Consider the following 72,089-nt stretch of genomic DNA (forward strand, 5'->3'; position numbering starts at 1 on the left):
ATTTTTCATGATCTAGCTGAGGCGGGCATTCCCATGCTCAGCTTTATAAATACATTTTGGTACATAGAACAGACGATCATCTGATGCTAGACTGATAATTCTCTGCCGAATTTATCATCCTTTGAAAAGGATGATCATCTGTTGCAATGATGTACATATCAAATGTCTTTATGTCCTGAATATATATCGCAGCCCGGATGGATGAAACTAGATCCGGGGTCTTCAAAATCTTCCGATCTTCACTCGATGTACAAGTCGATCCATGTGAGAATTTCTTGAAGTCGAACATGGAAAGACATCGCTTGATTACCGGTCAATGATGTAAACCGTTAACAAGCGCGAGAGGAATCACCGATAAGGATGATGACCCTCAAGGTACGGCAGTACAATCTACATGGTGGGAATAAAGGACTTGGCGTCGACCACCATGCAAAATCTTCTGGTCGAAGGTCATTGATGTATACCTGTCGCCGGAAGTGAGAAACTTGCCATTGAGGCATGCAAGCTTCAAAGTACTGAAGGGGGTGTTCCTAGATCAACTCCTTGGATAATGAGCTGATGTCGACAAGGAGCGATCCGTCAAAGGAGGGCCTTAATGAATCCCACATCAGTGACACGGAACGGAGCTAGTGATTATGATGAGGTGAAAAACAAACTGTGATGTATGATTCAGGGTGGCGGTCATGAATTGGATGAAGGATAATGTATGGCAGTGGGTGGAACACGGTTGACTCTTTACAGAACCACATCTCTTGAACATATAACGACACTGATGTGATGGATTGGTAGCATTACCCCAATTGTGGACGGTGTGGCGAGGACCATGGTTCTGCGACCGGTGAATGAAACAACCCAACCCGATGCGGTACGGAGGACAAAGTGTCATGTTCAAGAGCGACTTGCTACCATTAATACTGTGAGGTTCTCCCAATTTTTCCCCAGTCATTGCTGACCAGTACCTCTTTATTTTTGTCAAGCTTGAGGAGGATAACATATGCTTGTTCTATAACCTGCCCTTCGGGCAAGCCCATCGCTATGTTTTAACGAGTCTAGCGATAGGGAAACTCGTTCTCGTCTAAAGACAAGTTTGTCGCTATTTAATCATTTTAACGAGTCTAACGACAAGGAAAACTCGGTCCTTTTCATTTTTAGAGAGTCTGAAAAGGTACGAAAAGTTAACTCCAAAATTCCTTTTTCGTCATCTAATCCCTTAAGTCCGAAAAAGTTTAAAACAATACAGAAGGGATGAATTTTCGGTTGCTTTAACGAGCCGAACAAACAAGCGCTCGATCTTTTTGTGCAATAATCCCTCAGGTCCAAAAAGATTAAAATCTAGAGGAGGGATAGCTTTCCGGTCGCTTTAACGAGCTGGAAGGCCAAAACTCGGCAAACTTTTCATATTTTACGAGTCAGTGAAAAGAGCTCAAAGAAGACTCGTCTTTTGAGGAACGAGTGATGAACAGGGATAGCAGCAGATTCCAGGTACAGGTTGGAATTCTCCAATCACGGCAGTGTCACAAGGATGGCTAAGTGAAATCACTCTTCGCAGCTGTTCCTCAAAATGGGTAAACAAACATATGGAGGTGAAAGATTGGCCAAATGAACAGATGGAGGTGATGGCATATAAACACGACCAAGGGCTTTTAATATGGCTTTCAAAGGTTACATTTCTCGAGGTTGTTTACCGGTTCATTTTTTCTGGGTGAGCTTGAACTGCTAGGGAAAGATTGCTCACAATTTACGTTTATTTTTTAACGAGCATGAACTTCTGCACAAAAACTGCTCGATGATTGCTTTTATTTTTTAACGAGCATGAACATTGCTAAAACTGCTCGAATTATACCAGTCTTAATACAAGGAATGCTTTAGGTGAGGTAATCTTATTTAAGGAGCGATACCTCACTAATTACTCCGAATTGGCAGGTTTTAACTTTTGCCCTTCATCCTTTCTTTATGCAAGCTAGAAACGGCTAATCCTACGAGTTTAATGGGTTAGACCTACAGGTTTAGAGGGAGGACCTAAAAATTTAAAAAATAAATAATCATCCCGTGCTTGCACTCCAAAAGGTTTGCATGCCCCCAGGTATAAAGTATAATTTCGAGATTCCGCCATCTCTTACTTATTATCCGAAAAATGGTTTTGTTTGTTGCCACAAACTAAACTCTCTTTTGGGCGATGTCTATCATTGGGTTGCTAAGGATGGTGACTACTTTTTGCAGCAATTTCATCTCTTTCTTTGAAGACTTCCCCTACTTATCCTTCAAAACAGCTTGTTTTAATGGGTGAGGCTTGACATTCAAAGATGGTGGCTTCTTGCTGCCACAAATAGACCCCCTCCTTAGGAGAGCCCACTTCTTTAGACAAAGGGAGCGATTGCTTCGCTCACATAACTTTGACAAAAGAATTTTACCCAAGAACAACCCTCTCTTCCACTGCCGGATGGGGTACGGACTAGTCCATCCTTCTGCGGAAATTAACTTTATACCTAAGGTTTTCTCTGCCCGAGGCAGGCCAGGGTGCATGCCCCCTGGGTCCCAGTTCTTTCTTTCCGAATTACTCGCATTCATCGGGAAGTAGAACCGGGGGCGGTGGCATTCCTTGAGCGAATAAACTGTTAAGGGATGGTATTTGACTATTTGCAATGCGTGATCCTGGAAATGAAAGTTGGTCTACTAGCTGGACCATTCTTCCTTCGTGCGGAAAACACATGACTCTAAAGAGTGAGGACACTATTGCCTCCATGCAATATATATAGTCTCGTCCAAGGAGTAAGTTATATGCTAAGGGTCCCTGGACGACCATGATGTTCATGCGAACTGTTTTCCCTTTCAATGTAACCGGAACATTGGGGAGAATCCCTAACGGGTGACTGGTTCCTTTATCAAAACCTGATAGATTTCTCATCTCAGGTAAAAGCGCCGGGCAACCCAGTGCTTTCCAAGCAACAGAGGAAAGGATACTCACAGATGCCCCTTCATCAATGATAGTTCCAGCCATCACCATTCTGTAGATTTGGACTATGATTCTGAATGGGATACTGGCTGGTAACCGGGGTCTGCCTAGTTGATTCCAATCAAAGGATACAACTAGGTTGCTTGGTGGTGGGACCGAATATACGGCCGGATACGACCCTGACGATGTTCCTTCCTGCGATAAAGGAATGGGCGCATTGCCCTGATGCTCATCAGAGTCTGTGTTGATGAAAAGAATATGGATGGTGTCATCCTTATCCTCTTCAGTGAGGGTGTCATTTGAAGATGGGTCTTCAATGACGGAGTCATTGGACGATGAAACCTCTGAAGGAAGAACCGGGTCAACTGCTGTTTCGACCTTTAGACTTTCGTCTGGTCTGGATTCAGTAGGTTCATTCTCAATGACTGACACTTCAGCTGACCACTTGGGCGGGTCAGCTGGATTTTCAACTATCGAGGGATTAGGCGCGAGTTTTTGGTATCCAGGAGGAAGTCGTAAAGGCGAAACCGGACGATCTTCCATAACTCTCTTTGCCTCATCTAAGAATGGACATCTGTGGATGGCATGCTCGCCTTCACACAATATACAGGGTGATCTTGGTCTCCCTCTTCGTCCTTCACTCTCGCTAGTTGACGGACTGCAATCAACATGACTGCCAGAGGTTGATGCTACCGGATTGTGCAATCTTGGGGACCAGTCCCTTAGTATCCGGGGAATACAAGGACAATCACGATGGAAGTGGGCCCCTTCGCAAATGACACACGGCGATTTAGGCCCGGTCGGTGCAGTGTGTGGGTTTTTGTCAACTGTCTTTTGCTTGCCCCCAGTCGCCTTCGCCATAGGCTCCTTCTGCTTCTTTTCTCTCTTCTTCCTTTCCTTCTTCTCCTTGGGAGGCTGACTTTTGCTAGCTCTACCTTGCGAAGATGAAGGATCAGAGGAAGTATTGTAAGAAGTGGAAGGCTGGTGGGTAGTCCTAGACTGGTCTGACTGTTGATTCGACTGCTCAGGATTAGTGGCGATCTGGACTACATTAGTTGAAAAGAGCCATACACGTAGGCCAATTGTCAATCCTGGAAGTGACAATGTTGCCATATGAGGCGCACCAACATCTCCCCAAGAGGAGAAGGGATTTGGACTTCCGCCAAGGTTGCCTCCTTGGTTGGTGGGCTCCATACTTTTCAACTGAAAGATCAACGTGGGAATAACAGGTGATTTTGTTCCGCTTAAAATAAATTTTATTAACGACGCTTTTAGACACAAACTTGCTTTTTCATGTTTTAAGAGTCGAGAAAAAGCTAAAGATGACTCTAGTCGCCTTCGATGTTTTAACGAGCCCGAAGTGACAAATGCTCGGCTGGACTTTTTCAGTTATAGAGTTTGAAAAAGTCCAAAAGAAACTGCTCTGGAGTTCTAGGCAGAGGGTGTGCCAAACTTTTCGCGAAACCACAGAATACGTTTTACGGTACGGGTGGTCGATCTTCGTGAATGCTGTGTTCACTGTATCGCGATCAGTAGGGCGGTCGACACGGCTTCCTATGGATAAAGGATAATTGCCTATAGGGGTCTCCCAATATATACGCGACGGTACGTGGGAGCACAAGTCCGTATTAGTGCCACCGACTCTCAGGAGGAATCACCCACCTTCGTAGAGATCGACAATCACTATGTTTAACGACGCCGGAACACGTCTCTACCTAGACCTCTAGATGTTTGCGTTATGTTTCAAATGCGTTGTTAGGTTCATTCAGTATATTTTAAGTTGATCTTTTTTAAAGTTTTCCTTTCAAGGTTCACCACGAGATGTATATGACAAATTCCTAAATGCAGCCTAAGATGAGAAGCAAGCTTTTTCAAATCTTTTTGACTGATGAAAATCTTAACTACTGAGAGAGAAAGAAGGCAAATTCTTTTCACACAGTTCATACAGCACACACTAATGCACTTTCTCCTAAATCATCATGCAAACTTTTTTCAAATGCAAAATGCACAATGCATGTATTTTCTTTTCCCTTTCTTAATGTGGATGGATACAAAAAGAAAGTGGTTATATAACTTTGATTTCGATTTAAAGCGAAAGTAAACAAGCTTGTCCAAAATCAAAAGACACCTTAAGATTCACTTGCTTAATCACTGGAAATACATGAAATCAAACCATACGAACGAAAGTAAAATGACTAACCAGCTATGGACAGCAAACAAGCTAACTCTTTAGACCAGCAAAACGCCTAACACAGGTTCAGATCTAAGAGGCCAAAATCATGACTAGTTTACTTTTCGTTATGGGAAATTGTAAATGAGTAAGAAATACAAAGAACAAGTACAATTTCATTATATAACAGAGGCAGAATGATGGCAAGTAATATTGGTTTCAAAACAGGCACAAGACTGACACCTAGCAGCAAAACTAAGTGAAAACAGGCAAGAGAAAGGAGGAAACCCCAAATGCACTAAGAAAATTTGGGTCAACGCAGGCTCTGCATAGTCAAACTGGCTCTCAGCGCAGGTAGCTAGTTCGGGACCTGCGTTGCAAAGCAGGTAGCCTGTGTACTACCTGCTTTGGAAAACGAGAATTGCGTTTTCACAGTTTCCGGGTCATAATTTTCTCAAAAATGCACGGTTTTTGCTCAAATCAGAAGCATTCAGTCAAGCACACTCAAAGGGATGATTTAGAAGGTGCAAAGCTATCACTAAGAGCTTACAAGGATCTTTGTAGATCAGCTCTTCAAATCATGAATCTGCTCAGACAATGAGCAAGAGTAGCAGCCCCTCTACTTCGCTTTTGATATAGTCAAAAGCTTTTCGATTTGGTACTCTTTTCTTCAGGAAATGAATAGCAAAGATACTACAAACACAATCAAACGGATACGATCCCCAGTGGATTCACCAGTTTGTTGTAGGGAAAAGTATCCGACTCGGATGACCCTAACCCACTCTAAGGGTGACAGTTCCTTAGCAACAACTGTAAAACAAACTACTGAAGGTTTACTTCTTTATGAAAGCAAAAGAGGATGGAGAAAGCACTAACCGTTGCCTTGCGCTTAATGTCGAATCCAAACTCTCCTCTTTGGCCACTTGTTCCTAGCTCTTTGTCCTTCTGCTCGCCCAGCTACAATGAGATCCTGCACAATGACAAAGAAGGAAACTACAAGAGGCATGCAATCATAACTGTTTCATGGATTAGTGTAAACCAAACATGCAATCATCACAATACATAATTGAAACAAGAGCACATAGAAGAACCTCAATAGCTTTTATTAATGAAGAAATAAAGGTTCTGAGAGGATTACAACCATTGCAGGCTCCAACCCAGCAACACCTCCCAGCAGAAAGAATTTCTCTTCTTCACCTCTCTCAAACAATCACCCAATAACTCAAGAATGAAACCAACAGCATATCATTACTTTGCACAAAATTCCAGCCTCCTGAGCTCATAGGAGAGAGCTCAATATATAGATGAATTGAGAAAGGATGAGTCAGCTTGCAACTGATGTGTAGCTGCCTTGTGTCCTTTCTCTCTTCAGTTAATCTTCAGTTGATCTTTAGTTCTTGAGTCCACTTGGTGAACCTTGCTTCCACTTGGAGAAACAAAGCCTCTGACTCATCACAAGGCGAAATACCTGATCCAAGTGTCATTTTTGGAAGATTCCAAAGCCATGACTCACTGTGCCACATGTCCAAACTCGCCCAACGCAGGTGGGCTTTGTTCTACCTGCTTTGCAACGCAGGTACACCATGGAGCAGTTGTGTTTTAGCACAGAAGCCTAGTGGAGCACCTGCTTTGATTTCAGGATTGCTTGTTTTTGAGTGTTTTCAGGTGGAGAACTGATCTGAGAGCTGTTGGTTTGCTGACCTTGTTCCTCTAGGGGTAGGAACATCATGTTTAGGGAACTTTGGATCCCTTGGATTATTGACAATTCATGCTTATTGCTGTAAGGCACAAAATTGTCTATAACAAATAGGAAGAGAACAGGAGGTGTGGCAAAATACTATGTAGTAGATGCCCCCTAAAGCATGAAGGCAGAACATGGAGTGATGGCTAAGATTATTTACAAGCCAAGGCAAGGACTAGAACAACACCATTAGGAGACTTGCAAATCAAGCATATACATATACATATCTAACATCTTTGATAAACATGTCTAGTGATACATGAATAGGCATCTAATGATACATGAATCCATATTATGGACGTAACCATCTGAATAGAAGGGATCATGTGTATGGATCCACAATATGGTCACAACCATCCGTACAAAGGAAAACATGTGTACAATCATGAATAACTCATAACTCCACACATCCTGGATATTATCATATAGAATCCAGGGTCTTGTGCTCCATCTTGACCTGATCAATGTACGCATTCTAACATGTGAATAGATGTGTCGAAGTCGAACATGATAGAAAACCACCTGATTACTGTACAATGATGTAAACCATTAATAGGTGTTAGTCCTTACAATCTCCTAAGCTGAAGAGGAAATTGAGAAGTGTAACCTCAAACCACTTCAACTCAGTAGCTATCCCTACTAAGCATGAGAGGGATCTCTCTAAGTCTCTTATGAGTGATATGACTTTAAAGAAAATTAAATTTAGGCTAGATATGCATATTTTTTTGTTTTTTTTGTGAAAAAATAGTTTTTAGGGTTTGTTGAACTTAGGGTTTCAAGCCAAAACTAGGTATAGGTTGTGGGAGTGTAGGATCAAACATAAGAAGAAGCTATATATCAAAAGCCACGATGTAATTTGAGTATTTCTAGTGTAGTATAGAAGGGTATAGTGTCAAAGAAACTAATGAGCATAAATAAACATGATTTCATTAGCTTAGGAAGACATACACATAACTATGAAAACCAGATAACAGAGCTTGAAAAACAAGAATTCTGAATATTTTATTATAAGGCATTCATAGAAAGAAGAGATATAATGAAGATAAATATGTTTAGACCATGAGAAAACAAAAAGAATGAAGTACAAGCACCATGAACTCACTAGGCTAGAGTTCCTTGAAAATAGCTGCAACATGTCTCTGTATTAGCTAAAAATATGATTACATTCAAGATTCCTTCACAAAAAGTGCAACCCTCTTCTCTTGAGGAGAAATAATACATATAGACTCTCCAAGACCACTTTCCCACCTTCAAGAATCGAATCCCTTGGTGGAGGAACTAACTCCAAGATTCTCTCAACCAACAGGTGAGAGTGAGAAGGTGAAACTCAAACACTTCATGGAGAGTTTGTTTAGGAGTTTGCTTCTTTTATGAGGCCTAATAAACATCAAAAACAACCTATGATGTACATTTATTCATGCCTACATCACCTAGCCTCGAAACTAGTGCCATTACATAGAGAATATTGAATTCAACTAAGTCAAACTAGAAAATAGAAATTTACACACTGTAATTTACAATTTGAAACACAGAAAAGTGCAGATGTGCAACGCCAAGTTTCAACTGATTTTTAGGTGCCTTCTGGGGGTCAAAATTCCAATCTGAGAGAACGGTCAACTATCCCTTCAAGTATTGTTTATAGAAAAGTTTTTATTTCTAAATTTGGACCATGGGAAGCCCTTCAAAAATCCATTCTCCCAAGATTGCTCTAGAAGCGTAGCGCCTGTCAAAAAATGGTCCAGAATGCTAGTTTTTTGCCACTTTTTTGCCTTTTTCTCCAAAACTGAGCCACCTCTGCAAAATCTGAGCAAATTTGTTTTTATAGGATGGCAAGAGCTTTCCAAAAATGTAGACCTTTCCTCAAATGGAGGCCTAAGGAAAAAGCGTAGCACCAAGGCGTTGCGCTTCTGGAGCAGCTGAATTTTTGAATTTAGACCAAAATTTCTCAAATAACTCAAAATGCTCATAATTTGCTTAAAATTGGAGGGAAGGTATTAAAATATTTTTGTTAAATTTTCATAGATGCTTCAACAAGCATCTCCAATTTTCCCTCATCCTTTTGGTCTTTTTTGGCTTCTTTAAGCTTGTTTTCAAGCTACTTAACCTTGACATTGGCGATCATGTTTTGAGCTTGGTAGTGATGCGCCATATGTCTGAGCAACTGATTATCTCTGTTTGCCTTCTCAAGGAGCTTCTCCAAGTTTTCATTTACCCTATTTAGCCAATATTCCTTATCTTGATGAACCTTTAGGGCAATCCTATCTTCTAGGTCAAGGTCCTAATTCAACAGAATTTGTTCTTCCTCTTCTTGCAAAGCTTTCTTGAGGCCTCTTGTTCTTGGTCTTTTCCTTTTTCCTCTCCCCTTTGATGCTTCATGCTCACTTGATTGCATGATCTCCTTACCTTCGCCAACTTGCTGTAATAACTTGGCTTTTTCCTTTTCTAGGATCAACTCCTTTGCTTTGAGTTGATTGTTTTCCTGTTCAAGGAATGATATAACATATTTTTCTCTTTCCAAATTGTTTGCTAGGTCCTTGATTTGGTATTCCTTATCCCTGATTATCTGTTGCATGTTTGAATTCTAATCCTCAGTCTCTGGATCAACTAGTTCAAACTCATGCTCAACTATGTCTTTCTCTTTTGATGTCGGTTCTTGCTTTGTTGATGAAGAACGCTTGGACCCTTTCTCTCTGTGAGAAGAAAACACAAGACCCTGCCCTTTCTTATACAATTTAGTCACCTCAAGTTTGGATAGCTGAGTCTTCTCCACTGTTTTGCTAGAATACCCCAACTGTGTTTGTTGTTTTAGCGCACTAGGAGACTAAGATACTGCATTCTTCTGATGCCATTTCAAGGCTGCTTCCAACAAGGCTTCCCAAGCCATACCTTTCTTTGTCAGCTGGTGAAGGAAAATGGTTTTGATGATACTGTGATGGAACAAGCTTGGGGAGTGCTCTTTGTCCTTTAATTGTATTTTTTCAGACAGTTTGGAAATGCTCCTGAATAGATAATTACACATGTTGAGTGGCTTTTGAGAGGTGAAATGCATCAAGAGGCGAATATGATAGGCATACAAACTATAGAATCTACCTTCACAAGTGAAGAACCTCATGACATTTTTCATCAGAGGAGCATATTTCTCCAATAAATATCTGAAAGGCATGAGGTGAGTATGTGTATCTCTGTATGGTGTCTTCAAGAAAGGCTTGTAGTATTCAAGATCTAGGCTCATTCCTTTGAACCAATATTCGCCATTGTCCAGTAACCCAGTTGCAATTGAGATAGAGGCCACTGAAAAACTGAACTCAACACCAACAATTACAACAGTTTCTCCTTTCAGTTGAGTTTCCACCCAATCTATTAGTTTCTCATGAAATCCCACCTCGCTCACCCTTTTGCAAAATTCCAAGCAGTGGACATCCTCAAAGAATTGTTTGATGAAAGGATATGAGTTGATTGTATTGTATTCTGAGGGTTCATATCTAAGGATCTTCTCCCCTTTATGTTGTCTTTTTCTTTCTGGTGAAGTTTCTACCTCCATGATGACACAAATCCCTAGCAGTAGGCAGCGAAAATAAAATGTGAGGTGTGAATGGAAATGAAGTGATGTGAATGTGGATTTTTTTGACAAAATGATGGGAGGGGTCTTGGTAAAGGTGAGAGGACTTTGAAAGCTGATGAAAATGAGTGGAGAAGTAGTGGAAAGATGATTTGCTTGCAGGTAGAAACAATAAGGTTTATGATGAAGCTTGCCCAAAAACCTCTAGGAATGAGCTAGGGTTTTGCTTTTTGAGCGTTTAAAATTTGTTTTGAGGTGGGTAAAATGGTTAAAATGGCTCATTAAACATGTATTTAGGTGTAGGATATCATTTCACATGTTTTAGAAATAAAAAATAATGATGGCCATTTTCACCCTATCACTTCCCATGCAAATTTCGCTACAAACCCTAAATTGAAGAATCATTGACATGAGATGAAATTGGAAAAGCAAAAGATGGAGGATGATGGTGTAATTACTTATTACTTATCTTAGAAGTTAGTAAAATCAAGCTTGAAAGTGAAAAACTGAAGTTTGGGAGAGTTTTGAATGATTTCAGGGCACTCTGTCCTGCGCATAGCGCAGTGTTCCTGAGTATAGCACCAAAGCCCATCGCAGTTCTTTTGAGTGCAACGCCTGCCTTCTAAGTGCAGCACCTACATTTTTTTTCCAATTTCACCTAGGAAAGCAACTTTTTTTTCTCTCTTGGATGGGATAACTTGATAAAAAAGAGTGAATAGGATGTGACTGAAGGAGTTTGGGGGATTTTGAGTTTATATAGGAAAAGTTTCTTCACTTTTTCAAAAATAAATGGGACCCACCCTCCTTTAGAAACTAATTTTCACTTTATGAAAATAGAGTTACCTTTACCACTGCAAACCTGAGATGTCCTTTACTTTCCTGAGTGCTAGAGCTTCCTTTTTTGGAACTTTTGGAACATGAGAGTATGAGGAGTGTGTGAAAAATCAATATCAACTCCCAAAAGTTCTTTGTTATCTTTTACTCACTACTGGTTTCATTCATGAAAATGATGGACCTTGGAAACCCTAGTGACCTAATGGATGATCTGAGATGAAATGAAATGATGATGATGACTGACCGATTTTGATTGGGACACCTTCATAATGTGTGATAGAAAACTACCATGAGTGAATTTCCAAAGAATGACTTCATCTTTAGACTGACCAAACAATGACAAAATTTCATTGTGTAAACCTAGTAAAAAAAATTGATTTTGAAGGTCTGGAAAAACATAGTAAAAGCATATTTGATCCAGGTGATAGGCTAAGAAGATTGACACTAACATTGGCTCCAACTAGGGATGGCAGCTTCTTAGAGCTGTCAAGAACACCGTAGACCAAGTAGCCGTATTCATTGAGAAATGGAGTCAACATGCATAAAAACTGACTTTTGAGTTAAGACTTACTGACCTTTCGACATGACAGAAAAGATGAAAAATAAAAACTGAAAACAGTGCTGAATTAAAGAGCCTTCGGGCCTTCACTTCGGGCTTCAAACTCCTATGACAACTATCTAAAATGCTGGAACTAAAATACACACCAATGTGTACAATGATGATGAATTTTTAGGACTTTTTAGACATAGTAGTGCTTGAGAAGCCTACCATTGGTTGCCCCTCCTAAATAATATCTTATATCCATTTCTTCCAACAAGAAAGCATTCTTTCCTATGAAGGAAGAAATTATGTAGGCCCCCTTCCATAAGTTTTCAAACTTACCATGTTTTCCTTTTTCTTCATTTCTAGCATCCCACCGAAGAACCACATCTCCCAGATTGAAATTGACTTCCTTGGTTTTGCGGTCATAAGTCTTTTTAATCTTTTCTTGGAGTTTGGATGTGTTCCGAAAAACCTCTTCTATTGTCTACTGTAAATGAATCATCTGATTTATCCTCCTTTGTATGTCATTAGTTTCAATCTCCAATTTGTGTAGAATTTTCATTACTCGGACAACAAGATATGAAGGAAATATTGTATCAACTCCGTATACCAGCTGAAAATGAGATATACCTATTGATTTTTTAGTGCTGACCCTATCTGCCCACAAGGCATTGATTAGTTTTTTATGCCAATTCTTCTTGTTTAACTCCAGGACCTTCTTGATGATATTAACCAAGGATTTATTGGAATATTTGGCAAGACCATTCCCTTGAAGATGATAAGCAACAAAATTTCCTAGCACAATATGATATTTGGCACAAAAGTCCACCATTCTTTTTTATTTAAAAGCAACAACATTGTCTATAATTATTTTCTGTGGGCAGCCAAATCTAGACAAAATATTAGACTCCAGGAATTGAATGATGACAGAATCAGTAGCTTGCCTGGTTGGGATAGCTTCAATCCACTTTATAAAGTAGTTGGTGGCTGTTAATATCCATTTATGTTGTGTTGAAGATGAAGGATGGATTTCGCCAATGAAATCAAGACCCCATTGCTGGAAAGGAGCTGAAATCAAAATGGGTTGTAGTGGTAATGGCAAAAGTTTCCTCTTTCCTTGAAAAATTTGACATTCATGGCAGCTCATGACTATTTTGTATGCATTGGAAAAGAGGGTGGGCCAATAGAAGCCAACTCTTAAGATCTTATTTGCTGTAGTTTTCCAAAAGTGATGACCGCCACAATCTCCTTTATGAAAATCCTTCATTACATCTTTAGCTTCATTTTCTACCAAACAATTCAGCAGCACACCTCCAGGATCTTTCCAAAATAAAACACCATCTAGAATACAATATTTTGAAGCTTTCAGTTTCAATGATGTAGCTTTACCTTTGGGGACTTTTGGAGGGGGATTCAAGTGCTATGAGACATAGATAATGTCGGAATACTAGGGTGAGGACATGAACATATCGGACACCTAGAAGAAAGGGTCGTCTTCTTCTTGTTCTTCTGACAGTGCATCAATCAAATTGACATCTAGTGCATGTATATTTGATTTGGCCGTGAGTTTGGCTAACCCTTGTCCTTTTATGATCTTTGTAGGCTTTATCTCCAAGTCATACTCCAACATGGCTGCAATACACTTTCCTCTTCTGCCTTCAGGATCTGTGTGCGCAATATTTTTTCTTACTACTGCAGTAGGAACATAAGCAATGGTATGAGAATGTAGAATATAAACTCAGAAATCCTTGAGGGCTTTTACTAACGCCAATGCCTACTTCTCAATGATATTGTATCTCAGTGTTGCATCTATTATAGTGTGACTGAAGAATGCTATAGGCTACTTATTTTTTTGATCTTTCTTCTGCATTAGGACTGCTGCTAACGTATGCTCAGAAGAAAAAGAAAATATGATGATATTTGAAGTATAATCTGGGCTAATCAAAATAGGAGTAGTAGATAATGCAAAATTTACAGCATGAAATGATTTCTTAGCCTCCAAAGACCACTTTACCTCATTGTCCTTCTTCAACATGTTTGTCATTTCTTTCAAGTGCTTAGCTAGATTAGGAATAAATCTTCTCAAAAAATTAATTTTCCCATTGAAAGATTGAATCTCTTTCTTGTTCCTAGGGAAGTCTAGTTGCTAAATGGCCTCCACTCTTGCAGGATCAATGCAGATGCCAGCTTTAGAGATGATGTGTCCTAGTAGCTTACCTTCTTTGATGGCGAACAAGCTCTTCATTAGGTTAAGTGAGATGCCAAATTTTCTGCATTTCTGAAAAACAATCCTTAAGTGATGCAAGTGATCTTCATCAGATTTTGAGAATACTATAAGATCATCTAGATAGATAACCAGAAATACATCTTTTTCATTTGCAAAAGCTATGTCCATATCCCATTGAAAAGCAGCTCCTGCATCCTTCAACCCAAGAGGCATCTTGTCATACATGAATGTACCCCATGGCATTATGAAGGTTGTCTTGAGTTGATCATCCTTGTGTACCAGAATTTGATTGTATCCAGAGTATCCATCTAATAATGACATCCTAGAGGATCCAACCACCCTTTGTAGTATGTGATCCATCTTAGGCAAGGGATAGTTGTCTTTCAAGGACACCTTATTGAGATTTCTAAAATCAATACATAAATGAATTTCCTCGATCTTATTTCGCACAGGTATTAGATTAGACATCCATTCAGAAAACTAAATTGGGACTATGATTCTAGAATTATAAAGTCTATTTACCTTTTTTTCAATTGATGGAAGCAACTTGGGATTGATTCTCCTTAATTTCTGGCGAAATGGCTTCTGATTGGGCTTAATAGGAATGGTGTGCTAAATGATAATTTTTTCTTAAACTTTCAGATCTGAGAAGTCCCAAGGAAATGCATCAGTAAATTCCTTCATTAAAGACTTATACTTACCCTTTGTTTCAGGAGATTAGGACTTTGATAACTTGACCATTTTAGGATTTTCAGCTATGCCAATGTTTACATCTTTAACTCCCTTTTCTGTAGGAACCATGGTGGGCTTCTTGGTGACAACATCTCTATCAAATAACTCCTCCAAAGGAACCAAGCCTCTTGGAATGTTGTTGTCCTTGAGCTGTAATACTTCAATGTTAGCTGAGTGGATGTTTGGATCATCAAAGTTGTATGCATCATCAATATGAGAATTCTGAAATTCTCCTTCCAATTGAAAAAAATTGTCTATTTGCTTATCATCACCAAACACTTGCCAAAACCTCATATTATCTGGGATAGCTGGGTGATTTTTTACATGGATGGAGTAATTATGATTAGGATGAATAGGGATCTTCACCATACTTGCTGCTATGGCGAGTGAGTCAGATATGACATTCTGAGTTCTAGGAATAAGAGATAAAGTATATTCTGAAAAAGTCTTGAGAATAATAAGTACACCATTGCGATAAGCTCTCATTCTTGGGTTCTTGGCCTGGTATTCCCCTTTGACTTGCTTTATCACTAATTCAGAGTCGCCATAAACATAAATATTTTTTTCTCCCAACTTTTTCATAATTTTGAGCCCAACAATCAATGCCTCATACTCTGCCTCATTGTTTGAACATTCAAAAGCCAACTTGTAAGAGCTCATTCTCACATTTCAAGGGATTTTATTTGACTGATGTAATGGACCATGTATTTAGATGCCAATTCCTTCTCCTTCTCTTCCTGATGCACCATCAAACTCCACGGTCCAAAGACCATTTTCTTCATCAGGAAAAAGGATTTCTGAAGATTGAACTTTTTGATTTTTAGGCTTTTGAACAACTATCTCAAAACTTTCTATTTTCTGCACTATACTTTGAATTTCCTCAATAGGATTTGTAGGTTGCCTACATTCTTCACCAACCTCTTTACCTTCTACTATAATAGCTTCATGTATGCTACCCATTACCTTACGAACTTATGAAATTTCCACACGCTGACTTTCATGATCAACAAAATTTATATCACTAAATAGAATGAAAGAGTCAAGATCAATATGAACATCATGTATAGGATGATTGACTGGATTCTCCTTACTGTTGACCATAAATTTCATCTTCTTTTCTCTATAAAGTTTCCGGAGCTGTCCAAAAATAAGGATAGTGGTGTATGAAAAGTCAAGATGTAGAGTTCCCTTTAATTTTTCTCCCCAAGACCTTGAAAGCAACATGCCAAACCTAGGACGAATATTAGCAACTACGACATCCATGAGTACATTTTTGGCTGGGATTTGGTCCAAGGACACTACCAATTATTTAATAAGGCCAAGGCATTTCAGTCCTAGTTTATCCGTGATGGCTTTAGGCATCAGATTATGGGAGGCTCCAGAATCTAGCATAGCATTATGAAGGATAAAATCATGAAGTTTAAGACTCAGATAAAAAGGAGGAATTTCACTATCTTCACAAGCTCCTTCTAAGGCTAGACCAAAAAGGATTGTTGGCTCATCATCAGCCACATTAGCTATATCAGACATCTGGTCAGCCTTAAGCATCTTTGCAATCTAAAATTTATATTTGTCATTCCTTACCAATTCGGTGAGGGGAATGGCGATTTTTAGTTTAGAAATTTCATTCTCCAAACTAAAAAGATTAGATTGCTTTTCTACCTCTTTTGAAGCAATGTCCTTCCTTTCTGTTTGGCCTTTAGCTTGAGGTTCCTTCTTGTGACTTTCAGTTTGTAGTTCTTTATCTTTCCTCACATTGCTAGTGGAGGTTACATTTGTTCAATCTTGTTTCAGTATGACAATGTCCTTGTCTTTATTCTGGCCTGCACGAGTGGTTTCTTTGCTTGGTGTGTCCTTTTGTATATTTTGTCTTTTCTGAGTTAGAGTGACAGGTACATTTCTATTCCTAAAATTGTATTTCTTTTGGAGATTATTGAGGGCATTCTAATATCCTCTTTGCTACTCTTCAGTCTGAACAACCCACAGATCTTCGCTTGCAAGCATAAATTGCTGATCACTTGGTATGAGAGAGTCTTTGGAAAACTAATCTTTCTTTGTCAGGAAAGTAGGCAGCTCATCTTCTTGAAAGAAGTGATTTTCTTCTACAATTTCTTCTTCATCTTCTTCATGACCTTCAGTGTAATTTTGTTGGAATGGAGCTCTTACTTGACCTTGAGGATCTTGGTTTTGCTGCTCTTTCTGTCGATTTCTAAACTGCTATTGTTGTTGTCCGCAAAAGTTAGGATTCCTCACTGAATGTTCATCTTGTCGATCAGTTATGGATATTCTATCCATCATCCTCTCCATATTTTTTATTAGATTGTCAAGCTTTGCATCAAAAGATGATGCATGATATTATTTGAAGACAACTTTCTTCTCTGCCCTCTCTGGCTTCAATTTTGACTTCTTAATGAGAAAATTGGCTTCTACATTGACTGCATTCCACTGCATCTCTTCAAGAGTAGTGGGGTCTCTTTCTCTTAGCTAGTAGGCCATGTCCGGATTGAAAGCATCAGGATAATGAAGTGTTGGGTTGTGTTATATTCTTTCCATGACTAGCCCACGTAGTTAACCAAGAGGTTAGAGGGGGGGCAAAGCCCCCCCTTCATTGCACCGATTGCATAGTGGGGGGGTCATAGGGGGTTTGAGGGGTGCAGATAACCCCACTTTTGGGGTCTGGGGCAGTGCCACAGAAAATTTTGGTTTTGGAACCTATGTAAGGTTGGGTGGACCCACCTATGGTTTTGTGCATGATTTTCGCACATGATATTGGACGTGATGGTTTTCAGTCCATGGTATTGGATTCTTCAGCATGTATAAATATGTATTATAACATTGAAAGGAATATAATGAAAAAATCAAGCTCGTAGTCCCGGTTTTGGGATCCAGGGGAAATCTCTGCATATATGTGTTTTATGTGTTATGCTCTCGCATTGTTTATTTTATGTGTTTTAGAATTCATATGCAGGTAATTTTTGTATGGGGTTAAAACCTACATTTGGTATCAGAGTTGTTTTGGCTTCAAGGGGACGCCTTTGTTGCTGAGGGGTTTCGCTCGGGCTTGTGGTAGACCCTGTTCAGTGGGAGATCTGTAAGATCGATTCTGGAGGTGAAAGAAGATGGTGAGTAGTGGAAAGATGGAGACTGAGAAATTTAATGGTCAGAGTTTTCAGTTATGGAAACTCAAGATGAATGATTTGTTGGTGGATAAAGATCAGTGGATCACGATAGATCCATGTACTAAACTAACAGGAGTGTCCGATGAAGAATGGAAGAAGTTTCATCAGAAGGCAAAGAGCATAATACGATTATGTGTCTCAGATTCAGTATTGCTGAATGTATCGGGGGAAGCTACGATGAAGGATTTGTGGGACAAGTTAGGGACTTTGTACCAATCTAAGTCTCTAGAGAATAAATTGTTCCTGTGAAAAAGCTGTATAACCTGAGGATGAAAGATGGAGACGTGGTGACAGAGCATCTGAATGCATTAAATACTATGGTAAGTTAGTTAGAATATTTTGATATTAAAATTTTAGTTGAAGATAAGTGCATCAATTTGTTGTGTTATCTACCAGATTCATGGGATAGTCTGGTTATTGCAATAGGTAGTAATGCAAATTCCTTATAGTTTGATGAAATAGTCTCATCCTTGCTGATGGATGAGATGAGATAGAAAAATATGGAGAACCAGAATGGTGATGCCTTGTCTGTACGAGGACAGTCCTAGAACAGAAACAAAAATAAGTCATCGAGTGGGAGATCTAAATCTAGAGGGAGATCTAAATCTCCAGGAAAACCTGTAAAGGTGGTGTGCGAGAAATGCGGAAAGGAAGGGCACTACAAAAGGGACTGTAAATCTAAAGCTCCTGATAAAGGAAAGGGATCTGATGATGCTCCTTCTACAGAGGTGAAAACCAGCTCAGATGAAGGTGGGGATGTGTACTTGGCTTCTTCAAGTAGACATGTAGATTATGAGGCATGGTTGATTGACTCAAGTGCGTCCTCTCACTTCACTCCCCATAGAGAGTGGTTCTGTGAGTATGAGAAATATGATGGTGGTGATGTCTTCTTAGGAGATGGTAGGATGGCTAGAATCGTTGGTTGCGGAAAAGTAAAGTTGAAGTTGCAAGGTCGAAGGGTTAGAACAGTTCTGGGTGTTCTGTGTATTCCTGCATTGGCCAGAAATCTGATTTTTGTAAGCAAGTTGGATGATGCAGTTGTAAAAATAGTGTTCGAGAAGGATACCTGCCAGCTGGTTTAGGGAGCACTGGTATTGATGTAGGGAGTTTGGATTGGAACTCTATACAAGCTGCAAGGTACCACGGTTGTTGATGGTGCAACAAATCTGTGGTTCCTGAAAGTGGAGCAGAAAATCTAGTGGTCTCTGGAGAGAAGACCATGTTGTGGCATCAAGGCTTGGACATATTGGAGAGAAGGGCCTTTGAATACTTCATGGTAAAGTTATGGTCGAAGGTATGAGTAATAGCTCTCTGGATTTTGATTTATGTGAAAATTGTGTATATGAGAAGTAGAATCGGGTGAGTTTCCCCTTTGGTAGTAAGAGGGAAAAACATATATTAGAGCTTGTGCATAGTGATGTGTTTGGACCTATGAAGGTTCCATCACTGGGTAAGTTTGTGTACTATGTATCATTTATAGATGAATTCTCAAAGAATACATGGATATATTTCCTTAAGAAGAAATTTGAAGTCTTTGACAGGTTTAAAGAATTCAAGGCTCTGGTGGAAAACTAGACAAAGAAGAAGATAAAGGTGCTAAGGATAGATAACGGTGGAGATTTTTGCAGTAAGGAATTTGAGGAATTATGTAAGAAGTGTGGTATGGCATGGAAAAATACTACTCCATATACACCTCAGCAAAATGGAGTTGTAGAAAGAATGAACAAGACGTTGATGGAAAGGGCAAGAAGCATGCTCAGTGGTGTCGGGCTAGGACAGGAATGCTGGGCAGAGGCAGTGGAGACAACATGTTACCTGGTCAACAGATCACCTTCATGAGCATTGGAGGATAAAACTCTACAAGAGGTATGGACTGGTAAGAAACCCTCTCTTTCACATCTAAAGGTATTTGGATGTGATGCATATGTACATGTTCCAAAGGAGAAATGAACCAAGTTGGATAGTAAATCTGAAAAGTGCATCTGTCGAGCTGTAAAAAGGGTCTCTTTCACCTCTAATTACCTCACATTAGTTTTTCAATCTAAGAACGTTTTGTTATTCCAAAGAGTGTCTCAGTTTGAGGGTATCATTTGCCAGAGTAATGCTAGTAGTATAGTGCTCAAAAATACAAGAGTAAATGGATGCTTGTTTACAGCAAACTACTTTTAAAGACTAAACCATACATTCATAAAACTAAGCAATTTATCAGTCAAGGGTTCAGTAGTAGTAACTCATCCCTTTGTAAACTGATGGAACCAAAGGAAATCAGGGAACAGATCGTCAATCTGGGAGCCAGACAGTAAATTTCAATGCCCACCACAGTCTAAGATCATTCTACACACCAAAGCAATAATAATGCGAATAACAGGAAATGGAATAGCAGATAAGGAATGGAACAACAACTAGGGAATTGTAACAACAGTTAAATTTAATAAGCAGCAACACCTTAGTCTACAAGAATAAATGCAACAATCATGTCCTACAAAAATCAAATGGCAATCGTCTACTTTTAAGGATGAATCGAGCAACACACGAAATGGAACAACACTGATTAATAATGGACTATAGGACAACGCTTGAAAGCCACACATACATGCACATGGCACACCTCAATAGTAATCTGATCTTGGTAATCCAGTTATCAATCTTAGTTATAAAGAATACGACTGTATTTTGTAATGGAACGTTAACGTTAATAGATTCAACAATCGCAAGGAAATATAATCTCTAAGATGAATTCAGTAATACCAATGGATAAGTGTACAACACAGATACTCTGTAATTGAACAACAATAGTATTCTGTAAAGACCAACAATATTATATCATCACTTAAAGGAACAGTAATACGTTGCAAAGTTAATATAATGGTTCTGTCTTAGAAATGATATTACTCAGTAAATCAAACGTAACAGAGCTGTGATGTAAAATAACAGAACATATCAGATTACCGAATAGAGATGATAAGAAAAACCACACATAAACCAAAAGTAATAGTACAGGATCAGGTGTTCCACCAAGGCCAGGCCCTTAGCCTCCGGGGACACACCGCTTGAACTTATTCCAGGATCAAAGATGAAATAGCAACCAAGTTTTTTTAATGAATTAAACAAAATTACAGCGGATCACTTCTCCACGAGAGTCGATGATCAAAGTCTTAAATTTAAGAAAAGTTACATAGAAGTATCACAGACTATCCCCCAGGCTAACGGTGTTGCCCCTTTTTATAATGGCGAAGGCAGAGGTGTCTAGGTGCAAAAATAATTAAAGCAATGATCCCTCAGGATCAAAGGATCCTGAGGGATTCGCCAAACTGTTGACTCTCGGTTATCCCTTTACTTTCTTGTGCCGAGCTGATATCTCCATTTCCTTGGCTGATATGCCTTGATTTGGTTCGCCTTGTTTGCATGTGGTTCCCTGCCAAAGGGACAGCGGTTAACTTGGCCTCATCTTTTTCTTTGGGATGACAGTCTTTTGTTTTCCCCTTTTCTTGCATAAGAAATGACAATTATCAGTGTTTTCATTTTTCACATTAATCTTACAAACTTTATCATAATTTCCTATTATCCACCTAGTTCCTGATGCAAAGGGTTTGTAAGTTTTAATGAAAAGATGCCAAAATAATCACTAAAAACATACCTTCTTTAGTACTCCACACACCCCCCTGCTTACCCTTTTTCATGCCCTCATGAAAACATAGTTGACATGTAAGGCAGTGAGAGAGTAGGCTGGAGATGGGATCTCATGTGGTGGTCTACAGCCATGATGCATAGCTAGATGTTCAAAGAAATGGCTTGTCTGTCCCTCAGGCATCTCATACAGGGCTTGGTATCCAGGTTTAGGGTGCCAAATAATTGGACTCCAGAACCTATATCCTAGCCAGGATGGCCCTGCCCTCAAAATGATTTCGCCATAGAGGTGCAATCGATCGCGGCTAACTTAAAATTTTCATAATTAAATGGTTCCCTGAGTTGGATATTCGGATTAGAGATCTGATATCGAAATTTAGCCGCATCAATGGCAAGGTCTTTAATAGTGAGAAAGTATTCTATTCCCTACCGATTGGTTGCTGTATGAATGGGTCCTAATGCTTCAATTATGCCTGGAGTCCTCATGAGGTTCCTATGTTCCCTCCACAACTGTACTAGATTCCTAGGCTCAGCTCTTACCCACAAGTCTAATCTGTTTTCTTGTCTTTGGAAAGCATTATAGGCTTTAAGCCATTTAATTTGATTAACCCCAAATGAAATAAATTTCTGCAATTGAATATCCCCAACAAAAGTTGGGGTTCTGCTCGATCTCCTGGTCTAACACAAGGTTATGCAAATAGAATTCACACAGTAATCTTTGAACCTTTACCCCGTAGTGCTTACAACAATTTATAAAATCATCAATGGTATTAATTTGTATAGGGGCGCCTGCTTTGACAGCTTTTATTTTCAATTGCAAATATCGTTCCATTAAAAACAAGGCATAATTCTTAGCAGGGCCTCTACATGCTAAGACGTCAGTGTATAAGGAGCATAAGGTATCCATCTGTTTGATAACTATATCTAACCTACGGGTTACCTTTGCAACTTTTTCTTCTTCCTTTTGCCACCCTTCAGAGGCCTGGCTTTCGGATAAATTTACATTCCTTAGCTGTTGCTGTAAGTCTTCATACCTTTCTCGAAGAACCGTTTGTTCTTTGAGTTTTTTTGTTGCTTTCTGTGCTTGCATCAAACCCTCTCGTAGGGTTACCGTCCTTGGATCACTATCCCACATAGTAGTGGAGACTGGGAGGTTTACTTGAATCTTCCTATTGCATTGTCTTGTGTTCATGGCCCGTATTTCCCTTGAGGGTTGTGCCTCTGTCTGAATTTCTTTATCACAGGTCAATATATAATCCATTTGTACTTCAACATGGGTAACAGTTAAATGCTGTTCCTTTTGATTTTGAACAGCAGACTGCTCCTCAATGAGGTTTGGAACAGTAGACTGCTTCTCAACAAGGTTTTGAATAGTAGGATGGACTCGGGTCCACCGAACCTTTGTCTTGAGGGATTTTGCTGGAGTGGTTGCATGTTTCCCTCCTGAAGTCCATTTTACCCTTTTCCTTGTTTTCAAAATCCTGATCTGTTGTCGAAGTCGAACTATCTCATTCAGTAGTCTTTGCTGTTCTTTCCATAATCTCTTAATTTCTTCTATTTCCTTGGAAGGAACAGCTACCTATTTATTCAGGCCTGGACTGTTATTTCGATCAATTCCCTGGTTTTCTTATTAGGGTGCTTCTCCGTTGCTCTGCTTGGGTTGCTCAGAGGTAAGAACCCTAGCTGGTTATGTTATTTCATGGGTGACTTATTTTTCCACCTCCTCTTCTTCCAGAATTTCTTCCGGTGTAGTCTGCCTAGGAACCGATTGTTCTTCCTCTGTATCACTTTCCTCTCTTGTCATATTTTCATCATGAACAGGCTGACTCTCCTTTTCTACCTCCTCGTCATGTAATTATTCAGGTGCATTTTTATCCTGAGCAAAGTGTTCTTTTGGTTCCTCTTCAACATGGAGGTCTGGTGGGCTGAGAGGTTGGCCATATTCGCCCATATTGGCCAAAATTTTGGCCAATTCATCCTCTAATGGGCTGAGAGGTTGCTCGGTTTCTTCCTCCATTTCGCCTTCCTTATTTCCTTGCATTCTTTTCTCATTTTCTTCTCCTTCTAATCATGGGGGTTGCTCATCCCTTGTATCGTCTACCTCTACTGGTTGACTGGTATCCCCTTGGTAGTTTTCTAACCTCCCTTTAATCCATGCTAATCAGACTGATTTCCTTCGTTTTAATGAGAGATCTGGTGCACTGGTGGCATGCTTACGTTTTGGGGATGGCGTGGTCAATCCCCCATCTATCATGGCAATTATCTCTTCCCAGCTGCTCTGCTGCTGGGCAAGGCTATGGCTAAGTATCAACCGTATTAGCCCATGGTGACTTACGACTGATTCTACATGCTGTGCCTTTTTCATGCTCCGTGCAACATCATGAAGTAATGAATTTAAAAATGCAGGTAAGTTTACAGAGCATTTTTTCTTTAATACGACTAAAAGTTTAAGGTGTCGTGGTCTTACCACGTCTTTCCTGCATTCACAGGTGATGTAGCTCTGAATAGTCTTCGCCAATTCCGCCCACGGCTCTACTAATGCTGCTGGTAGAACCCCCTTTCCTCTAATTGTCAAGTTCTGGCCTTCCTCCTGGAAGGTGTTATCTCAAAATCAGATCCTGATAGGCTGCTAGTCAGGTTTACTCTAAGTAACTATTTCAACCTACTTTAGGCTGAGGCTTAGCCTCCTCAACCTGAGAGGGCTCTCTCTTGATGGATTAATGATTTTGATTAAAGATAAGATGGCTAACTCTTATAGAACAACTGTGAAAAATATGAATGGTGGAAACACATTAAACAAAACTATCCATTGGGCTTATGGAGTCAACAACACCTCAATATAACAATGAACTCAACCCTACATGGAATTCAGGGCATTCAGCATTTAAACATTCAGAACATAAACTCATATGGGACCACACAGTTTATAAATGTATACAGGAAGTCAGAGCACATTCAGTGAATTCTGAGTGATTATACATCCATACCACTGTAAGAATTAAGAAAAGGACAACATCACATATTCTGAACATAAAAAATCCTTCATGAATCCTGAGAAGTAAAGTCAAGCATGTATTACTGAAAATGAGTCTTACATAGGCCAAATACAAGCTTTTTCATAAAATTTTCCAACCCCGATTACATTGCTGTTTCAGCTATATATAGAGCTCTTATTCTAACTGATCGAGATTCCTCCTCAAGCATGAGGGGAATTCGAAAACTACTTCTATTACTGACAACTCTTAAACTCTAACTACTTAATAAATATAACAAAGTGTTGACTGGAGTTTTTTAGAGATCTAAATCAACTATGGTTCTAACTCCATATTACATGCATGATGGCTTTAATTAAGATGATTCCTTTCTATGACATCTGGTTCTCTTTCAGTTTGGCTGAGATGGGTGTTTAATGCTCCATGTTAACCTTGGATGCTGTATCTTCTTCACTATCCAGAAAAATTAGGAGACTATCCTTGCTTCTCGGCTGTATGATCTTCGAATCTTTATAAGTCGGTTTTTTAATTGTTGTCCCTCAAAATATGACGGTGGCCACGTTTTGATGTGCTGTTCGCTGTTATGAAACCTGATTTGATGATGTGTCATCCACTGTTTCGAAAACAAAAAGGAAAACGTATTCAAGCTGTGTGATACATGCTTCAATTTCCTTATGATATGACAAAATGCCACTTTTTGATTCAAACTATTTATTTCCACTTGTGCTAGTCTGATTGGCTGTTGTAACTTCAGGTGTTCTCGTTGTATACAACTGTCCTTCAAAATTTTCCCGCTTCAACTTCAAAACTGCTTGATTTATGTTGAAATCATCACTTTCAGCAGTTTCGTAGCGCGCTACGAAACTGCTGAGTTATTTAAAACAATTTGTTTTTAACTTGAGACCTTTATTAACCGAGTGCTTGATTGCCAAAAACTTCTTTAGACTTTCCAAAGGCCAAATAGGGATTTAGATTTCTTCAGAAAGATAAGATCAAGCAAACTTATCAAAATTTTGAAATAGAATCTTACTTGAAATGAAAACTCATTTAGCAGGTCGTTTAAGCTGGCTTAGCTGTGCCTTCAGATCTTCAATTTGTTTCTTCATAACCTTATTCCCAGCTCTCAGTTGCATATTGATCCTTCGGATGTACTTGGCTTCTTTGATTGCTGGTACTGTCCAGGTGTGAAATTGTGAATGGCCATCAACCACTGAATTCACCTGGGCTTCTACAGTTGCATTCCCTTTCCATAGAGTTTTATAATAGTTTGCTTGTATGACTGCGTGTCTTCTAGCAGCTTTCTTCAATTTGGAAATCTCATGCTTAGCTGATTCTAATTGGCTCTTCAGGTCTGCTATATTATCTTCTTTAGATGTGATGACTGTTTTGCCTGTGTTTTTCTTTTGCCAACGTTGTGTCCCTTCCCCTGTTTCCTCTGTTCTTGACAGTGCTTCCTGTACTTGCTGGAATCTCCTTGTCATAGGTCTTCTAGGTTTAAAAACAAACTCTTCAGCTGGCTCATCAAATTTAAGCCTTTTTTAGGCCTTGGCTTTCTTGGTGCTTTCTTGTTCTGACTGTATCAACTCAATTTGAACTGGTAGAGACTGCTCAAAGTCAATAGCCTGTAATAAGGCATTTAAAGTTCCCTTGGACACTGGACTTTCTTCGACTGCTACAGCTTTACCTTTTTCCTTATTCATCTGGCTTCTTGTTCTTATCCTTGAGACTACTTCAGATGTGCTTGTTTCAGGTACAGTCTTTTTACCATGAGCTTTTTCCTTAGTTGATTGCTGAGGTTGATCTTGGATGATGAGTGACTTCACTTGTTTTCTTACTTGTGAATTTGGAACTCTTTTAGCTCTTGCTTCTGTTTGGAGCTCAGCTATTGTAAAATCTCTAGCAGGTAGAGGAGTGAGGCCAGTCTGGCTTTTGAAGCCAGCCATAAAAATGAATGAATTCCAATCTCTGTCTACCTTTTGGATCCCATCTAAAACCAGTAGTTTGATCAAACCATGATGAAACAAAGAGGTTTCACAATCCTCTTTCCTCAGCTGTACCTTATCACACATCTTACTCAAACTACGTAAAAGATAAAAAGGTAAGTCTATGGAGACCTTCCCGGTGAAATGCAAAAGGAGTTTAAAATGGTAAGAGTAAACCTTGTTATACCTTCCTTCACAAGTCAGATATTTCTGTATGCAGGTGAGTAAATGAGCATAATATTCTTTGACATAACTCTTGGGCACTGCCTTACTTAAATCTTCATTTACAAATTCATCCTTCAAAAACTCCTTGCAAGGATTCATGTCAAACTTGAAATTTTTAAACCATTGCTCTTGTCCTCGTGGGATCTCTGTCACAGTAGATATCACTTCTGGTGAAACCTGCAATTCTATCATGGCTACTTTTGAATTCAAGCCTGTGAAGTTAAGTGCAAATTCTTTAGTTACCTGTGCGTGCCCTCCTTGTAACTTTTTGCAAAAATTCCAGCACCCGGCCTTTTTAAATGCTTTCTCCACCTCTTTATTTCTCAGCGTTATATCTAAGCCTTCAGGCTCAGTCCTTAGACATTTGCCAGATCTGTGCTCCTTTTTCTCCATTGATTCTTCCAAATCTTCGCAAACAATGACTACCAGCTCCGGTTGGAATTGTGATTCAGCTTTTATTTGAATTCAGCCTCGCTTGATTATCAGCCTTGCTTGATTATCTTTGCAATTGAATTTTAAATTTTGCCGTTTAAAATCTTTCAAGTTGTAATCTTGCAGATTTGTCATTTCATGTAAGACTTACGACCATCATTAAGTTTTATGCACGGTGGTCTTTCTTGGAAATGATGATTCATGCGTATCAACAGATCTAGTGGTGGTGATAGTGGCAATGAGTGGTGAAATGTGATAAGAGGGGTACATGAGCTGACATGAGAAGACACGGCCTATGACTCACCTAACGGATTTGACATTTCGGGAAAGATTCGCTGCGAAATGTATGAATCCATGATTTCGCAGCGCTGTCAGTTTTAAATTTGAATGATACGCTGCGAAACTGCCTAATCAGGATTGCGCTGCGAAATTACAAAAAGGCACGGTGACTGACATAAGTTAACAGGTGGCTATAAAACAATGGTAGATGGAGGGGAAACAATGGGAGCTGAGAATAACTTGACTCAAAAACTCTTCAAAACTTCAGATTCTAAGGGAAGAAAATTAAAACAAAAATAAACTAGCACTGACCTTTGTCATCGGGCTAGGATGAAAAGTTACATATATCAATTTTAGTTCTAAGTGATAACAGTGGCTCCACTTGGGATAGTGTGCTCCTGTAGTACACTAATGTGGAGCGATAAAAAGGTGTCTTTTAAACTCCTAATTATCTTCACATTAATTATCAACCCAGGGATGACTTTTTATTTCAAGAGTGTACTCAGTCTGAGGCGGCTATTTACTTAAGAGTAATGTTTTGCAGTATAGTGCTTAAAACCCAAAGGTAAATGAATGCTTGAAAAAGAAATCTAACAATAACATAAACTCAAATGCTCTGAAATCCAACTATTCACTTAGCAAACATCAATTGAGGATACAACAACTATTCACTGAGCAAACTATGACTAAATTACTTTAAAAGAATAAAATCACACAAGGTAGCTTATCAGTCAAGGGTGCGGAAGCGATAACCCATCCCTCTAGAAACTGATGGAAAGGAAATTAGAGCATGGACCATAGGTCTGGGAGCTAAGCAGCGACTCGCTGGCTCACTACAGCCTTAGACCTTCTCTCACACCAAAGCAGCAAATGCAAGTAAATGGAATGACAGAAAGTAAAATGGAATAGCAAACAGGAAATGGAACAGCAAGCAGTAAATGGAACAGCAAGCAAATAAACTAAGTCTCGCGAGTCAGAACTAAACTCACATTCTGCAATAAAATAACAATCTTCTTTCTTAAGGCAAATTGGATGGAATGTACTTTATGGAATAGCACTCATTGATGAATTAGCAAGAATCAACCATACATACACACGACACGCTAATATGGTAATCTGACAATTAAGGTGAATATGACTATGTTCCAAATAGAATAATATCACTTTTCGGATTCCAATAATCAGGATTTCAAATGAATCCAACAACAGTAATATTCAGTACAAATGCTCTGTAACAGAAATAGTTGGTTTAGACTAATAACATGCAATCAACTCTGAAAAGATTCACTCATACAATACAGAGTCACTACATAAATTTCCTGAAGAAACCATTAATGAATTAATCGTAGCAGAGCATGGAATAGCATATGAAAAAGCATGTCAGATTACTGAGCAATAAAGATAAGCAAACCACACAGAAATCAAAAGAATATAATATACAGTAGCAGCAACATACTCCACCAGAGGCTAGGCCCTTAGCCGCCAGCGAACGCTGCTGGGTTACTTCAGAAGGAAAAGAATGAACATCAACTCCCAAACCATGTATTAATCAGCAAATTGTGGAATCATTACAACAGCAAATGCTTGAGAATTATAGCATGCAACAATCCCTATCCTATCATGGATAATCCACCATCATTCTTCATCATTTTTCTATCATTCTTCCATTATTCGAATTCCTCAAAAATCATCCTGAAGTCCCCCTGAAATCACCCTGAAGTCATCCCATCTTTGATCTCTGTTTTCATTTAAATAGAGAGAGATCAGAGAACAGTTACAATAGAGATAACTACAAAATGATTTACATTACAAAATTGGTTTGCTTCTAACCAATTGATCAACAAGAAGATATATTTCCTTTCATCTCTCAACAAAAGCAAGACGAATTTGGCTTTGCAGCTGAGATTTGGAGGATGGCCGCAACAACAAATCTGAGAAAATCGTGCTCAAAGAACCCTGTGTTTCTCTCAGTACAGGCCGAATTTGGGCAAACCATTCTTTAAACAAAGTTAATTGGGCCCGTTCTGGACAAAACCCATGTTCCATATTTTCCAGATTCTGCTTCATTTGCTCAGAATCTCAACCGCAAAACTGTCACTCCTTATTCCAGCACATTTCTGAGTTGGCGCTTTTAAAAATCAAATATTCAATCTGAGAATTATCTTGGAGGCTAAGAATGGTAAATAATGTTATAACTGATTTATTAAAAGTATCATTGATAAAATCACGCATAATCATCAATTTATTAGAAATAAAGGAGAATAGATAATATTCATTCATAAGAGCATAAATCATTTATAAAATGGATTTAAATGATAAATTATAACAAATGATATGATGAAGAATAGTGGAAATGGGTGGGATAAGTGTTCAAAAGTGATAATAATAATGGCATATTAACGACCCAACATACCCCCACACTCAATATGTTGCATGTCCTCATGCAACGAAAACTGAATATATTGCATATCCTCATGCAACCCAAAGACAGAAACCATGTATTAACCAAGCAAATATGTTCATCTCAGCTATAGAACAAATGAATTCTTTCTTAATTAATGAATATTCACTTTTAGTAATCTTGATGAAGGCATAAAATTTTTTACATTGACATTCAATTATATGTATATATGAAGTTGTAACAAAATATGATATAGATAACAGCAAACTTCATTAACCATTTTGTCAAAAACTACAACCCAGATTTTGTTGAAATATTGCAAGTAGATTTGTAATATATGAAGGCTTTTATGATCCAAAAATCAGATCGTTTTGATGCATGGATCATGAGATATAAACAAAATGGCTGTAGGTGGGAGTGCATGATTTCCGAAATTTTATGAACCAATTTATCTTGAAATTGTGTGGGTTTGTATTGATGATACGTATGTGTTTCCCAAAAATTACAAGAATTGAGTTCATAGTTTTAAAAATATGTGGAAATCAATTTCTGCACTCTGTAAAAATGAAATTGTATGCCTTAAATAAGGAAGAAAGTAGAAAACATCCATCATGCATAGCAATTCCTCCCCCTCTCTGAAAAAATAGCATGTCCTCATGCGATGCTAGAAAACAAATAGAGGTGGTTGCTACCAGCTGTTGAATTCTATGCTTGGTGTAAAACAACATGGATAAAGGGAGGTGTTGAGAGTGAATAAGAATAGCAATGGATGATAAAGAATATGAATTGCGTGGTCATAAGAAATAAATGAATGAAAGGAACACTCCCCCACACTCGAAAATGACATGCTGCTGAAAAAGGGGAAGTGGTAAAGATGTGGAATGAAGGATGACAAATAATGCTCAAAATGGATGTTCAGTAAATTCTCCTAAATTCGTAATAAATCAGAAAATTATGCTATTTTACTTCAAGTTTTACCTCCAAAAGAAAAATGTGGAATGACATATATGTATTGACAGTTGTTGAAGCTGATGTAGGCAAAGTTGGTGCAAAAGGTGGAATCCAGGTAAGCACATAATGTCTGAAGAGTTGTTCATGTTCGCAAGTTGCTCGAGCCGCTTCTGTTAGTTGCAATAGTGTGGTCATACTGTGAATAGAATTTCCCCTGCATACTTGTTGTTCTCCTGTAAACAAAGCACTATTTTGCATACAATGTTCTTGAATCCATAGTGTTAGCTTTGAATAGCAACAGATAAGATGCATGCAAAATTGCAATTAGAAAAACTTATGTATACATGCAATACTAATATGTTGTCAAATCAACAAGGTATGGCAAAGTGCAGTAATCATATCGCATGCAATCCCATAATGCATACATTCCCCCCTCCAATTGGAAAATGGGTTCCATAACCATAAAGCATATGAAAGGGGTGGTGTTGATGACAAGGCAAGGGAGTGAACAATACAATAGTAAATGAAGCAAAGTACACTTATCAATGATAGGACGGTGAAAGTTATGGTTATATTGAGAGAAAAGTGTGTAAAGATAGTTATGAATAAGAGATAGGACGCTTTGGAGTGATGATAGTTTATGCAAAACGAAAAAGGACAACAATATGCTAAAAAGATGCTTTGCTGACGGTATTCTAGCTGAAAATGATGTGATTGATCATAAAACAATTTCTCATGCATAAAGGTTCAAAACAGGGAAAAAATTAAGGGAATAACTTCTCTGATAAAAAGGAAAATAAGAAAAGGGTATTATAATAATAATTGACGATAAGATATAACTTCAATACCATAAGTAGAGCCGCTGCTGCCAGCAGGCATCCATAGCCTCGGCAGGGTTGCTTTTTAACCCATATGAGCCAGGATCCTCAATTTATAAATGGAGAGTTACAGTGTTGTTCTACAGAAGAGATCAGTGTGCTGGCGTGGTAACCAGATAATCACACTGCCATTCACTGGGATGTAGCAAAAGTGATCAGGCCGGCTCGTGATGAGACCTCCTGTTCCAAGGATAATTTGGCTATCCAATGGATCATAACCCTGGTGTGGTGGCCATAATGGGAATGTCACTTTGTTACAACCTTATGAACATGGTAGGCTGGCTCGTAATGAGACCCCCTATCCTCCATCTGCGAAGAAAATTTTGTTATTATTACACATTTTGATGATAAAAAGAGGGAGCCTTAGTACTCCTTAAGAGCAGGGATAGTGGAAGAAGTTGAACATGTCAATAGAAAAAAAATATACCCATAATCTCATTTATTACAGACATAGAAGATTATAACCAGGAAGGGTGGAACCAGCATGGTATTAAGATGATCAATCAATATCATGTTCAACAGAAAAAATGCAGTAAAGTGATATATAAATAATTGTGTCCCTTCTGAAAAGAATCTATCATCAAGGAGCTGTCCTGTTAAAGATCATAACGTGAATGATATTAACTCGCTTCAATAGAATCGATAATTCTTGTCCTCATAAAAATAGTGTACTTCATGCCATAATAGGGGATCAGTAAAATGTGGTTGGGATGAACTAGGAGTAATCCTACAAGAGGAAGGAAAGGGTTGCTCCCAAAAATATTCCCAAAGTGTTTCTCTTTTGAATGAACAGCAAAAACACTCAAAAAGTGGTGTTCCGTGTAGGGAACAACAAAGAAAATGCACACAAAAAAAAACAAAAATACACACAAAAAAGCGTGAAAATGGAAATGTCGTTCCTTTGGAAAAAGGAACAGCAAAAACTAAAAGTGTCATTCCTTTGGAAAAGGAACAGCAAAAACGCAAGTGCCGTTCCTTTGGAAAAGGAACAGCAAAAATCAAAGGTGTTGTTCCTTTGGAAAATGAACAACAACAACACAGGTGCCGTTCCTTTGGAAAAGGAACAACAAAAATCAAAAGTGTCGTTCCTTTGGAAAAGGAATAACAAAAATGCAAGTGTCGTTCCTTTGGAAAATGAACAGCAAAAATGAAAAGTGCAGAAGTGTTGTTCCATTCGAAAAGGAACAACAAAACGTGAAAGTGCAAAAGTGCTGTTCCATTCCGAAAAGGAACAGCAAAACATGAAAGTGCAGAAGTGTTGTTCCATTCGGAAAGGAACAGCAAAAATGTGAAAGTGCAGAAGTGTTGTTCCATTCGAAAAGGAACAACAAAACGTGAAAGTGCAGAAGTGTTGTTCCATTCCGAAAAGGAACAGCAAAACGTGAAAGTGCAGAAGTGTTGTTCCATTTCAAAAAGGAACAGCAAAACGTGAAAGTGCAGAAGTGCTGTTCCATTTCGAAAAGGAACAGCAAAACGTGAAAGTGCAGAAGTGCTGTTCCATTTCGAAAAGGAACAACAAAACAGACAATCATAAAATGCAAACATGCAAAAAAACAAATTAGCTGTTCACAGCATTGATGCTGAGAATGAATTACACTTTGAGTGAAGCAACACCTGAAATACAAAATATAAGAAAGATTAGAAAAGAAACAACAAAAAACAATATGTAAATAAATAGATTAAGTTACAACAGCTATGATGTGATGTCAAAAAAATTGATTTATTCGAAAAATGTTTTGGCAGCAGTGACAAGACATGAATCTTCAAAGCGAAATCAATTCTTCATTTCTTCTATTATGAATCAATTGGGTAATGAGTTGGATGAAATTCCTTTGTTTTATTAAAATTTGTTTCAAGAATCACTTGTCCATAAATTGACGTTCTTTTTCTCCTAGGACCTGCAAAAAAACGAGTGTCTACCTGCAATAAAACATTAAATCATGGAGAAAGAGAGGTGCACGGCTCCACTAATCCAAGAATTAAGCAAAAAAAACTAACAAGTAGTTACTCTATAGAACAAATCCAAGGAGAAAATAGCAAAGTAAAATTTATTTGTTACCTGCGGGAGAGCAGTGGTCGACCATACTAACCAGCAATGTTTTAATCACAACTTCTTTGTTTTTTTGTCCAAATTGAGTGATTCCAAAGCTAAATTAGAGGTAATTCAAAGATATATCTCCAGTAGAAACAGGTTTTAAAAATTCAATGATATGATATGTCAATTTTAGTTATAACATCCTGCATAACAGAGTCATTTTCGATTACCCAGCCTAAACCAACAGTTGATATTTCAAGCATAATTTTTTTGTTTGATGTCGGATTATTCAAATTGGAAATGAAATTATATTCATTTATTTATTTCCAATAGAAACAGGTTTTGAAGAGAAAAAGAATTGATAGGTCAAATACTGTAAGGAACAGCCGAAAGACATAGTTTTAAGGGTGCTGATTTACAATAGACAGTCAGTATTTTGATCATAACTTCCCCATACGATATCAAAAATGAGTGATTCCAATTGCATTGTAAACTAGATTCATAGGGGAATCTACTATTCAAACAGGTTTTAAAAATTCATTCATTTAGGCCTCCAAAAACTGACTGTCCCAGCTCTGTTCCTGAGCTTCCCACTAGACACCCTGTCAATGTTTTGTTTCTAACTTTTTCGTTTCAAATCCAAATTGAATGGTTAAAATTGGGTTAGAAAGTAGACATCAAGGGCTACCTAGGGTAGAAACAGGTTTTAAAAATATTCACTTTTGGTCCCTCAAAACATGCCTGTACCGACTGTTTTTCCAGAAATCTCATCAAGCCCGCAAGCCAAAAAAATGATATTCAAGCATTTTTTCAAATTGGTGATAAAGATGAATATAAGTGTTTGTAGAATTGTTATTTCTATTATAAATCATCTACATACACAAATGAATTGAAACATTTATCATCGATATTGATTTTCATAGCATGTTGCAACAAAAAGCAACTAGTTTTACATAAAAAAACAAAATGCATTTATTTATTCCCCTATTTATTTTATTTTCTTCACTAACCTATTTTGATTTGAAAAATGAATATTACTACGTATATGAGTACTTCCAGTGAAGCCATTTTCGAAGTAAGGCTTCACGTATGCACATACCCAAATTTGAAAAATGCATGTTAATGGATATTAGGGTATGAGAAGCCAACTTCCCTTCAAAAAATGGTATCAGAAATTGTTGAAGCATAGAGTGATGTTGCAAACAAATGATGGAGTGAAACCAATCTTCAATATATCCTTTACTTTTTTGATTTCGCATAGCCATCATATCATGAAGTTCTTGAGCTTTTAAAATAGCTTGTTGATGCATAGTAAAAGAAACCTCATTTTCTTCCATAGCTTCTACAATTTTTGCATTTGAAACATTCTGAATCTCATTGTAGGTTTTATCTAATAACACATGTGAGATAGAATGGGTGGGAAGGGTGGGTACATTTGCCAGTTCAACATTGTAAGTATGTTGTACTGGTTTATTATGGTGAGGGTGTGGAATTAGTTGAGCAGGAAAATGTGTAAGGAATGGAGCATTTTGATGATATGGTTGATTGGGTTGTGTGAATGGTTTTGATGGGCAAGCAAGATATTGTGGAAGAGCTGGTGGAGAATATGGAGAATGTGCTTGTGCTACAAGATGGGGGAGAGTAGTCATGCAATCATAAGCTGAACCATGCCAAGCTTGTAGAGAAAATTGCTGGTGGTTATATTGAGATTGACATGGCTGCCCTAACACATTAGTATTCCATAATGGATTATGCAAGTAAGAAAGTGGAGAGGGAGTGTTTTGAACCATACCTGTAGGCCATGATTTCCATGGTTTTGACCTTGTTGCAGCTTCCTTACCTCTTTGATATGCTACTTCCATCCTAGATAAGGAAGAGTGAGTATCTATGAGATGCTCCTTTCGGTCCTGAGGGTAAAACAATTCATCCGATTCTTGATTTTTATGAACCTGCAAAACATCCAATTTTTCATTTAGAGAGCTAATAAAATCAACTTTAAAATTTTCAAATAACACATTGATTTCAGCTCTTATATCTCCTATTCTTGTAGCAGATTTGGAAAAGAAAGAACAAACATCTCTAGAATTCTTACCAGCCTTGGAGATTCCTCTTGAATACCTTATGCACAACTCACAAACATCATCATATGATAACTGAAAAACATCACCTTTTCCTATCAGATTTAAGATTTCTAAACATTTATCTTTTTTTCCTTTAAGAAAGAGTGTTTTTAAGATCTCTTTCTCCAAATGCTTATATTTTGATTTTTGAAGGTTGTATTGAAATCGATCTACATAGTCCTCCAAAGTTTCATCTTCCCCTTGTATCATACCGAAAATATCTTCATTGGATTTGCAATAGTCTTGGTACTTCTTCAAGAATATGTTCTCCATGTCCTCCCATGATTGGATGCAATTCCCACCTAGGCTCATGAACCATCGGAGAGCTGCTCCTTTTAGAGTAAGAGGAAACACTTTCAATCTTTGATCATTAGTACAATAATCATATCCTCTACAAAGTATTTCGAACTCAAATAAAAATGTATCTGGATCTTCATTTGCTAAACCATGAAAATTTGGTAAAGATGGGGGAATTATGTGCATTTGTGTCACTTCTCCTAGATCTTTGATAGGAAATTCAAAAGTAGAAACGTGAGCCATTTCTTACCATAATATAAGATGTTCTTCATGTGTTTTCTTCGAGGCTCCTTCTTCAAATGTTCCTGTCAATCGGTTAGTGAAATGGGTGGTGCTTACATCACCACTTGCGTGAGATCATGTGATTCATTTTTTTAAAAAATTTCTATCTTTTTCCTAATCATTCAAAAATTCAAACATCTATTTCTACCCTAGGTTCTTTAACAGTCCTGCTGGAAAGTGGACGGGGGAGCAGGGCTTTTACATGCTCCGTACGCAGGTTCTTACCTTCCGTTTTTAAGATCCAACTCTTCCCTAGCAGGCACTCATCAGATTCACACTACTCTTTAGAAATGGCTACACTCTCCTCGGCAATGGCGCCAAAATGTGGAGCGATAAAAAGGTGTCTTTTAAACTCCTAATTATCTTCACATTAATTATCAACCCAGGGACGACTTTTTATTTCAAGAGTGTACTCAGTCTGAGGCGGCTATTTACTTAAGAGTAATGTTTTGCAGTATAGTGCTTAAAACCCAAAGGTAGATGAATGCTTGAAAAAGAAATCTAACAATAACATAAACTCAAATGCTCTGAAATCCAACTATTCACTTAGCAAACATCAATTGAGGATACAACAACTATTCACTGAGCAAACTATGACTAAATTACTTTAAAAGAATAAAATCACACAAGGCAGCTTATCAGTCAAGGGTGCGGAAGCGATAACCCATCCCTCTAGAAACTGATGGAAAGGAAATTAGAGCATGGACCATAGGTCTGGGAGCTAAGCAGCGACTTGCTGGCTCACTACAGCCTTAGACCTTCTCTCACACCAAAGCAGCAAATGCAAGTAAATGGAAAGACAAAAAGTAAAATGGAATAGCAAACAGGAAATGGAACAGCAAGCAGTAAATGGAACAGCAAGCAAATAAACTAAGTCTCGCGAGTCAGAACTAAACTCACATTCTGCAATAAAATAGCAATCTTCTTTCTTAAGGCAAATTGGATGGAATGTACTTTATGGAATAGCACTCATTGATGAATTAGCAAGAATCAACCATACATACACATGACACGCTAATATGGTAATCTGACAATTAAGGTGAATATGACTATGTTCCAAATAGAATAATATCACTTTTCGGATTCCAATAATCAAGATTTCAAATGAATCCAACAACAGGAATATTCAGTACAAATGCTCTGTAACAGAAATAGTTGGTTTAGACTAATAACATGCAATCAACTCTGAAAAGATTCACTCATACAATACAGAGTCACTACATAAATTTCCTGAAGAAACCATTAATGAATTAATCGTAGCAGAGCATGGAATAGCATATGAAAAAGCATGTCAGATTACCGAGCAATAAAGATAAGCAAACCACACAGAAATCAAAAGAATATAATATACATTAGCAACAGCATACTCCACCAGAGGCTGGGCCCTTAGCCACCAGCGGACGCTGCTGGGTTACTTCAGAAGGAAAAGAATGAACAAAAACTCCCAAACCATGTATTAATCAGCAAATTGTGGAATCATTACAACAACAAATGCTTGAGAATTACAACATGCAACAATCCCTATCCTATCATGGAAAATCCACCATCATTCTTCATCATTTTTCTATCATTCTTCCATTATTCGAATTCCTCAAAAATCATCCTGAAGTCCCCCTGAAATCACCCTGAAGTCATCCCATCTTTGATCTCTGTTTTCATTTAAATAGAGAGAGATCAGAGAACAGTTACAATAGAGATAACTACAACATCATTTACATTAGAAAATTGGTTTGCTTCTAACCAATTGATCAACAAGAAGATATATTTCCTTTCATCTCTCAACAAAAGCAAGACGAATTTGGCTTTGCAGCTGAGATTTGGAGGACGGCCGCAACAGCAAATCTGAGAAAATTGTGCTCAAAGAACCCTGCGTTTCTCTCAGTACAAGCCGAATTTGGGCAAACTGTTCTTTACGAGAGTTAACTGGGCCCGTTCTAGACAAAACCCATGTTCCAGATTTTCCAGATTCTGCTTCATTTGCTCAGAATCTCAACCGCAAAACTGTCACTCCTTATTCCAGCGCATTTCTGAGTTGGCGCTTTTAAAAATCAAATATTCAATCTAAGAATTATCTTGGAGGCTAAGAATGGTAAATAATGTTATAACTGATTTATTAAAAGTATCATTGATAAAATCACGCATAATCATCAATTTATTAGAAATAAAGGAGAATAGATAATATTCTTTCATAAGAGCATAAATCATTTATAAAATGGATTTAAATGATAAATTATAACAAATGATATGATGGAGAATAGTGGAAATGGGTGGGATAAGTGTTCAAAAGTGATAATAATAATGGCATATTAACGACCCAACAACTAAGAACTTGTATGTCCAGTGCTTTGTCCATTTTATGAAAAACATAGATTTGTTTGACGAGCATTCCTTTCCAACTTCTTGGGCCTTCACCTCGGGCTTAAACTTGATGATCATTGTGAGAGAAAGAAATCTACCACTACTGAAAAAAAATTCTCAGTCAACCTTGAGCTTATTTGCATTTTCCTACCTACCTACCCTATCAGTTGCAAGCTCCACTTGTAGCTCAAGCAACATGATATTTCCAATAAAGCCAATCAATTGTCCTCTCTGATATTGGAGGCTCTTGACTGCATTCAACCTCAAAATAACCTTGGTAGTGAGATGACCAAATCAAACTATAATGTATATGATCTTCATAATGCAAATGAAATTGAAATACTGATGTGCAAAACTTTGCCATGTATTCATTTATAGGGTCAAAGAAAACATGGTTATTTTGATAATCATCATAACATTCTATCTCTTTAGACAACTGATCCTTAGCCACACAAAATTCCTTTGATGTGCTATCCAACTGCCTTTCTGCATGATTCCCATAGACAATGTAATTTTCCTCACTATTGTGATCATTCTTTGATGTAAGCTGCTACAAGGAAGCACAAAAATGAACAACCTTTTCTTCTGCCTGAGGATTATAAAAAATTTCTTCCAGTATTTCTTCTTGGTGTTTGCAATCAATTTCATATTCTTTATGATCAAAAGAATGACAAATCTGCTGCATCTTTTCATTCATATCAAAGGATGAAACATGGTTTTCACAAGTAAACCCCTGCTGATCTTCATGCTGTGTTTCATGAGATGTTATACTTTCTTCTTGGTGTTGAAATGCATTGTTATGAAGAGCCTCTAAAATTTCTTCATTCATAAATTCATCATCATCATAACAATCCTCCAAATATTGAATAAAACTCGTAGAATGTTTACAACAATCTTTGACCAACAATAAGGAGGGATGACACTCTTTATACATGTCATAGAACACATCATGGAAATCAGCAAGAGAATATAATGAACCATTTTCCAAACTTTTATACCAAGACCATGCTTTTCCTTCTAAAGTGGTCATAAACATCCTCATGAGACAATCCTCAGGAAAGTGAACCTTGAGATTGCGTACATGCATATGAAACCTAACCAAATGAAGAGCATCATTGTCTTTCTTTTCATCTTTGAATATCGGAAGATCCTCTAACCAATCAACCTTTGGCATAGGATTTGGAAAACCAGGGATATGAGACCGATTCATAGGAGCATACCTGGCATTCATTCTTGCAATGGAATTCATCTTGAAACTTCATCAAGCTACTGATCTTCTAGCAGTGGAGTCACCTTCCAATTTCTTATTCGATGTGTGGAGTCGCCAAGGTAGTTTTGCAGCCTCAAATAGATGTCTGAGCTCCTGCTACCTTCAGAAGTTCAACCTCTTAATTTCGCGAATGAATAGACTTCAGGCTCCCGGCAGACGCACCAAAATGTCATCTCAAAATCAGATCCTGATAGGCTGCTGGTCAGGTTGACTCTAAGTAACTATTTCAACCTACTTTAGGCTAAGGCTTAGCCTCCTCAACCTGAGAGGGCTCTCTCTTGATGGATTAATGATTTTGATTAAAGATAAGATGGCTAACTCTTATAGAACAACTGTGAAAAATATGAATGGTGGAAACACATTAAACAAAACTATCCATTGGGCTTATGGAGTCAACAACACCTCAATATAACAATGAACTCAACCCTACATGGAAGTCAGGGAATTCAACATTTAAACATTCAGAACATAAACTCATATGGGACCACACAGTTTATAAATGTATACAGGAAGTCAGAGCACATTCAGTGAATTCTGAGTGATTATACATCCATACCACTGTAAGAATTAAGAAAAGGACAACATCACATATTCTGAACATAAAAAATCCTTCATGAATCCTGAGAAGTAAAGTCAAGCATGTATTACTGAAAATGAGTCTTACATAGGCCAAATACAAGCTTTTTCATAAAATTTTCCAACCCCGATTACATTGCTGTTTCAGCTATATATAGATCTCTTATTCTAACTGATCGAGATTCCTCCTCAAGCATGAGGGGAATTCGAAAACTACTTCTATTACTGACAACTCTTAAATTCTAACTACTTAATAAATATAACAAAGTGTTGACTGGAGTTTTTTAGAGATCTAAATCAACTATGATTCTAACTCCATATTACATGCATGATGGCTTTAATTAAGATGATTCCTTTCTATGACATCTGGTTCTCTTTCAGTTTGGCTGAGATGGGTGTTTAATGCTCCATGTTAACCTTGGATGTTGTATCTTCTTCACTATCCAGAAAAATTAGGAGACTATCCTTGCTTCTCGGTTGTATGATCTTCGAATCTTTATAAGTCGGTTTTTTAATTTTTGTCCCTCAAAATATGACAGTGGCCACGTTTTGATGTGCTGTCCGCTGTTATGAAACCTGATTTGATGATGTGTCATCCACTGTTTCGAAAACAAAAAGGAAAACGTATTCAAGCTGTCTGATACATGCTTCAATTTCCTTATGATATGACAAAATGCCACTTTTTGATTCAAACTATTTATTTCCACTTGTGCTAGTCTGATTGGCTGTTGTAACTTCAGGTGTTCTCGTTGTATACAACTGTCCTTCAAAATTTTCCCGCTTCAACTTCAAAACTGCTTGATTTATGTTGAAATCATCACTTTCAGCAGTTTCGTAGCGCGCTACGAAACTGCTGAGTTATTTAAAACAACTTGTTTTTAACCTGAGACCTTTATTAACCGAGTGCTTGATTGCCAAAAACTTCTTTATACTTTCCAAAGGCCGAATAGGGATTTAGATCTCTTCAGAAAGATAAGATCAAGCAAACTTATCAAAATTTTGAAATAGAATCTTACTTGAAATGAAAACTCATTTAGCAGGTCCTTTAAGCTGGCTTAGCTGTGCCTTCAGATCTTCAATTTGTTTCTTCATAACCTTATTCCCAGCTCTCAGTTGCATATTGATCCTTCAGATGTACTTGGCTTCTTTGATTGCTGGTATTGTCCAGGTGTGAAATTGTGAATGGCCATCAACCACTGAATTCACCTGGGCTTCTACAGTTGCATTCCCTTTCCATAGAGTTTTATAATAGTTTGCTTGTATGACTGCGTGTCTTCTAGCAGCTTTCTTCAATTTGGAAATCTCATGCTTAGCTGATTCTAATTGGCTCTTCAGGTCTGCTATATTATCTTCTTTAGATGTGATGACTATTTTGCCTGTGTTTTTCTTTTGCCAACGTTGTGTCCCTTCCCCTATTTCCTCTGTTCTTGACAGTGCTTCCTGTACTTGCTGGAATCTCCTTGTCATAGGTCTTCTAGGTTTAAAAACAAACTCTTCAGCTGGCTCATCAAATTTAAGCCTTTTTGAGGCCTTGGCTTTCTTGGTGCTTTCTTGTTCTGACTGTATCAACTCAATTTGAACTAGTAGAGACTGCTCAAAGTCAATAGCCTGTAATAAGGCATTTAAATTTCCCTTGGACACTGGACTTTTTTCGACTGCTACAGCTTTACCTTTTCCTTATTCATCTAGCTTCTTGTTCTTATCCTTGAGACTACTTCAGATGTGCTAGTTTCAGGTACAGTCTTTTTACCATGAGCTTTTTCCTTAGTTGATTGTTGAGGTTGATCTTGGATGATGAGTGACTTCACTTGTTTTCTTACTTGTGAATTTGGAACTCTTTTAGCTCTTGCTTCTGTTTGGAGCTCAGCTATTGTAAAATCTCTAGCAGGTAGAGGAGTGAGGCCAGTCTGGCTTTTGAAGCCAGCCATAAAAATGAATGAATTCCAATCTATGTCTACCTTTTGGAGCCCATCTAAAACTAGTAGTTTGATCAAACCATGATGAAACAAAGAGGTTTCACAATCCTCTTTCCTTAGCTGTACCTTATCACACATCTTACTCAAACTACAGAAAAGATAAAAAGGTAAGTCTATGGAGACCTTCCCGGTGAAATGCAAAAGGAGTTTAAAATGGTAAGAGTAAACCTTGTTATACCTTCCTTCACAAGTCAGATATTTCTGTATGCAGGTGAGTAAATGAGCATAATATTCTTTGGCATAACTCCTGGGCACTGCCTTACTTAAATATTCATTTACAAATTCAGCCTTCAAAAACTCCTTGCAAGGATTCATGTCAAACTTAAAATTTTTAAACCATTGCTCTTCTCCTCGTGGGATCTCTGTCACAGTAGATATCACTTCTGGCGAAACCTGCAATTCTATCATGGCTACTTTTGAATTCAAGCCTGTCGTGGCGGAAAAAGTCGTTTGTGCGGACACAACTGACCTCCCTAGGAGTCTAAACTCTCTAGCGACAAACAAGACAAAATGGAGTGATCTTTCTCTAAATATACCTTTTAAAACATGAAAACTACAAGTGTTTAGGCTTACCTTATTCCAAAACGCTGTTGTTGTAGTCCGTCCTTGCCGATCCGGATGAGCTCCTCCTTCAAGTCAATTCCTGCAACCACAAACAATCAAACAATTACCAAGCACTTGCATTTCATATAATAAAACATATATTCAACATGCAGACCAAGGAACACATGAAATAACTCATTAACACAAGCTATTGAGAAAAATAAACCAGTTTGTATTAATAACGAAACAAAGAAACTCTTACAACCTGGCCTTGGTGTTGTGCAAGTTCCTCCCAGGGTCCATCAAGGGTTTTCCTCTACTTTGACAAAGCTCACCCTCTTCCAAGTAGAATCAAGTAAAGACAATCTCTCCTCACAAAGGCTCTAATGGAAGACCTAAATCCTGCAGCATTTACCCAAAGAAAATGTATAGCTCCAACCTCCCCTCCCTCTGGCTCAATGTCTTTATTTATAGTGCTGTAAAGAGGTTATTCAGGTCCACTATCAATGGGATCATCCCCCTCTTTGGGTGGGATAGCTCCCTTATTGATGGGATAAGTTCCCCCTTAATAGAGATACATGAACCAACTGGAGGCGCATCCATTTCATCAAACCGACCTCTAGAATGTTCTAGAAGTAACCACAAGTAACTTTTTCAAGATAAAACTCGCGCATTTTGCCTTTTACAGAGGGACGCACCTGTCCCTTAACATACAGAGCGTCCATGGACGCAGATTTTGTGAACATGGTCAGCGTCCCCGCAGGTAAGGCTAGAGAGAACCTGCGACCCCAGAGATAAACATAGTTTTTACAAGACTTTCTCTCTTCTTTGAGTTTGAGATGGATAACAGAGGCATGAGACTTGCCTAAGAGGGTAGCATGACTGTTGATTTGAGCCATACTAACTGTAAGTAGTCAAGGTGACATTTTTTAGTGTAACAGATTGCCCCCTAAAGTGCGAAGCCTGGAATAGAGTAGGGTTTTGTAATTCTAGGAAGGGTGAAGCGCTTTATCATTTCAAGGATTGTCTTGTGGATGGCCTGGTTGGAACCTGCAATTTTCAACACAAAATACATGGATAAGATTATATCATCACTGAGGTAGGCATCCCCATACTCAGATTCAAAACTTTAACTAATGGACTAACTATTCTAATACAGGAATGATCTTGCAGTACATCATTTTTATAGACTTTTGTAGATACAGTATGGACGCAGCCAGCTGTTTATGATTAGTCTACATAGATAATGAATACAAAACTCCTCGCAGCCTGGATGGTAGAAACTAGATCCAGGGTCTTCACTTCTACTTCCCGAATTGGTACGATTCTAGCCATGTGATTAAATGATTCGATGTCGAACATGTTAGAAACCACTTGATTACCAGTCGATGATGCAAACTGTTAACAAGCGTGAGAGAAACCACCAGTAATGTCAATGGTTCTCAAAGTACCAAGCACAACCCGTGAAATGTGAATAAATGTTTTGATGTTGAACACTTCACGGAATCCTTTGATCGAAAGTCAATGATGTAAATTGACGTCAAAGGTGAGAAACCTGCCATTGATGCATGCAGACTTCAAGGTGCTGTCAATTCCTAAGTCATCTTTCTAGATAATGTGTCGATGTCGATAGAAAGCGACCCGTTGCAGGCAAGCCCGCAACACGAAATCATTGTTCAAGTTGAAGAAATGTTGCTGTAAGGACTGACTCAGGGATGGTCAAATGGATGACAAGTATTTTGCAGATGAAAGTTTTTGCTTGCAGACCTCTTGAACACATAACGACACGACAGATGGCTTGGTGACGAATAACTCAAAGTTAATCCCCGGAACCCGGTTAAAGACTTTCAAAGTGGTTTGGTCAACTGTGAGGTAAAAGATTTCCCAACCCAGGTGAATGAAAAGTGTCGTGTTCAAGAGTGGTAATAAAGTTTCTTTTGAGACAAAAGGTAACAAACAGGTTCATTCTTCTCTATTTTCCCCCACCATTTCTGGCAAGTACCTCTTTATTTTTAACAAGCTTGAGGAGGATAACATATGCTTGATTATAAGCTCATCTTTCGGACGAGTCCAACCTAGTTTAAATTCGAACCCTAGGAAGGAGTGGTTCGTTCCTGTTTGTAATTGAACAGGTCCTCTACTGTAAAAGTTTAACGAGCCCAGTATAGGAGAAACTCGGCGTTTTTCAATTTTAGAGAGTCTGAAAAAACTAAAGGAGACTCCACGTTGAACTTTTTCGTACATTTGTGTCCCTCAAGCCCGAAAAAGTATAAAATAATACCTGGGGGAACCGCTTGATCTTGCGACCAAGGAGTACTTTCATAATTAGTGCCACTGACCTGAAAAGTAAAAAGCGATCAATGACACGTCGTTTTATTTCCGTATCGAGTTTGAAACGACAAAAACCCGGCAAACTTTTCCTGATTTTGCGGTCAGAAAAGAGCTAAAAGGGGACCGTCTTTTAATTCCGTTTTAACGAGTGTAAAAGAAACGCTCGGCAATCTTTTCATATTTTAGGAGTCAGAAAAGGGCTTAAAAGATGACTCTGATGTTTCACTTTTTCGTAAATTTTAACGAGTTCGAAAAAGGGATAAAAATGTACTTATATGGCCGACTTTCAATTTAATTTACGAGCAGGAAAAGACGGAAAGAACTCGGCGTTTTCATTTGTTTTACGAGAATGAAAGATAGCAAAATAATCTCGGGATTTTCATGAGTTTAACGAGTCTTGAAAATAACTGAAATTGACTCGAAATAGGTTTCATTTTTACAAAAAGCTTGAAACAGACAAAAACTATGCTTCAAAGTAGTTTCATTTTTACACAAGCTTGAAACAAAGATAAAACTGTGCTTGATGCCCCCTAAGCATAACGGCTAGAGTGCATGCCCCCCCAGCTTCATTTCATTCAGCCAGTTGGATGAAATGAAGGCTGAGTTACGAGATCATTTGAAAGACTCGACCTAAAACTATAAAAAAATTATGCAAAACACTGAAATACCTAACCGAAAAACTTAACATTTATAAGATCTCGTCAATCTCTCGACTCAAGTAGAGGAGGATTTGTTTCATTTTTTAAACGAGCTTGACACAGGAAAAGAACTATGCTCGGATTCGGTTTCATGTTTACACAAGCTTGAAACGAAAAACTATGCTTGTTACAAGTTCACATGCCCCCGGCATAATGATGTAAATCAAGGTACATGCCCCCCAAGCTTCATTGCATTCAATGAGGTGGATGGAATGAAGCTTTACTTTCAAAATCTTGGAAAGACTCGTGGGAGTTGTTTCATTTTTTAGTGAGCTTGACACAAGACAAGGAACTATGCTCATAACTACTTTCTACAATCTACCTAACAAAAAACTATACTCTAAAAAACCTTGATTCATTTTTTAACGAGCTTGACACAAGACAAGGAACTGTGCTCGAAAAACCTTGATTCATTTTTTAATGAGCTTGACACAAGACAAGGAACTATGCTCTAAAATCCTTGTTTCATTTTTTAACGAGCTTGACACAAGACAAAGAACTATGCTCATGACTACTCTCTACAATCTACCTACTTAACCTACCCTTGTTTCATTTTTTAACGAGCTTGACACAAGACAAGGAACTATGCTCAAAAAGTTCGCATTCCCCTAGCATAATGATGCGAAATGAGGTACATGCCCCCCAGGCTTCATTGCATTCAACCGGCTGGATGAAATGAAGGTTTACTTTCAATATTTAACTTGAAAAGGGAGTTGTTTCATTTTTAAAGAGGTTGACACAAGAAAAGAACTATCCTCATACCTGATTCATTTTTTAACGAGGTTGACTCAGTAACAGGAACTATCCTCAAACCTGATTCATTTTTTAATGAGGTTGACTCAGTAACAGGAACTGTCCTCAAACCCTACTTTCTACAATCTACCTACATATCCTAAAATCTAGCTGATTCATTTTTTAATGAGGTTGACTCAGTAAAAGAACTGTCCTCATGCTAGCCTTTTTCATTTTTTAACAAGGTTGATACAGGAAAAAACTATCCTCGTAACATTGATCATGGCTTCTAACTGGAGGAAAGACATGTCAATGGACACACCTTGATCATGGCTTCCAAGAGGTCTTCATCCGAAGGAAGAATACTTCTTGGGAAGGAACACATGTCAAGGGACTCAAAAGGGATAAGAACATCGTGTTCAAGTAATCCCATAGAGTTTTCCATGTCAATTACCGGAGCTAAATCAAAGGAAGATGAGCAAACAGTGAGAGGCTCACTTACATCGGTAACTGAAATCATGGGACCGGTTGCCACATAATTAACCCGTGGCAGGGTAGATACCACTTTAGAATCAGGAACATTTAGGGGTGCCATATTATTGGTAGTTGAAAAAAGACTAGGGAACGAAAGCTGGTCTACAGTCACAATACTACCATTGTGAGGGAAAGACATCATGCGAAAGAGTGTCGATATGACAGCTTTCATTGCATAAACATAGTCTCGCCCAAGGAGTAAATTGAAATCCAAGGGACCTCGAACTACCATAAGATCAACACAAACAGTTTTACCTTCCAAGGTAATAGAAAAATTAGGAAGGATCCCTAAAGGTTCACTAATTATTCTGTGAAAAGCTTTCAGATTCTGCGTAATAGGCGCAAGCTTAGGGGAACCCAAAGCTTTCCAAACAGCTGAGGATAAAATACTAACAGAAGCACCTTCATCTACCTGAGTACGATGTATGTCCCTACCACCAGCCTTGACAATGATTTGGAAAGGGATGGAGGAAGGAAGACGAGGTTCTGTCAGTCTATTCCACTCAAAGGAAAAGACCTCAGTACTTGGAGGGGGTTCTGTAGAAACAGGTGAAATGCCCCCCGGCATAGAAGAATCCGATGTAACAAGAAGAACATCAGCGGTATGAAATTTACTCTCGAAAAGGAGAGTGTGATCGACCGAATGTGAAATTGAATCGACCACTTGATCAACTAATGGATCATCAACCTGAGTGACACGAGTTTCACTCTCCAATGGAAGAGTGTGATCGTCTGTACTTGAATTTAGATCAATCACTCCGTCAGTTGACGGTAGGTTGGGAGAAAGTTTACGGTAACCAGTTGGAAATTCTTGCTGTGGAACAGTAAGTTTTTCCAACAATGTTGAGGCTTCATCCATGTGAGGGAAAATGTGAGTTTGATGACTCCCTTTGCATAACTTACAAGGAAACCTAACTTTACCCTTTTTCCCAGGAACCTGACTATCACTGGTTGATGGATCAACGGAAAGTTGATGAGATTTTTCTGACCATACTTCCAAGACCTTTGGAATACAAGGACAATTGAGAAGGAAGTGGTCACCCTTACAAAGCCTGCAAGGGTATTTGGGTTTACGATGCATGTCGGAATTGTCCTCAACACAACTAACACTTACAACCATGGTTGGTTGGTTGACTTCTTTCTTATCTTGCTTCTTCTTCTTCTTCTTCTTCTTCCCTTTCTTCTTCTTCTTAGCCTCCTGGTTACTAACATCAAGGCTTTTACCAGGCGAAGAGGAAGAAATGGAGGAAGAAAAATTAGGCGAAGAAGGTAAAGGGTCAACAGAAGGTTGGTGATGTTGAGATGGTGAACTCTGTTGAGGTGAAGCATCCGGTTGAGATGGAACAATTGGAGTATTTTGGGCCAACGAAGTTGAAAATAACCATATCGGTAAACCTATTGTAAATCCAGGTAATGACAAAGTAGCCATATAAGGAGGACCAACATTTCCAAAGTAAGGAAAAGTACTAGGATTCTCATTAGGAGGGGTTCCTAGGTTGATAAATTCCGGAACATTTGCCATTATATTCAACTTCAGTGAATTTTATTAACAATTTAAAACTAAAATTAACAATTCACAATTCACACTTAACAACTAAAATTCACAATTCACACCTATGGTCTCTAAAAGTAAAAACAAACAAATTAACACGCGCTATCAAATCTAGGAGACAAACCACACACAAACAGTAAGCTCTCCGGACCGAAAACACTAGTTGGTGATGAAGCCCAACCTCGCAGAATTCAGTACAGAAATGGCGGGTGGAACAGTTACCCCGGCAACCTGCTTAATGAATAGACCGGCACAAGTTCCTCCACTTTAACCGTCTCGAAGTGAAGTGAACCCCCCGGAAAATCCAAGTGAGTATAACCGACGTCTGCTCCAGGTACAGTGGGACCTTCCCTCCACCGTCACCTCGGTAGAACCCTAAAGATTATGGTCACTAAGGTCACCAACAGTAACAAATACACCTGGGGGAACAGTCTAAACTCCGACAGCACGCAAGGGCAGAGTAGCAAGCTCAATCCCCTTACCGGCTCCTTGACAACAATCCAAGGTTTACCGATAAGTGACCCCTGGCTCCTCGACAATGGTTAATCCGAGGTTTACCGTTTGTAATACGTACTGTCTGGCGTCGTTCCCAACGAGGGGGGAATGATCCCCTCACTGGTTCGGACACGAGCTCGTGCTTCTCCTTTAAGAGGAGCTTTCCCAGAGTGCAATTGAAACAATTGGATTTATTCTACTCAAGATAAACTATCTGTTTGGTTTTGTAGTCTTGGAGAGTTAAGTACTCACCTACTCCAAGACCCTAGCCTAAGCTATGTTGGTGTTTCAGAGCCCTAGAAATGTAAAAATTACTAGATGAATTTTAATTAAGCGCCGTGATATTAAGGCTGTTATTACTCAAATGGGTAAATGGAGATGAAACCAATGGTGTTATGACCCGACTCAACTGAATGCAATCGAATATGATAATGCAATCCTTTCAATTCGATGAATCCTAACTAGAGTAAGGAGAGAGTTTCCATTCACTTCCAACAATGCAAAAAATTGATCATTAAGAGAAAATTTAACAAATTCTCTAATGCACTAATTTCATCAAGAAAAACTAATGCAAATCAATTCCAAACCAATTTTTATTTTTATTTTTGTGTAAATTCAAATCAAAGAAAACTGATCTGAATCTACGATTGATTTTTCAGAATGTAAACTATGCAATTGTAATCTATGCACAATTCACTTGAAAATTATGCAAATGTAATCTATGCACATTTTTCATTCATATTCTGAAAATGAGAATTCTAATTATGCAAATGTGATCTATGCAAGAGAATTCTCAAACACAAGACGATTCTAATGTAATCTAAGAACCAATCAAGTGCAAGTCGAGAAAATTGGGTGAGAATTCCAAAGATCAAAACATAAAAACACTCAAAGGCGATTAACACTCATACACAAAAACAAAAGCAAAAACAAAAGCAAAAAGATGAAAAATTGTGAAAAGACTGAGAGAAACCTCCAAGTAATGACCAAAGGAAATCAAATTAAGAATTTCTCAAAAAAGAGACTCAAAACACCCAATTGATGAAAGCTAAAAGCAGGAATGCTAATGAAACAAGTTCAAGTGAAATTTTTTTGACAGGGTACTAAAGGATCTGGGCAGAAAACACTAAGAAAAAACAAAATCTAGAAGCAATTAAAGCAAAAATGGAGTTTTCCTAAATTTTTACAGGAAGACGCAGGAAACCCGTTAGAACAGGCGCGGGCCCGCTCTGTGCAAACGGCAACAGCGCGTCCAAAGACGCACTGTGCAGTACTCAGAGGGTGCGTCCTTGTGGAAAAGTTAAGAAAAACCAAATCTAACTAAATCTAAAGCTAAGCCACCCAAATACTAATTCTCACAGTCAAAAACCAGAAAATAAAAATGATTTTCTCAGAGCAAAGTTCACACAAAGGAAAAGACTTTTCTCATTAATGGATTCCCCAGCGGAGTCGCCAATTTGTCGTGGCGGAAAAAGTCGTTTGTGCGGACACAACTGACCTCCCTAGGAGTCTAAACTCTCTAGCGACAAACAAGACAAAATGGAGTGATCTTTCTCTAAATATACCTTTTAAAACATGAAAACTACAAGTGTTTAGGCTTACCTTATTCCAAAACGCTGTTGTTGTAGTCCGTCCTTGCCGATCCGGATGAGCTCCTCCTTCAAGTCAATTCCTGCAACCACAAACAATCAAACAATTACCAAGCACTTGCATTTCATATAATAAAACATATATTCAACATGCAGACCAAGGAACACATGAAATAACTCATTAACACAAGCTATTGAGAAAAATAAACCAGTTTGTATTAATAACGAAACAAAGAAACTCTTACAACCTGGCCTTGGTGTTGTGCAAGTTCCTCCCAGGGTCCATCAAGGGTTTTCCTCTACTTTGACAAAGCTCACCCTCTTCCAAGTAGAATCAAGTAAAGACAATCTCTCCTCACAAAGGCTCTAATGGAAGACCTAAATCCTGCAACATTTACCCAAAGAAAATGTATAGCTCCAACCTCCCCTCCCTCTGGCTCAATGTCTTTATTTATAGTGCTGTAAAGAGGTTATTCAGGTCCACTATCAATGGGATCATCCCCCTCTTTGGGTGGGATAGCTCCCTTATTGATGGGATAAGTTCCCCCTTAATAGAGATACATGAACCAACTGGAGGCGCATCCATTTCATCAAACCGACCTCTAGAATGTTCTAGAAGTAACCACAAGTAACATTTTCAAGATAAAACTCGCGCATTTTGCCTTTTACAGAGGGACGCACCTGTCCCTTAACATACAGAGCGTCCATGGACGCAGATTTTGTGAACATGGTCAGCGTCCCCGCAGGTAAGGCTAGAGAGAACCTGCGACCCCAGAGATAAACATAGTTTTTACAAGACTTTCTCTCTTCTTTGAGTTTGAGATGGATAACAGAGGCATGAGACTTGCCTAAGAGGGTAGCATGACTGTTGATTTGAGCCATACTAACTGTAAGTAGTCAAGGTGACATTTTTTAGTGTAACAAAGCCTGTGAAGTTAAGTGCAAATTCTTTAGTTACCTGTGCGTGCCCTCCTTATAACTTTTTGCAAAAATTCCAGCACCCGGCCTTTTTAAATGCTTTCTCCACCTCTTTATTTCTCAGCGTTATATCTAAGCCTTTAGGCTCAGTCCTTAGACATTTGCCGGATCTGTGCTCCTTTTTCTCGATTGATTCTTCCAAATCTTCGCAAACAATGACTACCAGCTCCGGTTGGAATTGTGATTCAGCTTCTATTTGAATTCAGCCTCGCTTGATTATCAGCCTCGCTTGATTATCTTTGCAGTTGAATTTTAAATTTTGCCGTTTAAAATCTTTCAAGTTGTAATCTTGCAGATTTTTCATTTCATGCAAGACTTACGACCATCATTAAGTTTTATGCACGGTGGTCTTTCTTGGAAATGATGATTCATGCGTATCAACAGATCTAGTGGTGGTGATAGTGGAAATGAGTGGTGAAATGTGATAAGAGGGGTACATGAGCTGACATGAGAAGACACGACCTATGACTCACCTAACGGATTTGACATTTCGGGAAAGATTCGCTGCAAAATGTACGAATCCATGATTTCGCAACGCTGTCAGTTTTAAGTTTGAATGATGCGCTGCGAAACTGCCTAATCAGGATTGCGCTGCGAAATTACAAAAAGGCACGGTGACTGACATAAGATAACAGGTGGCTATAAAACAATGGTAGATGGAGGGGAACCAATGGGAGCTGAGAATAACTTGACTCAAAAACTCTTCAAAACTTCAGATTCTAAGGGAAGAAAATTAAAACAAAAATAAACTAGCACTGACCTTTGTCATCGGGCTAGGATGAAAAGTTACATATATCAATTTTAGTTCTAAGTGATAACAGAAGGTTTCTATGATCTTTTGCAATCTATCCTTCTTTAACGTCCATACAGGTTCAGTGGCTGGCAATCTCGAGACCTCTGTGATTATGTCATCGATGACTGCTATATGTCTCCCCATTACTGTGGAGTGATCTTCTTGCAAGTTCTGCCAGAATTCTATTGCTACAGTCTCATTGGATTCCTTTAAATGATTGAGATAAGCTAACCATCCTGCTCTTGCAAGGATTTCCCGTGCAGCATCAGAGACTGTCAACACCTGTGGTTCTCTCCGAATCGATCTTCCTCCCATGTTTTTGGTTTCCCTGTAAAATCTCAGAAATGGTAATGGAACAACAAGTTGTTCAAACTGTTAAAACACAGAGAAACTAACAAAGTGTAGGACTTCCTCAAATTCTAAAGAATTTTACTACAGTTCCGCAGAGCATACTACAGAAATGGCTTAGGAACAACAAGCCATGCAAAAATAAAGAAACAAATAAAAAATAAAAAAATAGTATACCGTTAAGCCCTGTTATTCCCAAGTACACACTTTCTCGAATAGCGATTTGACACGTAAACCAATGAATAATTAGGTTAACCTCCCCCCCACAATGTGATAGGCCGTCCCAGTCATCAAATAAAGGAGCGACGTGCCGATCTGCCTTGGAACAGAGTGATAAAGGAACGGCGTATGGAAATATGCCATGTTTACAAAAGTAGTAGGTTACCGAAATTGAGGTGTAAAGTTGGATCGCTTAACAAGTAAGAGACTGTTGTGATATGATGCGAGGATGGGAAGATAGGATAGCTGTCGTGCATACAGAGTTTCCTGCGGTCATTGTCAACTTTTCTGTCATGATTAGTGATAATAGATTTACATGTGTTTAATGGGTTGGGAAATAATATACATACTCTTATGTTACTTATTACAAAGGTATAAGAGACAGAAGGATGTTAATAATTACCTATTGGTGTATAATTAACATGACTTCAATACCATTAACAGAGCTCTGCTGCCGATAGGTGTCCATAACCTTGGCAAAGTTGTTTGTTTCACCCATGGAACCATGATCCTTTTTGTATGCTTAGGAAATGTTGTGCGATGTCAAAATCTAGGCCATTATGCTGGCTTGGTGACAAGTTAGCCATAATGCCATTCACGAGGAAGGAGCGAAAGGTGGGCAGGCCGGCTCGTGACGAGACCTCTTGTTCCATGGGTTCAATATTTGATATACCTTTTGGACCATATCCCTGGTGTGGTGGCCATAGTGGGAATGCCACTTTACTTTCTTCCTCATGATCATGGTAGGCTGGCTCTTGATGAGACCCACTATCCTGCATTTGACAACTTATATAAACAAGTCATTAAAACATCATTTTTCGCTCATTTTTCTCTCTTTCATAAAGTACTTTCCCATTTATACACAAAGGGTGGTTCAACACTCCTTAAGAGTAGGAACGGTGGAAGAAGTCTTAACATATCAATAGGAACATGTAAACCCTTTGCTCTTATTCCTGAATAATAATCGAAGAGAATTGTGAAAATTTAAAAGGAACCAACATGATAAAGGTAACCAATCAGAGCAGAATTAGTGGAACAATGACAACAAAAGATAATGGGTAAGTGTGTCCTTCCCTCTGTCCTCTTACCAATTCAGAGCAATTTCTTATAAAAATAGCGATTTTATAATTCAGTAATTTCAGTATGTTGTCATTTTGTATCCATTGCATAAGTTCATAGCTGTGTTCCAAAAGACTTGAAAGAACAAGAACAGTAGGCATCTTTAATTTTAGAACAGCAAGGAGAGCAAGCATAAGTAAAAGGAATACGAGGATGTTGTTATTTAAAAAAGGAAGAGCAAAAGAATACAAGTGGTGTTCCTTTTAAAAAAGGAACAACAAAGATAAAAAAATGTTGTTCCTTTGGAAAAAGAACAACAGAAAACACAAATGCCATTCCTTTGGAAAAGGAACAACAAAAATAAAAAATGTTGTTCCTTTGGAAAAGGAACAGTAGAAAACACAAATGTCGTTCCTTTGGAAAAGGAACAACAAAAAATAAAAAGTGTTGTTCCTTTGGAAAAGGAACAACAGAAAACACAAATGCCGTTCCTTTGGAAAAGGAACAACAAAAATAAAAAATGTTGTTCCTTTGGAAAAGGAACAACAGAAAACACAAATGTCGTTCCTTTGGAAAAGGAATAGCAAAAATAAAAAATGTTGCTCCTTTGGAAAATGAACAGCAGAAAACACAAATGTTGTTCCTTTGGAAAAGGAACAACAAAAATAAAAAATGTTGTTCCTTTAGAAAAGGAACAGTAGAAAACACAAATGTTGTTCCTTTGGAAAAGGAATAGCAAAAATAAAAAATGCTATTCCTTCGGAAAAGGAATAGCAAAAGCACAAGGTAAAAAAAAGGAACAGCAAAGTTAAAGCAAAATGAACGACTGATCCAAAAGGTGTTGTTCCTTTGAAAAACCAACATCAGAACAAAAATGTTGTCCCTTTGAGAAAAGGAACAGCAGAAAATAATAAAATTGTTGTTGCTCCAAAAAGTAACAACAAAGTGTTGATACAAAAATATGTACAAAAATGATTCAACAAAATAAAGAAATTATGTACAAAGTGTAAAAAGAGATAAATCACTTAATGAATCATAGGTGAGGAAGACTTCTCTCCCTCCCCCAAAATTTCCATATCAGAGTCTTCGTGTAGCTGCTGGCAGAAGGACTCTCGAGTGAGTGGTTTGCGATAAAGTCGAACTCGGTGGCCATTTGCCTTGAAGGCATATCCAGAACCGTAAATAGTGATTAGAGTAAGAGTACCATTGTTATGTACCTTCTGGATTTCGTATGGTCCCAACCAACGAGTCTGAAGTTTCACGGGAAGGTACTGAAACCTGGAATCGTACAAAAGTGCCCAGTCTCCTTCATGGAAAAATTTGTTTTTAATGAGAGAATCATGCCATTTAGCTCACTGATGTTGGATTAGTGCAGTTTTTTGAAGTGCAGAGAGCCTGATTTTGCCTAGCTCATTGATCTACTATAATCGATTAATCTATGCCTCAGTTAGATCTAAGCCAACTTCTTGTTTTGTTTGCAATGTTTGGATTTTGAATTCTATGGGAAAGATGGGTTGCTTTCCAAACACTAATTGATAAGGTGAGTGGCCAGTGGTGCTTCTCCATGTTGTTCTGTAAGCCCACAAGGCTTCTGGTAGTCTTGCAGCCCAATCTCATCTATGTGACGCAATGGTTTTTGTTAGGATTGCTTCTATTATTTTATTGCTACTTTCTACCTGACCATTTGCCTATGGGTGGTATGGAGTAGTGATTTTATGTTGGATATGATAGTTTTTGAGTGTTGCAGTTATTTTGTTACCAGCAAACTGTGGTCCATCGTCTTTACTTATATCTCTTGGAAGGCCATAACGCACAAATATATGGAACATGAACTGTATGACAAAATCCTCTATATCTCTCGACAATGCCTGTGCTTCAACCCATTTGGTGACATATTCTGTTGCCACCAAAATATATGTTTTCTGGTTCGAGGATGGGTTAATTGGTCCAATAAAATCAAGGGCCCATCGCTCGAATGGTTCAATGACTAGCTTTGCGTTCAGGGGCATCTCATAAGACTGACCAGGGCGTCCTACTCTCTAGAAACTGTCACAAGCTTGGACGAATTTCTTTGCATCTTTGAAAATTGTGGGCCAATAATACCCTGTTTGCAGTACCTTATGTCCAGTTCTACGATCGACAAAAATGTCCGCCACATGGTCTGTCATGGCAGGCTTTTAAAATGTCAAAGATTTCATCCTCATGGACGTATCTCCTGATATGCATATCTGCCCCTATGTGGAATAGGTAGCTCGTAATCCAAGAAAATCGAGCACTCTGCTAAACAATCTATTTCCGCTCATTAAGGGTTAGATGTTTCGGTAATTTACCTACTGCTAGGTAATTGGAAACATCAACATACCAGGGAATTTTGACGGCAACAACAAACAAATGCTCATCTGGAAATTGATCTTCAACTGCTGCTGCGTCGATTGGCTTTGGCATTTGCAAGAGAAAAGAAGCTACATGATTTTCTTTTCCAGGTTGATCCTTGATTGTAATATCAAATTCCTGCAATAAAATCATCCATATAGTTATTCTGCCATTTGTGATAGGCTTGTTTGCTAAATATTTTATGGCAGAATGATCTGTATACAAGATAATAGGATATCCAGTAATGTAATGCCTGAACTTATTGACAACATGTATTACAACTAGAAATTCTTTTTCAGTAACAGTATAATTCAATTCAGCAGGGGATATATTTTTTCTAATATAATAAATTACGTATGGTTTTTTATCCTCCTCCTGCCCAAGGACTGCTCCAATGGCTGTATCTGAGGCATCTGATGATATTTGGAATGGCAAATCCCAATTTGATCCTCGAAGGACTGGGGCTATGGATACAAGTTTCTTCAGATCCTGGAAAGCACATTCACATTTTTCTGTCCAAAGAAAATCAACATTACTTGTTAGTGCATACAGAGGTGCAGCAATATGCAAAACATTTTCTATAAACCTTCTATAATAACCAAAAATTCCAAGAAAACTGTGTACCTCCATTTGAGTGGTAGGGGTGGGAATTAGAAAAATTATTTGGATTTTGGCTAGGTCTACCTGAATGCTAGCTACTGAGATATAGTGTCCTAGAATAAGTCCTTCAGTCATCATCATATAGCATTTTTCATGGTTTAAACAAAGCCTGGTAGCAATGCAACATTGTAGGACTTTTTCTAGTGTTCCAATGCTGGATCAAAATCGTCTTTGTACGGTGTAAAGTCATCCATGTATACTTCAATTCCTTCATTTGTTAAGTCTGCAAAAATGCTGAGGATAGCCCTTTGGAATGTGGCAGGAGCATTGCATAAGCCAAAAGGTAGAACTCTGTAGGCAAATGTTCCCCAAGCACAAGTAAAAGTGGTTTTGTCTTGGTCTTCAGGGGTAATCTGAATCTGATTGCATCCACTGAAGCCATCTAGGAAAGAAAGAATTTCTTTCCTGCCAAAGTGTCTAATACTTGGTCAATGAATGGAAGAGGGAAGTGGTCTTTTTGTGTTGCTTTATTTAGCTCTTTGTAGTCCACACAAATCCTCCACTTCCCATTCTTTTTTGGTACCACCACAAGTGGAGAGACCCATTTACTATCAGAGATAGGATAGATGAAATTGACATCTAAAAGTTTTTGAAGCTCAGCTTTTACCACGTCTTTTATATGAGGATTAAGTCTCCTTTGGGGTTGGCGAACAGGTCTCGCATCTTTTTCTATGTAAATGTGGTGTGTACATAATTGGGGATCAATTCCTTTCATATCAGGGTAGTCCCATGCAAATGCTTCTTTATATCTCCTCAATAATTGGATGAGATTCCTTTCTTGTTTGGAGGTGAGGTTGGCATTAATGTTTAAGGTCTTTCCCGGTTCAATTTCCACAATTTTACTATTTGCAATAGAGGTAATAGGTATTGTTTGGTCATGTGTTTCTTTAAGAGGATCTTCTTCTAATTTGTTATCGAATGCTGCCTCTATCATGTGACATTGTGTGTGGGATCTGGGTTCATTTTGACTACTAAAATTATTAATGTCATCGTCTTCTATTTGGTCTTTGAAATCAAGTGCCTCTTGTATAGTTAATGGAGATCTAATGTTATCAGTAAGGTATGATGCAGGGTGCTTATTAGTTTTGATTATTGTGACACTTGGCTGTGCTGGAGGATATAAAGCTAAGTTCTTGATATTCGCTCCTCTGGTTATGGTCATATTGCCTTGTCGGTAGCCAATATAAGCGTCGATAGTTGCAAGCCAAGGTCTACCTAAAATCAATGGATGTCCATCAAGTCGGTTTTTGGGATTTATTATCAGAAAATCGGTTGGATATTCCCAGGAGTCAACAGATACCATGACATCATGTAGTGTGCCTTCTGGCCTAACACAGATCAGTTATCTAGTTCTAGTAAAGTAGAGGTGGGTTCTATAGATGTAATGCCTAGCTTTTGGCAAGTAGTAGTTGTTAAGATATTGATTGCAGCTCCTAGATCAACTAAGGCTTTGGGGAGAGTTTGACCATAAATTTGTATGGTTACTATTGGATTTCCTGGGTCTTCGTATTTAATGGGTGTTTCTTTTCCTGATAATAAGTTAGATAGAGTGCCAACTACTTGGAATCTTGGATTGTTTGTTATATTCCTCCTTGGTTTCTTTACACACAATTCTTTGATAGTCTTTGCATATATCGGGATGTGTTGAATGGCTTGGAGGAATGGAATTTTTATGTACAAGTTTTTTAATTCTCCTAGAATGTAAAAATCAAGATATTATGTAGGTCGAGGTATTATTAATTGTTCTGGGAATGGGGGAGAGGGTGTGGTTGCTTGATTATGAGTTTGTTGTTTATTCACATCCTCTTCTTGTGACGGTTGTTCTCTAGGTAACTGATTTTCAACATGGACTATCTTATCTCCCTTGGTTTCAATAATACGCCTAGATCTTAGCTGAAGGTCATTACACTCCCTTAGATCGACTCCTATTTCTGGTGTTTCTACTATTTGGATAGATTGGACCAGTCTGTTATTTGGGTTAGGATTGGGTTGGGCTGGGAATTGTGGTCTCAGGTTAGACTGGGGGTTTTGTTGTAAGGCTGGCAGTGCAGGTTGAGGGAGCAGAATGGTTCCTACTATCTGATGCATCGGTCTTTGCCAGTTTGTCTGCCAGGAATGACTTTGTGAAGTAGGAGGGGTCCATTGTACTGGGTATGCATTACTTTGCCAATATGGTGGGGCATAGGGAAAATTTGGCCAATTGGATTGGCTTGCTTGATTCGGCCACGGGGTTGATGAAGGGAATGACTATTGTGCCCAATTTGGGAAGGGGGGTTGATTTTGGCACATATTATATTGTTGAGCATGATACGGTGGAGGCTGAAAAGAAGAAGTTGGGTCTAAAAACATACCAGATTGTCGCGGCTGCCACTGATGGCAATGATTGAGTAGGTACACCGATTCTAGCTCTTCTTCTGCTTCCTTGTATACTGCTTTTAATCCGGGAAGTGAGGGACAACTTTCCGTAAGGTGGTCTTTTGTGCAAATGGCGCAAATTTGGACTGCATCAAGTGGACACTCCTTATGGCTATGTTTCTTCCTGCATCGGGGACAGAAGATTGCCAAATTCTGTTCTGCCTCCACTTGCTTTTGTTTGGCCTGCATAATATCAAGTTGTGTTGTTAGTGTCCCTAGTATATTAGTTTTAAAATTTTCCAATAAATTTCCAATTTCTGCACACGTTACTCCTTCTGCCAAAATTTTATTATCTCTTGCAAACCGATCATGTTCTGCTAGTTTTAGTCTTGTGCTACCTCTCAAGCTCGTGATACATAAATCAATAACGTCAGCAAAATTTTCCTGATAAATATCTCCTTTTCCCATAATGTTTAATGTTTCAATCCATTGTTCCTTCATACCCCTAATTAATGTTGTCTTTAACAAATTATTAGGTAAAGGTAGTGATGCATAAGGAGATCTTTGAAGTTTATACTAAAAACGTTCCACATACTCCTCTAATGTTTCATTTGGTCTAGCTACCATCTGGAATATTTCGTCTTTTAGTTCTCTAGACTTGCAATAGTCTTGATTTTTTTTAGAAAAGATTCTTTCATTTGATCCCAGTTATTTATAACTCCGCCACCTAATCCCATAAACCATCTTAAAGCAGCCCCTTTTAATGTAGAGGGAAATAATTTCAGTTTCTAGGGGTCGGTGGTGTAATCATATCCCCTACACAGCACATCAAATTCAAATAGGAATGCATCCAGATCCTCTGATGTAAGACCATGGAATGTAGGGATATGCTGAAGAGGAATTGCTTTCGTAGGTGCATTCACTGCAGTTTTAACGATAGGGTATTGCAATGTAGAGGTTTGGGTGTTTGGTTGGTTTTGGGCCATTTGGTCAAATATATGCCAATAACCTTCTGGGATATCTAGGAGGGTATTCCTAGGTTGAGAGGGAATGGTTTTAACAGGAATGGTTTTAATAGCGCTTCCCTTATCTGGGATAATGAGAGTGCCTAATGTTTGAGAAGATTGAGTTTCTTCAACCTCTTTATAATTGATTTTTGCAGCACTTCCCCTATCTGAGCTACTTAATGGCTGAATTTCCCCAAGAGGAGGTCTTGGTTCCTCAGTTTCTCCTGTCTCGCCTCTTCCTTCACAAAGGTTGCTAAAATTCCCTTCTTGCAATAGTTGTGGGCTAGAATTTTCAATTTCTTGAAAATCCTGCTCTTTGGTTTGACTATGCACCTCAGCAAAGGCTACAGATGGTGATCCTATGGCCTGAATGGAACTAGTAGGTTGTCTAGAAATAACTTTTCTGGGTCCTACTGAAGGCTGAGATTCTGCTTTCTTGAAGATTTCGTCTATGAAGGTTGATTGGCCAAGGGTCACCGGCCCCTTAGCTTTTTCTGGCTTGGGTAGAGGTTTAGAATTCTTTTCTGGCTTTTTCTACTTAGTCATGCACACAAATCAACTGCTGAGTTCTACCCAAACAAAATAGCAATAAATCTGTAGGAAAGCAGGCAGGGGAGCAGGGCTGTTACATACTCCACACATAGGTTCTTACCTTCCGTTTTTAAAACCCAATTCTTCCCTAGCAGGTTCTTACACTATTCTGAAAAAAAAAACAAATGGCTACACTCTTTCCCCAACAATGATGCCAAAATGTCGAGCTATAAAAAGGGTCTCTTTCACCTCTAATTACCTCACATTAGTTTGTCAATCCATGAACGTTTTGTTATTCCAAAGAGTGTCTCAGTTTGAGGCTATCATTTGCCAGAGTAATGCTAGTAGTATAGTGGTCAAAAATACAAGAGTAAACGAATGCTTGTTTACAGCAAACTACTTTTAAAGACTAAACCATACATTCAAAAAACTAAGCAATTTATCAGTCAAGGGTTCAGTAGCAGTAACTCATCCCTTTTTAAACTGATGGAACCAAAGGAAATCAGGGAATAGATCATCGATCTGGGAGCCGGACAGTAAATGTCAATGCCCACTATAGTCTTATATCATTATACACACCGAAGCAATAATAATACGAATAACAGGAAATGGAACAACAGATAAGGAATGGAACAATGACTAGGGAATTGTAACAACAGCTAAATTTAATAAGCAACAACACCTTAGTCTACAAGAATAATTGCAACAATCATGTCCTACAGAAATCAAATGGCAATCCCCTACTTTTAGGGATGAATCGAGCAACACACAAAATAGAACAACACTGATTAATAATGGACTATAGAACAACACTCGAAAGCCACACATACATGCACAGGCACACCTCAATAATAATCTGATCTTGGTAATCCAGTTATCAATCTTAGTTATAAAGAATACAACTATATTTTGTAATGGAACGGTAATGTTAATAGATTCAACAATCGTAAGGAAATATAATCTCGAAGATGAATTCAGTAATACCAATGGATAAGTGTACAACACAGATACTCTATAATTGAACAACAACAATATTCTGTAAAGACCAACAATATTATATCAGCACTTAAAGGAACAGTAATACGTTGCAAAGTTAATGTAATGGTTTTGTCTCAGAAATGATATTACTCAGTAAATAAAATGTAACAGAGCTGTGATGTAAAATAACAGAACATATCAGATTACCGAATAGAGCTGATAAGCAAAACCACACATAAACCAAAAGTAATAGTACAGGAGCAAGTGTTCCACCAGGGCTGGGCCCTTAGCCTCTAGGGACACACCACTTGAAGTTATTCTAGGATCAAAGATGAAATATCAACCAAGTTTGTATTAATGCATTAAACAAAATTATAGTGGATCACTTCTCCACAAGAGTCGATGATCAAAGTCTTAAATTTAAGAAAAGTTACATAGAAGTATCACAGACTATCCCCCAGGCTAATGGTGTTGCCCCCTTTTATAATGTGAAGGCAGAGAAAATAGTTAACGCAACGATCCCTCAGGATCAAAGGATCCCGAGGGATTCGCCAAACTGTTGACTCTCGGTTATTCCTTTACTTTCTTGCGCCGAGCCGATATCTCCATTTCCTTTCCATGGCTGATATCCCTTGATTTGGATCACCTTGTTTGCATGTGGTTCCCCGCCAAAGGGATAGCGGTTAACTTGGCCTTATCTTTTTCTTTGGGATGATAGTCTTTTGATTTTCCCTTTTCCTGCATAAGAAATGACAATTGTCAGTGTTTTCATTTTGCACATTAATCTTACAAACTTTATCATAATTTCCTATGATCCACCTAGTTCCTGATGCAAAGGGTTTGTAAGTTTTAATGAAAAGATGCCAAAATAATCACTAAAAACATACCTTCTTTAGTACTCCACAACATCTTTATTGGGTATAAGGATGGTTTATAGGGTTATAAGCTTTCGAACCCAGTAACAAGGAAGGCTGTGTACAACCGAGATGTGGTGTTCACAGAGGTGAAAGATGTTATTAAACATGAAGTTCAACCAAAGGAACCTAAGAAGATAGAGTTTGAGCTAAAGGAGGAAGAATCAGACTCTACAGTAGAGGAGGAATCAGAAGATGAAGAGCCACAAACTCTGGGTGTGATAAGATCAGTTCGAGAAAGAAGGCAACCAGAAAGGTGTAGTCCATCTACTTTTTGTTCAAATTTTTCTTTATCTATTACTGATGACGATCCCAAAATTGTGAAGGAAGCAATAGATTCAGAGGATGGAAAACTCTAGAAAGAGGCCATGGTTGATGAAATGGCATCTTTGCAAAAAAATGAGGCTTTGGATCTGGTGGAGTTGCCAGCCGGAAGGAAACCCATTGGAAGCAAATGGGTATTAATGAAGAAGACAAATGTAGAAGGAAAGGTGGAGAAATATAAAGCTCGGTTGGTAGCAAAAGGTTATTTCCAGGTGTTGGGAATTGATTTTGGTGATATTTTTTCTCCTGTTGCCAAGGTAACCTCTATCAGATTACTTTCATCTATTGCTGCTGCTTTTGATTTTGAGGTAGAACAGATGGATGTGAAGATAGCATTTCTTCACGTGGATCTAGAAAAGGAAATCTACATGAAGCAACTTGAAGGCTTGCAGTGAAGGGAAAGAATGAACTGGTATGCAAGTTAAAAAAGTCTCTGTATGGGTTAAAACAGTCACCAAGGATGTGGTATCAGAAATTTGATACATTTATACGGGGACTTGGCTTCACCAGAAGCAAAGCAGATCATTGTGTGTATTTTAAATTAGTTGTTGACCATGTTATTTATTTGGTCTTATATGTGGATGATATGTTACTGGTTGGAAAAGACAAAGAAATTATCCAGGATTTGATGACCCAATTGTCCTCCAAATTCGACATGAAAGATCTTGGTGCTGCAAACTATACTTTGGGCATGGAAATTAAAAGAGATTGGGCAAAGAGGAAGCTAGGTTTAAACCAGAGGAAGTACGTGAAGACAATATTGCAGAGATTTAATATGCAGGATAGTAAAAAGGTGAAGGTTCCTATTCCTGTAGGTGTAAATTTATCTACTGAACAGTGTCCCAAGACACAAGAAGAGGAAGAGGACATGTCCCGTGTTCCATATGCAAGTGCAGTCGGTAGCATGATGTATGAAATGGTATGTACTAGACTAGACATTGCACATGTAGTGGGAGTATTGAGCAGGTTTATGTCAAAACCAGGAAAGGAGCATTGGACAATAGTGAATCAGGTTTTTAGGTATTTGCGTGGCACTAGTTATTATGGTTTGTGCTACCAAGGAAGACTAGGACTGGACAGAGCATTGGATATTCATGGCTTTATTGATGCGGACTGGGCTAGAGATCTGGATCAGAGAATATCTACAAGTGGGTATGTGTTTAACCTATTTGGAGGTGCAGTCAGTTGGATGAGTAAGAAAATATCTGTAGTGGAACTATCAACTACAGAGGTAGAATACATGGCAGCCACTCATGTAGGCAAGGAAGAAGTTTGGTTGCAGAGATTGTGTTCAAGTATGGGGTTAGTACAGGGAGCTATAAGGGTAGACTGTGAGAGCCAAAGTGCAATTTTCTTGGCAAAGAACCCTGCATATCATTCAAAGACAAAGCACATTGATGTTCAGTATCACTTTGTGAGGGATATGATAGAAGACAAAAAGGTGTTGCTGGTAAAGGTGGACACTTTTAAGAATACTACAGATGCATTGACAAAATTCGTGAGCTCTGAGAAGTTCTCTTAGTGTAGAGAAACAATGGGCATTACAAGGCTGGATAAATGACTAATCTCTCTTATGGCCCCCTGTGGAAAGAAAGCAACAAGTGGGAGAATTTTGGGTTGTGTTATATTCTTTCCACAACTAGCCCACGTAGTTAACCGGGGGGTTAGAGGGGGGGAGGGGGTGCGGAGCGCCCCCTTCATTGCGTCGATTGCGTAGCGAGGGGGTCACAGGGGGTTTGAGGGGTGCAAGTTACCGCACTTTATGGGGTCTGGGGTAGCACCCTAAAAATTTTTGGTTTTCGTACCTATGTTAGGTTGGGTAGACCCACCTATGGTTTTGTGCATGATTTTCACACATGTTTTTGGATGCGATGGTTTTTGGTCCATGGTATTGGACGTGATGGTTTTCGGTCCATGGTATTGGATGCTTTAGCATGTATAAATATGTATTATAACATTGAAAGGAATATAATGAAAAAATCAAGATGGTAGTCTCGGTTTTGGGATCCAGGGGAAAGTCTCTGTGTATATGTGTTTTATGTGTTATGCTCTCACATTGTTTATTTTATGTGTTTTAGAATTCGTATGCAGGTAATTTCTGTACGGGGTTAAAACCTACATGAAGAAGAGTCAAACCAGGAGGAGGATTCATATCATTAGGTATGGAATTGTACACTGTATTAAATATTGCTAAAAATTCTTGAACTGTTTCATTTGGGTTTGTTTTCATTGAATTATACTCAGCCAATATCTGTAATAGATTTTTCTTCTCTTGCCAACAAGCCAAGAATAATTCAATCAATCTTTTAGAATTATTAATAGAATTAGTAGCCATACTTCGAAACCATTTCTTAACGTCTCCTGAGAAGCTCTAAGCTATAATGCTTATCTTGGCATTCTCATCATCAATTTCTTCTAAATCAATGAAATCTATTAACTTGTCAACATGCTGCTGAGCTGTAATTTCTGCACTTCCATTAAACAAAGGGAGTCTTTGACCATAGTTCTGAGGCAAAGTAGCAAGTTGAGCAGGCATTAAAAGAGGTGCAAATCTCGCCATCACTGCTGGAGATAGTGAAGGTGCTACAATGGATTGTGTAATTAAGGGTGGTGATGTTGATGAGGATGATGCAACTACTAAAATTGGTTATGGGGGCAAAGATGGAACGAATGGGGGAGGTATGAAAGATGATGAAACTAAAACTTTGAGAGATGTAGCAGATGTGCTTGGAGGTGAAACAAAATATGAAGTTGTGGCCAGGTATTCAAGTTGATATTGAACAAAATCTTTTTCAGTAGTGGTCTGGAGTTGGTCAGCAAGGGTTTGAAGCTTATCAAAATTCAACCACAGTTCATGATCAGTATTAGCAGACAAAGATTCTGAAGAGATAGAATGAGCTTCAACCTTTAAAGGTTCTAATGTTATCTCAGAGATATAGGAGTCAGACTTGGACCTTGTAAGTGATAATTTTATCTTCTCTTTAAAAGGAATTTTCTCAAAGGTGAACAGATTTTTAGGCAGAGAAGCTATACTTGTAATTTTATGAAATGGACTTTTAGTGATGGGTAATCTAAGTTTTTTGAGTAGTCTTTCCAGATCTTCAACAATAAAGGGTGGATTTGGGTTAGGGTTTGACCTGGTATGCCTTTTGGAAGCCAGAATGTATACACCCTAAACTGATGAGACTTATGAATTCAACCTATCTTTGAATATTGGAAACTGAGAAGTATAGAACCAGTTCTTTGAAAGCTCTTAGATATTTCCTAGGAATGATTTAACAATCATTCCCCGGTAGGAGCACCCAAAATGTTAGTCCTTACAATCTCCTAGGCTAAAAAGGAAATCGAGAAGGGTAACCTAAAACCACTTCAGCTCAGGACCTAGCCCTACTAAGCATGATAGGGATATCTCTAAGTCTCTTATCAGTGATATGAATTTAAAGAAAAATGAATTTTAGGCAATATATGTGTATTTGTTTGTTTGTTTGTGAAAATTTGGGTTTTAGGGTTTGTTGAGCTTAGGGTTTGGAGCCACAAGTAGGTCTAAGCTGTGGGAGTGTAGGAGAAAACATAAGAAGGAGCTAGATATCATAAGCGGTGATTTAATTTGAGTATTTTTAGTGTAGTATAGAGGATATAGTGTGGAAGAAACTAATGAGCATCAATAAACATGATTTCATTAGCTTAGGAAGACATACACATAACTATGAAAACCAGATAAAAGAGCTTGAAAAACAAGAATTCTAAATATTTTATTATAATAAATTCGTAGAAAGAAGAGATATAATGTAGATAAAGATGTTTAGACCATGAGAAAAAAAAATAATAAAGAAAAAGCATCATGAACTCACTGGGCTAGAGTTCCTTGAAAAGAGCTACAACTTGTCTCTGTATTAGCTGAAAAGATGATTACATGCAAGCTTCCTTCACAAAAAGTTCAACCCTCTTCTCATGAGGAGAAATGATACATATAGACTCTCCTAGACCACTTTCCCACCTTTAGGAGTTGAATTACTTGGCGGAGGAACTGACTCCAAGATTCTCTCAACCAACAGGTGAGAGTGAGAGGGTGAAACTCAAACACTTCATGGGGAGTTTGTTTAGGAGTTTGCTTCTTTTATGAGGCCTAATAAACATTAGAAACAACCTATGATGTAAATTTATTCATCCCTACATCACCTAGCCTCTAAACTAGTGCCATTACATAGAGAATCTTGACTTTCACTAAGTCAAACTAGAAACTAGAAATTTACATAGTGTAATTTACAATTTGAAACACAGAAAAGTGCAAAAGCGCAGTGCCAACTTTGAGATGATTTTCAGGGGCCTTCCAGGGGTAAAAATGCGAAACTGAGAGAAATTCAACTATCCCTTCTAGTTTAGTTTCAAGAATAGTTTTAATTTCGTAATTTGGACCACGGGAAGGCCTTCAAAAATTCATTCTCCCAAGGTCACTTCGGAAGCACAGCCTGTGTTATAAAATGGTCCAGAATGCTACTTTTTTGCCTTTTTCTCCAAAACTGAGCCACCTCTGCAAAATATGAGCAAATGGGTTTTTAGAGAATGGAAATATATTTCCAAAAATGTATACCTTTCCTCAAATGGAGGCCTTAGGAAAAAGCGCAACGCCTTGGAGCAGGTGAATTTATGAATTTAGAGCAAAATTTCTCAAAAAAATCAAAATGCTCAGAATTTGCTCAAAATTGGAGGAAAGGTGTAAAAATATGTTTGTTAAAGTTTCATAGATGCTTCAGAAAGAATCTCCAATTTTCCGTCATCGTTTTCATCTTTTCTGGCTTCTTTAAGCTTGTTTTCAAGCTACTTAACCTTGACATTGGTGATCATGTTTTGAGCTTGGTAGTGGTGTGCCATATGTCTGAGCAACTGATTATTTCAATTTTCCTTCTCAAGGAGCTTCTCAAAGTGTTCATTTACCCTATTTAGCCAATATTCCTTATCTTGATGAACCTCTAGGGCAATCCTATCTTCTAGGTCGACGTCCTCATTTAACAGAATTTGTTCTTGCTCTTCTAGCAAAGATTTCTTGAGGCCTCTTGTTCTTGGTATTTTCCTTTTCCCTCTCCCCTTTGATACTTCAGGCTTGCTTGATTCCATGATCTCCTTACCTTTTCCAACTTGTTGCAATAACTTGGCGTTTTCCTTTTCTAGGATCAACTCCTTTGCTCTGAGTTGACTATTTTCCTGTTCAAGGAATGATATAACATATTTTTCTCTTTCCAAATTTATTACTAGCTCCTTCATTTGGTAGTCCTTATCTCTAATTGTCTATCACATGTTTAAAGTCTGATCCTCAGTCTCTGATCAACTAGTTCAAACTCATGCTCAACTGTGTTGTTCTCTTTTGATGTCGGTTCCTGCTTTGTTGATGAACAAGGCTTCGTCCCTTTCTCTCTGTGAGAAGAAAACACAAACCTCTGCCCTTTCTTATACACTTTAGTCACCTCAGGTTTGGATCGCTGAGTCTTCTCCACTGTTTTACTAGATGATCCCACCTCTATTTGTTTTTTTGGCGCACTAGGAGACTGAGATGCTACATTCTTCTCATGTCATTTCAAGGATGCTTCCAATAAGGTTTCCCAAACCATATCTTTCTCTGCTAGCTAGTGAAGGACAATGGTTTTGATGAGACTATGATGGAACAGGCTTGGGGAATGTTCTTTGTCCTTTAATTATATTTTTTCAAACATTTTTTAAATTCTTCTGAATAGATAATTACACATGTTGAGTGGATTTTGAGAGGTGAAATGCATCAGGAGGCGAATAGGATAGGCATACAACCTAGAGAATATACCTTCACAAGTGAAGAATCTCATGACAATTTTCATCAAAGGGGCGTATTTCTCCAATAAATATCTGAAAGGCATGAGGTCATTATGTGTATCTTTGTATGGCGTCTTCAAGAAAGGATTGTAGTATTTAAGATCTAGGCTCATTCCTTTGAACCAATATTCGCCATTTTCTGTTAACCCAGTTGCAATTGAGATAGAGGCCACTGAAAAGCTAAACTCAACACTAGCAATGACAACAATTTCTCCTTTCAGTTGAGTTGCCACCCAATCTATTAGTTGCTCATGAAATCCCACCTCGCTCACGCTTTTGCAAAATTCCAAGTAGTGGACATCCTCAAAGCATTGTTTGATGAAAGGATAGGAGTTGATCGTATTGCAGTCTAATGGTTCATATTTAAGGATCTTCCCTCCTTTATGTTATATTTTTCTTTCTGGCAAAGATTCTGCCTCCATGATGACACATAGCCCTAGTAGCAGGTAGCAAAAATAAAATGTGAGGTGTGAATGGAAATGAAGTGATGTGAAGGTGGATTTTTTGACAAAATGATGGGAGGTGTCTTCGGAATGGTGAGAGGACTTTTAAATCTGATGAAAATGAGTGGAGAAACAGTGGAAAGATGATTTTCTTACAGGTGGAAACAACAGGGTTTATGATGAAACTTGCCCAAAAACCTCTAGGAATGAGCTATGGTTTTGCTTTTTGAGTGTTTAAACTTTATTTTGAGATGGGTAAAATGGTTAAAATTTCTCATTAAACATGTATGCAGGTGTAGGATATCATTTTACATGTTTTAGAAATAAAAAATAATGATGGCCATTTTCACCCTATCATTTCCCATGCAAATTTCTCTACAAACCCTAACTTGAAGAATCATTGACATGAGATGAAATTAGAAAAGCAAAAGATGGAGAGTGATGGTGTATTTACTTGTTCCTTAGCTTAAAAGTTAGTAAAATCAAGATTGCAAGTGACAAAATGAAGTTTGGGAGAGTTTTTAAGGATTTCGGGGCACTCTATCATGCGCATAGTGCAGTGTTCCTGAGCAAAACGCCAAAGCACAATGCAGTTATTTTGAGTGCATCGCCTGTCTTCTAAGCGCAACGCCTGCTGTTTTTTGACAATTTCACCTAGGAAAACGACTTTTTTGCTCTCTTGGACGGGATATCTTGATAAAAAAAAGTGAATAGGATGTGACTAAAAGAGTTTGGGGGATTTTGAGTTTATATAGGAAACATTTCTTCACTTTTTCAAAAAGAAATGGGACCCACTCTCCTTTAGAAACTGATTTTCACTTTATGAAAATAGAGTTACCTTTACCATGGAAAACCTGTGGTGTCCTTTACTTTCTTGAGTGCTAGAGCTTCTTTTTCTGCAACTTTTGGAACATGAGAGTATGAGGAGTGTGTAAAAAATCAATTTCAACTCCCAAAAATTCTTTTTCATGTTTTACTCACTGCTGGTTTCATTCATGAAAATGATGGACCTTGGAAACCCTAGCGACCTAATGGATGACCTAAGAGCAAATGAAATGATGATGATGACTGACCCATTTTTATTGTGACACCTTCATAAAGTGTGATAGGTGACTAGCATGAGTGAATTTCCAAAGAATGACCACATCTTTAGACTGACCAAACAATGACCAAATTTTGTTGTGTAAACCTAGTAACAAAAAATTTTATTTTGGAAGTCTAGAAAAACATAGTAAAAGCATATTTGATCGAGGTGACAGGCTAACAAGACTAACACTAACAACATGCATGAGATAAACCACCAATAATGACAATGGATCTCAAGATACAATCAACACAATCCATGAATGTGAATAATGAAGCTAAATTCAAACACCCATGGAATCATATGATTGAAGGTCAACGATGTAAATATGTCATCAAATGTGAAGGACTTGCCATTAAGACATGCAAGCTCTAAGGTACTGGAAGGGAGTTTCTAGATCATCTTCTTGGACAATGAGCTGAAGTTGACAGGAAGCGATCCGTTGAAGGAGGGCCATAATGAATCCCATGTCATCGACATGAAAGAAAGGATGAGATAGAGTATATAATTGTGATCCAGGATTATGGCAGAAATTCAGATAGTGTATAAGCGATAAGAAACAGAAAATAGAACTTCTCTTGAACATATTGGTGACACGACTCCATAGTTTGGAAGCATTCGACTCAAAATAGGATCAAAGTTCTTAATGATTAAATGGTATAATCAGATGAAAGGTAAAATGGATTTCCCAACTCTAGGAAGGAAGTGACTAAGTGGGGATATCCCAAATCCAACACGATCAAAAGATTAGTGTCATGTTCAAGAGTGACTTGTTGCCTTTAAAAAATACAAGAGATGATTGCTTTCACTTTTCCCCCACCATTTCTAGTGAGTATCCCATTATTTTTTATCACAAGATTGAAGGGGATAAGATATGCTTGCCATATAAGTTCATCCTTTAGATGAATCCATCCTAGTAAGTTTTATGAGCCCTATGAAAAAGAAAATCAGTATTCTCATGGTGACGACTCTTGTGTCGCTTCTGTTTTATGAGTCTAATGAAGGGGAAACTAAACATATTTTTCATGTTTAGAGAGTTTGAAAAGAAGTGGAAAAGAAAACTCCAAAGGTCCCTTTCTGTAAATCA

The sequence above is a fragment of the Pinus tabuliformis genome, chromosome 8, assembly GCF_031772625.1.
Source record: "Pinus tabuliformis cultivar Carrire ecotype Pingquan chromosome 8, CPIR1, whole genome shotgun sequence".
Lineage (NCBI taxonomy): Eukaryota > Viridiplantae > Streptophyta > Pinopsida > Pinales > Pinaceae > Pinus > Pinus tabuliformis.